General features: G+C 36.3%; 2 protein-coding genes across 3 annotated transcripts; one reads left to right on the top strand and one right to left on the bottom strand.

Moving 5' to 3' along the window:
- The first annotated feature begins 3,285 nt into the window (after positions 1–3,285).
- Positions 3,286–19,424, top strand: TDO2 (tryptophan 2,3-dioxygenase). Its single transcript, XM_033134800.1, has 12 exons — positions 3,286–3,546; positions 3,768–3,873; positions 4,967–5,057; positions 7,031–7,101; positions 8,228–8,355; positions 9,571–9,757; positions 10,988–11,095; positions 13,775–13,886; positions 15,089–15,146; positions 16,401–16,480; positions 17,112–17,202; positions 18,878–19,424. Exons 1-12 carry the CDS (start codon positions 3,455–3,457, stop codon positions 19,029–19,031), a joined length of 1,278 nt encoding a protein of 425 aa, XP_032990691.1. The 5' UTR covers positions 3,286–3,454; the 3' UTR covers positions 19,032–19,424.
- Positions 19,425–22,017: 2,593 nt separating this feature from the next.
- CTSO (cathepsin O) lies at positions 22,018–39,519 on the bottom strand. Of its 2 annotated transcripts, none has more exons than XM_033135505.1 (8): positions 39,357–39,519; positions 36,096–36,204; positions 35,382–35,521; positions 33,160–33,327; positions 31,805–31,926; positions 26,489–26,652; positions 25,803–25,895; positions 22,018–23,891 (listed from the first exon to the last, which is right to left on the bottom strand). In XM_033135505.1, the coding sequence occupies exons 1-8, from the start codon at positions 39,492–39,494 to the stop codon at positions 23,857–23,859; spliced, it is 969 nt and encodes a 322-aa protein (XP_032991396.1). In that variant the 5' UTR covers positions 39,495–39,519; the 3' UTR covers positions 22,018–23,856. The 2 variants fall into 2 exon arrangements, with proteins under 2 accessions (XP_032991396.1, XP_032991395.1); XM_033135504.1 differs by having other exon boundaries at positions 22,021–23,891; positions 36,096–36,160; positions 39,357–39,450.
- Between the last annotated feature and the right edge of the window lie 32,570 nt (positions 39,520–72,089).

Consider the following 72,089-nt stretch of genomic DNA (forward strand, 5'->3'; position numbering starts at 1 on the left):
GCATGCCAGAGAGAAAGTACTATTTGAATTATGTTTGAAAAAATAAGTAAGAAATCAATAGATGGGGTAGGGAGAGAACTCTAAGCATGGAGAATTTTGGGGATTCCAGAACTTAGTCTCTATATTCTGGATTCATTATGAGATGTTTGGGTGGGAAGTGATGGGAAATAAAACCTAAAAATTACACAATCTGCTGTAAGGATGTGAAGTCTTTGGTTCTCTGCTAATAAGTTTAGACATTATGCAGATTTTGTTGAATCTTTCAAGATATACAAAATAAGCATTAGAATTTGCTTTCTTCTTCCTTTATAAAGAACAGACTTGTCTATTTGAGCATTTGGCGAATTTTCCTGACTCGGAAGCCCCTTTAACGGTATTTTTTGTTTTGCATTATTACTTTAATATAATACTAATAAGCTAGACCCTATGAAATAGCTGATAGTCAACCATTCTGACTTATGAAAGCAATAATGTCCTAAGATTCAAACTGTATATTATGACTACAGTTCCTAGATTTTTTCATGATTTTTATTGATTTTAAGGTGGTTGATTATATCTTCTTAGCACTTTTTAAAATTATTTAACACGTGAAGACTATACCATGAAGACTATACCATTTAACACATGAAGTCTAAAGTTTGTTTTGATACAATCATACTATATGGATAATTTTTATCATTTATCATTTACAAATAGTATATTAATCTACATATCTTATTAAATTATATAATGAAAAGCATGATTTTTGACAAATTTTACATGACAATTTATCATGTTTGACCTGGGATAAGAATGAATGTTAAAATGTTGATTGGAAATTTACAACACATTAATTACACCATCAATTGTGGACAGAAGAAGTTTTTATCACCTTGTGTTTGAAATTACTACAACTAACGTTTAAAATATCAATGGGATTATTGTTATAATGTTCATAGTTTTTAATAAATAAGAAAAATAAGGAAATAAAATATGAGTTTATCAGTAAGCATTTCTCTACAAATACCACATTCCATAGCACAGAGTAAAAAAAAAAAAGAAAGAAAGAAAGAAAGAAAGGTTCCCTTGCTCCTATCTCCTTTGTGATACTTTTGCTGTGAGGCAGGAGAGTTTTCTTACCTAGGTACAAAGAGACTTAGAGCAACATTACATAAAAACATCTCCCAAGAACTTTTTTTTTCCCCTTGGAAACTAGTCATCCAAAATCCATCAGAAGAAAAAAAATAGACCCTTAATTGATCCATAATTAGCAACATGAGTACCCCTCCCTTGAAATTGGTGTCCTAACAGTTTCTTTTATGTTTTTTTCTTAGTAATTAAGCAAATATTATTTGTTGATGGATATGAGATCTATCTATGTATTAGACTGGCTTTTTCCAAAGTGAAGCCTGAGACAACGACGTGAGCTGTGAGACATTATTTGGGAGGTGCTCCCAGGAAGCAATGAGGGAGTAGGGAGTGTGAGACAGGAAGCTATCGAGGAAAGGTCACAGTAAAGATTCATTACTGGGGTGAACACTGTGGACAACTGGGGATTCCTCAACAACATTTGGAGAAGAATGCAGAGTACCTTCAGACTTATTTTCTGAAATATATGATGCTGAAGCATTTCTCCACGAGAACCCACCTCTCGGTTTAGCATTTCTGTGCCCGCCACAATCTTTAACTGTTGAGTAACAGAGATGGCAATAATCGGGTTGCAGGGTAGGGATGATTGCAGGAGCGCTAAGCATTGAGGGGTATGGGGAAGAAGAGAATGTAATATTCCACAATAGATTTTACATGGCCTTTTGGTGGAAACTAATACTGTGATGTCTGAAGGAATAAAGTGAATTCCTATTCACTTTCTAAATTCAACTCAACAGCAGTTCCTGCTAATTCTACTCTGTTTTATCTTACAGGCTTCAGCAGAGTAGAATAAATTATTTAGCTATATTCTGTGTAAGCACATACCTAGTTGAAAGACCAAGTGGAGGAGGAGGTCTATTAAACATTCTCTGCTTCCAAAGACCCCGGGCCGTGGCCCTAGGGACAATAATTCCACCTCTCCTCCAGACAAACTCCTATCCAGTGTGTAAGCAATTTTCAGAGTTTTCTGTAAAAAAAGGCAATCTGAAGGGTCTAGGATGTGGTTTGGATGATTTCCCCATTCTCTTATAACGTAGCATTTTCAGATTATTTATCCTTCTGTGAAACTGCATTAAACATTATAGTTCATTATAAAGTCACAATGTCAGGATTGTAGTGTGGATGACAAGCTTCAAAATTATAATCAGTTATAAACATCTTCATTTCTTTTGGTGAGGGAGTTGACATGTATACATGTTACATCGTTTTTTTGCTGTTTGTTTGTTTTTTCATATTACACCATTAGTCAGTGGTAAAGCCAAGACTAGAAATAAACTTTCTGACTTTGAATTACTTTGGTGAATTAGACATAAATGGGCCATTTTCAGGGTAAAATCATGGAAAATGCTGTCTGCAGGTCTAGTTGATAGTGCATCGCAGGGTGGACTAAAGACAGGGTGATGGAGCTTCTGCCCTGCTCGACGGTCTTCAATAGAACTTCGACCTATAAAAAATGTTTGCTAGGAACAATATTTTATCACTGACAATTTTGAAATTGTGGGCACATTATTATTGTTAAGAGACAAAGCACCCCAAGGTGGATGACTCCCAGGGCCCTGTTATTGGTATGCCTCAGGTAAACAGTCAATTATTCATGTCCATTGAAGTTCTAAGACAATACAGCAGCCTACGTGTTGCTAACTATTAGATGAGATTTAGGCCGGAAGAACTGTGGAGATGGGATGCAAATGGGGTTTGAGCGTGGACTCTGTCCCTGTTACATAATGATTTTCTTTCCCTAGAGACATTCAAGTTTACTTTTTTGGCTTAGATGTTCTAAGAACATCAAAATCTGAGACTAAATAAATATTTGTGTTTTTTTATAAGCTTATCAATTTACATATCTTAACACTATGCCAATTGTGCTCTTGGAATAGAACAGGTACCGTGTTTCCCCAAAAATAAGACCTAACCGGAAAATAAGCCCTAGCGTGATTTTTCAGGATGCTCGTAATATAAAATAAGCCCTAATGTGTCTTTTTGGAGCAAAAATTAATATAAGACCCGGTCTTATTTTCGGGGAAATACGGTAACTATCTCCCTTTTTTTTTTTTTTTTAAACCTGGCCTCTATTGATTTATTGAATGTTTGTTACTTTGGATACAAAAGCAGAACTGGTCAAGTCAAATGATTCAGTTTGGCAGAATACTCACTATACTTGCAAATAAACTGTCCCCAACAAACATCCATTCTGAGGTTTACAGAGGTTCAACTTCTGCACCAGTTGAAATACGAGCCTAGCTATCAGTACACACAGAAGCCTGATTGGCAGGTCCGGGGTGAACAGAATAAATAAAAGACAGCAGCAGGACATCAGGGAAGGTCAATGATATCATCTATCCAGAACCAAACTTCAGTGTTTCTCAGACAGTGTGTTTTCACAATGAGTGGCTGCCCATTTTTTGGAAATGACTTTGGGTAAGTATTTACCTTTCTTCTAAGTATGGTTATACTGTTAGAAATGCCAAGTGTGAATAATTTCTGAATTTCAAGAGCATTGAAAACTGTCACCTTAATTCCCTTGTTTAATAATCTATTTTTTTAAAATTAGCAATAAGATAATTTTAATCATTCATATTATTAGTTACTGTACTTTCTCAAGATCTATTGTTTTTTCTCTTCACTTATTTAATTTGCAGACATCCTTTAAGAAAACTATCTTTGGAAGGCAGTGAAGAAGACAAATCACAAACTGGTGTGAATAGAGCCAGGAAAGGAGGACTTATCTATGGGAACTACCTGCATGTAAGTGGCTGAGTATCTTACAGGGTTTAGATTCCATTGTTACAGTACAAGCAGAGAATGCAGAATCTGGGCAGAAGAGTATAAATGATAAGATTATTGTAGATAATTGGCAGGCATTTTACAACGCGTATAAATAAGACACGGTCACTAAATCCCAGCCTAGATAATAACAAATGATTCTTGAAAAATTTCTCTTTTAAATCCCTTATCATAAAGTTGAAGTATTAAAAGCACATGTGTTCTTGAAATCATTAATAAAGACGGATTATACAAATGAGGTACTTGGAGATTATTCTGGGGTAAGTTTCAGGCTGTTGGGCTTCTATGTTTTTAAAAAAGTGAAATGATTAGAGCCCTGGAGGCCTTCACCAATGGGTTTCTCAGGATCAGCTGACAAAGAATGTTATTATAAGAGCTTAGAATAGGCTCTTTAGGGGAAGAGAAGAACAGAAGATAGACAGTCAGCTAAGCGAGTTATCAAGTTTTTACCATATTCATTTCAAGAGATAGAAGAAATATGACTCCTCAATGAGTGTAAGAGCGTTTGTCGTGATAGAATCCTACCAAATGTAAATTTTATTTGGAAAAAATAAAAACCATAAATTCAACTCATCCTGTACAACGAGACTCATTCATTGTTAAATAGGAAATAGAATGGATCCTGAGAACTTGAGAATTAGGACTTTTTTTAGTGTTGTATTCTACTTCTTACTAAAGTTGATAAAAACCAACTTTTGCAATTTCAAAATCAGTTATTTAAAAAAATTAGTTGTATTGAGATATAATTGACATATAACATTTTGCTAGTTTGAAGAGTACAACGTGTTGATTTGATGGACAAATCAATTTATATATATTGCAGTGTGATTACCACCGTAGCCTTAGCTAACATGTCTATCACGTCGTATAATTACCATTTCTTTTGTTGCTGTTGTTGTGAGAACATTTACGATCTACTCTTTTAGCAACTTTCAAGCACTTAATACAATGTTATTAATTGTAATCACTATGCTAGGCATTAGATCTCCATAACTTAATTATTTTATAAGTGGACATTTGTACACAATTAGTTTTCCTATTTTCTTCTTTAAAGTTGGAAAAAATTTTGAACGCACAGGAGCTTCAAAGTGAAATGAAAGGAAAGAAAATCCATGATGAACATCTTTTCATCATAACTCATCAAGGTAAGTTGCACAAAAGGTCAGACAATAGCTATTCCACAGGCATTTCCCATCAATAATGAGGAAACCTACAATTCTTTTAACTGTAGGATGGTGAAAAATCAAGGAATCACCTTTGTTAGAAATGCTCTAGAATATTTTGCTGTCAGGTAAATTCTCATAGGACATTCTTCTAGGATTTTTAAGAGTCTTCATGTTACCACACCACTAATTGGATCAGGTTGAACTTTAGTTTTGTCCTAAATCCAAGGGACATTTTATTTCTTGGAATTCACAAAGAATTTGCAAGCTAAAATGTTACTATTTTTCAATTGAAAGATTGAAAAACGACTTTCAAGAAAGAGGTCACTCAAATTTATTATGACTTTACATAATCCCATATAAATCTGGTACTAAACAGCAACATAAATGTTATCTAAAATGTGTGTTTATCCTCTTCAGACTTAAATCTCTGGGCAGTGGTTTTTAATGTAGGAGTCTATGACTTTGGGAGTTCAGGCATTCCCTGAACTCTTTGAAATTGTCTGCAAAATTTCATGAAAAGGTCTGTGACCCTAAAATATTAAGATTTACTCTAAGATTAGTGGTGTCATAATACTCTGGCTGACCAGGGCCCAATGACCCAATCTAGTCACTGCCCCACTTCTAGACATGTTTCCTTTCCCTACCAATTTTTTGTGTCTTTTCCTCAAATGGTCGTATGCTTCACTATCTGGCTAAAATGATCAATTCCTTTGAGAAAAAAAAAAAAAATTAAAGATGAAAAATAAATGGCTTAATGTGTTACTTGTTCTGTTTTTATGTTTATATTTGTATTGATGGCTTACATCAAGACAAAATCAATAGGGGAGAGAGATCATGGAAGGATAGCACAAATTTGGAATCGGAATATCATTTAGAATCCCAACTCTCCCATTGGAAATTGTGTGATCTTGATCAGCTTTCTTGGCCAGTAATTATCTCTATTTCCTCTTGTGTAAAATGGAGAGAATTATTGTATCTTCTCATTCACAGAGTTCTTAAGAAGATGAAATAATGTGCATTAAGCACTTAGCCCAAGCACATAATAAGCATATGAGTAACAGCAGCTATCATCATTTGATAGGGAAACTTTCCTTCCATCCTTCAGTTACAACATATAACTGAAGTGGGTCATGGGACTAGCCACACCAAGTTAAACCTGAGAAACAGAAACACAAACTGATCAAGAAATGTCTGATTTGCTCTTTATCTAAATGTGAAAACTCAACCTATGCAAATCTCCTTAAATGTAATTTAAAATATAATTTGATCTCCCTACTTAGTCAAAAAACATAACCTTTATCCGTACAATAGCACGAACAAAATGCATTAGACATCTTAAGATTATTGATTTTTCTGTGCTCATCTCATGACTACACTGGGTATTTAATTTGTTTATTCATAAAATAATCACCCAGTGTTTATCTTTTGTCAACACTGTGCTAGGTACTGAGGGAAATAGATGAATATGACAAAGGTTTAGATTTAGGCTATTGATAAGTTTGTCCTTCCCATAATATACTAAGCCCCTAGAAACCAAAACTCTATCAATTGGATTAGGTAAGTAAATATTGATGTTTCAGTTTATAGATGAAGCTGAGTATCATTTCTGCATCTTCACATACCTCCAGTTTCCAATGGAAGTTAGAATTAGATTATGTGCTATATCCTAAAAGACCCAAAATGATATATGTTTTGAGAGCAATCAGTGTAATAATAACAAACATAAAGCATATAGATAATATGCCTGGCATATTAAAACATTCAATGAAAGGAGATGATTATGTCGACCACTAATATTTTGGTTATAGCATAAAAAGTGGGGCTATATTGGTATTTATTGATTGTTAAATTAATTTGTATTTCTTTCAATGTGTTCAACCATATTTTCATACAATTATGGTCAAAGAGGCTCCCCAAAACTTTGCAACTGACAATGGTTTTTCTCACTGCAGCTTATGAACTCTGGTTTAAGCAAATACTCTGGGAATTAGATTCTGTTCGAGAGCTCTTCCAGAATGGCCATGTGAGTTATTATGTCACAATCCTGGTTTCATATTCTTTTTGGTAAATGTAGAAAATAGAATTAATGAGAAACATTTAACACTAAATGGTGGAATTATTACGTAATGAAAAAAAAATTGTTCAGTGGACAAGAGTTTAGTCATAAGAGTTTAGTCATAAGAGTTTAGTCCCAGTGCCATTTGCTTTCCTAGGGCTATACATTGCTTTAAGGTTCCTTCACATTTCAGTTTCAGGCCCCTTGTTTAGAACTCAATGTTTTCTGGCCCTTGAGAAAAGTTGTTTTAGATGATGGCAGAATGCCAGAATAGCTCATCTAGAGACTTTAATTAAGGTATCGGAATTGTATTTCTAATGAGTGTTTGCTGTGGGAAGATAGGAACAATAATGAAGAAAGTGAAGCAGGAGGAGAAGGAAAAGGTAGGAAAAAAGTAGCAGGAGGAAGAAAAAGAGAAAAGAGTCGAGGAGGAGGGAAGGATAAGGAAGAAAAGGACAGGAAGGATCAGAGTAAGAGGAGAACACGGCAGAGCTCCAGGTGATGGTAGAAGTCTGAGCTGTACTTTCTAACTTCCCACCCTGCTTCCTGCTCCCACATGCCTTCCAGACACAGGAGACAACCTTAGGTCTTGTATATCTGAGCCCCTGCTACAGGAGGCGTTCAGAAACAAAGAACATTTATGCACAGACAATATTCTTCTATATATGTGAATACAATTCACTTTTATGCCAATGGCAACTTTGTCCCTTAGTAAAGAGCAGATTTATTCAGGTGTTGCTTAATCCTCACCTGGAAATTTCCATGTTACCTTGACCTTTATTCCTTGAAGCAAATTTAGAGAGAAATTTGCTTTGAAATCAGTGGGTAATGTGTTCCAGAATTTACTTTTAGTTGGCTTCCGTGTAATATTCTATTTTCAAAGGAAGAAAAATAATTCTGATTTTGCATTCATTCCTTGCACACAATTCATAGCTGCCTTTAGTTTCATCTAGATTTATGGCAAGTTTTAGTTCCAATTTTTTTTTTAATAAAGTAGAGATAAAACTAATCGGAATGCATTATTATTTGTAGCCTATTTTGCATCTTTTGGAAATCAGAATTGTTACTCAATGTGTCATTTCTTAACCATCAGGTCAGGGATGAAAGGAATATGCTTAAGGTTGTCGCTCGAATGCAGCGAGTGGTGGTGATCCTTAGACTCCTGATAGAGCAGTTTTCCGTTTTGGAAACGATGACACCCTTGGACTTCAATGACTTCAGGTGTGTACCTGGGGGTTTGTGATAATGCAGTGGGGTTTACCTTCTCACTCTGGTAGGGTAAAAGGAGTACATGTGTGTTGTACGATCTGAGGAGTCTGTCCTACTGACACACTGTCACCATCAGCACTTGGACTCTTAATCACAAAGTATTTGAGAAGTTATTAAAACATTTCATCACTCACTTTTACATACAAACATAATATGATCAGTTGATTTCAATTCATCATTGTGCCCTTTTATCCAAAAAAATTTTATACCACTTATCAAAATGGGTAAAATGACACATATATAACACGTATAACTAAATTTAAAAGAGAATTAAAAGCTGAAAAGAAAAGAAAAACAGGAGTGATACATAAAGAAGTATGTCAGCAAAAGTGTCAGTATAAGTTATGGATTAATTTGTAATTTTAGTTCTACATTTCCAGGCAATCAAAGCCACATATATATCTTTTTTCATATTAAGTTTGAGAATATATTTTCTTAGAACATTAAGTGCATTTAATGATGTAATAGGCCGTCCAACATCTTTCACAACCATAGGAAATGTAGCAGAATTCCTTTGTGGTGGACTTAAAAAATTGAAGTCTTAGTACCAATTATATGAAGGAAGTTTACAAAGATGTAAGATGTAAGAGTTTGGGTGGTGGAGTAATAACATATTTTGATGGTCTATTTTGTCTTAGGCAACATCCCTTTCATTTTTCTTGTTATTGGTGCTCATAATAATACTAGGTGGTGAGATCAAAGACAATATCACAGAATGTAAGTTTTAGGAGGGGTTGAATAGTATTTATAATTTATATAGAACCTTTTTAGCGCTATTGAAAAAAAAATATTGCTTGATCTCCACCTGTCTTTATTTTAGGAAAAAAATTAGTACACACACATACATGTATATGTGTATGCGTGGCCACGCATACACATATACCATTATATAAACTATACAAACATTTCGACTTTAAATTGATGGGCAGATATCAACAATGATGTTTAAGTAACTCATTTTCCTTATTTCAGTAAGGTCCGAACCATAGGTCCAACTCATATTTCAGTTAAGTCTGAACCATAGGTCCAAGCAGTTGTCTTTGTTCTTGATGATACCTGGGAAAGTAAAACTGACAATCTCTCACAATAGAAATCACTGCAGTTATTTACAATGTCAACTCCTCTCTTCCTTTTTCTTTTCTTCCCCTCCTCCATTTATTTTCAAAGAGAGTACTTATCTCCAGCCTCTGGCTTCCAGAGCTTGCAATTTCGACTATTAGAAAACAAGATAGGTGTCCTGCAGAGTTTGAGAGTCCCTTATAACAGGAGACATTATCGCGATAACTTCAAAGGAGAAGATAATGAACTGCTACTTAAGTCTGAGCAAGAAAAAACACTTCTGCAACTAGTGGAGGTACATGCTCAACTACTACTTCTAAAGTCTAACTCAATATAACTTGTTAATTCAGCTTCTGTTAATAAGAATTATGAAACTCATAGCAAAGTTTGGTCACAGTCATTGCAAATAAGAACAGAAAAAAATTATAAAAATACTTAAATTCATAAATTCAACTAATTAAGATATTAAGGACTCTTGAGAATTTCGAAAACATTTATACAAGCAACTAAATGTTAATATTTAATAACCTCCTCAGTTTATTAAAACAATTCTTTTAAACACCCCTACTAAACAACATTTAATTAGCTGATTTTTAAACTGAGTGTGGTTAATTACTCAATGAGCTTTATTTTTTTGAAATATTTCCTATTTGAATAGCTCCACAAGTTGTGTATTTTTCTCAGTTAAACTAAATTACTAGGAGTATATATACTCTTCAGAATTTTTTCCTTCATATCTTAATTCCCCATAGGCCTATAAATAGTCTTGAGGAATTATCAATTTGTTTCTTTATAAGTAAATTTTTGAATAAGTATTACATGGTCCTGATTTCCTTCAGAAGGCTTTTCCTTTGCAAGTTACTTTTCTTTCAGTGAATTATACCCTGTGCACTAAACCCCTGGATTACAATCTATATTGTAACTATGGATTTAGATTAAGATATATTATACTATCTAACAGTTTATAAAGATAGGGAAAGAAAGAATCACAAAGCTAATTTCAAACCAAAAATAGGTTAAATAACCCACGGAGATGTATGAATTAGGTTTTATTTCTAGATTAAAAAGTCTTGTGGAATCTTAAAATAATTGAGTAGTTTATTTCAAAGTTCCTAAAGTATACCATACTCCTGCATTTAAAAGAGATCATATATGTGTCATAATTCCTTCAGATCCTAAGACATAAGTATTTTGAGAATAAACAAAAGACTTCATTAAAATAACATTTAGATATGTTCATAGATTTATGGAACAAAATTGGAATTTCTATGATAAAATATTTCTCAATAAAGAGTAAACATTAGTAATGTGATTGCCTTAAAGATTAAGAGATGACATATAATATATTGCTATTTTTTAAATGAATAAAGAGAAAAAGAACATATTTACACAAAAAACTTATTCTATGTTTTTCAAAACCATGAAGAAAGATTTTTCTGTTTAATTTTCATAAATATTAGTTACATTATATTTTACATATTTAAAAATTTACAATATATTTACTTAAAAATAATATTTACTTAAGGCATGGCTGGAGAGAACACCAGGTTTAGAGCCACATGGATTTAACTTCTGGGAAAAGTTTGAAAAAAATATTGTCAAAGGACTGGAAGAAGAATTCAAAACGATTCAGGTATTTATGATGCCATAAGTAAATATTAGTTTACTACAGAAGAAGCATTGGGAATTTTGTTTTAACAATTCTCCATTTTTCTCTTTAATTTTCATTTTTCTTATGTTCTTTTTCTTTCACAAATGTATCTGCTTGCATATATTATGACTGATTTAATTTTATTTATGTACAATAAAAATTAAATCGAGTTCATTGTAGGCAAGATTTTATCTTTGATGAATAGATGGGATTAATGTACCTTTTACATTTCTGTTGAAAAATTCAGATTGTGACCAATTCTAAACAGATGTAGGCTCACAAGGGACCAACCAAATATATTTAACCATAGAATTTTCTTTTGGCTCTTATATATTTGCTGGGTTCTCCCTGTTGGTTCTCGATGTTTCTCACTTAAAATATATACTGTTGATTCCTCATTGCCTTCAAATTACAGGCCCCTCATCCTCTTTTCATGACTACATTTCTTGATGAGTTCTTTCAATTATATGTCTTGAGAGGCTGTATCAGGTAGTGCTTAAAGCCAGAACTTTGAACTCATAGTGCATGGGTTCAAGTACCACCCCCACTTAAACTTCTTAATTGTGTGACATTGAACTTCGGCTACTTAACCTCCCCTTGCTTCACTGTCACCATGGTAAAATAGAAAATAAGAGTATCCACCTCGGGATTATTATGAGCATTAAATTAAGTTAGTATTTGTGAAGTATTTAGAGGAGTAGTTATAGTATAATTATTTCCCATCTAATCTTCAACTCAATCCAGTCGGGTTTCTTGTCCTATCATTCCCAAATGGCCTTCATTTACATAAATCCAATGACTATTTTTTTGTCTTCACTTTACTTGAGCTAACAGTGGGATTCAATACTACTTACTCTTTCTTGAACATCCCCCTATCCCTTGTATTTGGTACACAACATTCTGTCTTCATCTAATTCTCTGGCCCTTATTTCTCTACCTCATTTACTGGCTCATTTCTATCTCACAGACCAATAACTGATGGGGTTTCCCAATGCACTAGTTTTGTATCCTTCTGCAATACTCTCTCACTAGATGAACTCATTTATATCCACTGCTTCAATATCTATGTTAAACAATAATTCTTAAACATTTACCTCTAGCATAGATATCTCCTTAAATTTTAGATCATATATTTAACACCCTAATTTATATTTCCTTCTGGTCCTCTCAAAAACACACTGATAAAACTAAACTTAAAAAATTTCCCCTTCCATTCATTCTTGTGTCAACTTGGTCTTCTTCAAGTTTTTCTCCCATAACCCGTCTCGTTTGTCAGGTCAGACAGGTACAATTGGTCCTTGGCAATTCCCTCTTACTCAAACAGTTATTCAAGCTATCACCAAATGCTACTAACTTAACCTTCAAAATAACTCTCAAATATTTCTCTTTAATCTACCACCACCAATCAAGAGTAAACTGCCATCATTTTTACCTGGACTAAAGCAATATCCTCCCAACTATTTTACAAGGCTCCTCAATAAGGATCAATTCCAATTTATTCTGCAATTTGATCAATCTTTCTACATGCAAATCTGATAACATTTTGATTTTCCATAAAACTCTTTGATATCTCCCCATTATTTTCAGGATAACAATGAAAATCCTTAACATAATCTTCAAGGCATTTCATGATCTCATGTGGTGGAAACATACTGAATTTCCTTTAAGCTGCATTTAGTTCTTCGAATTTGCAACCACAGAGTCTTTCTATGGGTATTCTCTAGGCTTGGAATGTTCTTCCCTAGAACGAAAAGGAACTCCTTTCATTCTTCAGGTCTTGGCTCAAGGAAAACTTTTTCAGGAAGGTCTTTCTTGACCTCTTTACTATTATAAGTTATCATGGCACTGAACTGTTCCTGTATTTACCATTGTGTGGTATAGAGTGGTTGCAATTGAATGCTCAGGTGATTATTTGTTCAATGTCTTCTTCCCACCAGATAATATACTACATAAGATCAGGGGACTCGATTTTTGCTCACAATTTTATCTCTATCATCTTAGCATGACATTTGCTGAAAAACAATGAATAATTAATTGGCAGTAATGTGCATACAAGTTCTTACCACACAGTGTGGTTCTTCTGAGGAATTGAAGATAATTGGATAAAAGAATTTTTGCTCCAGCTTAATTGAGTTGTAAATAGAACGTGTGTTTTAGGCAGAACAATAAAAATTTCTTTAAATGATTCAATAGATATCAAATGAATAAAAATATAAGGGTGAAATATATATAAAAAATTATATTTACAGAACATAATACTGAGTATAGAATTTCAATAGAATTAATAATTTTCCTGATCAGGAATTCTTAACTTTTCTTAAGTGGAATTACTTTACTTGCTGTGTTATATAGTTTCTGTCAAAAATTAGATCATTATTGATCATTTATATCCAGTTATGTCCACCTGAGTCAATTTCTCATTATATTTATGAAGAGAATATTTTAGATTAACAGATCACTTCAACTGAAATAAAAGGATAGAATGTAAGGAAGATGCCTTCTCGTAAGCGATAATTTCCAAGTTGTAACATTAGATGAAATGGCAAATATTCCAAGTACACCTTTTCTTCACCTTGTAAGTCTACTTCTCAAAAGGAATGTGTTCTAAAATAAGAATCTATTCTCTCTCATGGGAATATTAATGCAGTATTTTCTCCAAAGGCTAAGGAAGAGTCAGAGTACAAAGAGGAACAAATGGTTGAATTTCAGAAACAAAAGGATTTGTTACTCTCTTTATTTGATGAGAAACGTCATGAACACCTCCTTAATAAAGGTAGGTCATTTTCTTCTGAGGATCATTTCCCTGCAGGGTACTACTGTGAGATCACAAGATCAAACCTCACTGGAGGGAAATAAAATGAAAATTGATATTCCACTCATAGAAACAAGAATTGGGTTAATGTTATCGATGATGACCCTACACTCACAGGTTTAAATGCCCAGTTTATCTCCAAGTCATTGCTAGAAACTCTCAGAATATGTAAGACGTGAGGGATACCAAGATACATGGAACGTAGTTTCCCAAATAGTTCACAGAGTAACAGGGACAGAAATGAAGACAATCATGTAATTACAGATGCTACAGTGGCATTAGGAGAGGGAAGGGATAACTGCATTCATTGTAAGGGTGAGGGTGGCTTAGCCAAGGACCTAAGTTTCCCAAGTAGAACAGGAAAGGCACACATTTAGACTTCTGCCATAATTAATATTGAGCTATTATTTTCTGAAATTAATTTAACAGTACAATCAATACCTTTATTATTTAACTCTTTTCTTTTATCTGTTGAAACTCATGTTTTTATTCGGCACGTTTATTATTAAAAGTAGCTATAAGTCTTGTAAATAAACAGAGTAGAAGTAAAAATTAGTTTTTATAATACAAGTATAAGACCTCACAGTATAACAAATTAGTAGGAAGTACTGTAAGCTTAAAGGTTGTTATGCCTAGATTTTTATAAAGCCTCAGTAAAGTATGTCAAAATTTTATTTTCCTGCAGACAGAGCAAAGCCTTTTGTTAGAGCACACATATGAGATTTTATATAATGGATTTGCCCCTTGAAGCCTAGTGATTTTAAATAATTTAAGTAATTTTAAGTGAATTAGCAAAAGTACTTTCAAATGAAACTTGGCATGAGTCTAGTTTAACTTTCAAAAAAGTAAGTCATCATACTATTGTACTTGAAAAATATATTCTGTCATGAAAGGTTTAAGTATTTCCTATATTAGTTTTCCTAGTATGATATTTAAAGGTTTTGAGAATTTAAAATACATATATATTTTAGTTTGCCTTTTAAAATCCAATATTAATGTTTTATATGATAGTTTTCCAATTTCAAGCTAAAAGATAAAAATGTTAAACTAAAACTTGTATTATGTTCTAAAAACATAACACTTAATTGTTTAAGGTGATGGTGCCAAAATAATATGACTACCTAAATGACCTATTGAATTAAAACTTGCTATGTATCTTGCAGGTGAAAGACGACTATCGTACAAAGCACTTCAGGGGGCCTTGATGATATATTTTTACAGGTAAAAACAAATTAGAAGTAGCAGAGTTAAAATTGAGGATTGGATAGATAATATATCAAGTATAAAACTTATAAATTGCAACCATAGTTTTAATAAGCAATTTAGTTGGGGGAAATCTTAGAAAGTCATTAATTGTGAGGTTTCATGAGATTTTCTTTCTTTTAAATAGTAACAGTATAACTTTAACTCTGTAGCTGGTTAAAAAACACCCACACAAATGAATCAAATATCCTTTTCATTAAATTCTGTTATGTGACATTAAGTATCCTAAAGAACCAAAGTTTAATCTGCCTCAGAAATTCAGTAATGAAATGTTTTCTGTCATTAAATAATGTTGCAGTTATTCCTGTTTTATATATGAAAATAGAATGGATAAAGTGAAAATGCCTTATAAACTGTTGCTCTACTTATTCAGTAATTTCAAGTAAAATTGTCTCCACTGTTTAATGCATTGAGGTGTCCCTTAAGTATCCATGTACACCTACTTCTTACATATGGAGGTCTCATTTTTCATGTTTCATGAACTAAATGAATCAGAACAATGGATTAACATACTAGCAAAAATACCAGTTTAAACGATGTCCTAGTTACTTGTAATTAATTTTTAATCTTTTCAAATCTGTTTCTTCAGAATGGCAACATAAACAAAATCTTGTCTGGTCCTAAACTCTTATTAAATGCATGTCACTCAAGCTTATGTATCCTAAGCAGAAAATGTACTGCGAGTTGAAGGATTAGATGAAGAGAGGATACATATAGATGCACACACACACACACACACACACACACACACACACACTATGTATAGATAGATAGATGATAGATAGATAGATAGATAGATAGATAGATAGATAGATAGATAGATAGATAGATAGATAGGAAATAAAAAGCAGCCTTTGAGTTTCTGTTTTAATATCTTTGCTTGGAAGAAGTTTTTGACTAATACTAGCTGGGAACTCTGAGATTTGTGTATGTCTGCCTTTTAATGAGAATCAATGTTAAGTGTGACTCTGGCTGGTTACTTCATGTATATGACATGGAATATTCTAGACTCCTCAAACAAATGTGCACGCCGAGTGGTAGTATCCCCATTTTTGAGATGAAGAAACTAAGACTGAGAGAATAATCCAAAATGTCACAGCTCCTAAGAGGCGAAGTTGACAATTGTTTCCAGGGCAAACAGATGATAAAACTCATGCTCGTCCTAACACTGGGATTACTTGAACAGATTCCTCCTTCTCACTTCTCCTTTAGGGAAGAACCTAGATTCCAGGTTCCTTTTCAGTTGCTGACTTCTCTCATGGACATAGACACACTCATGACCAAATGGAGATGTAAGTCCTCCTCACCCCCACCTCCATAATTCTTTACCCCACATCCTGTTCCTTTACCCCTTTGCTCCTCTGTCTACCCTCATCGCTGCTCTCTCTTGTCTTCCCTGTTTTGTGGGTGAGTGGCTTTTGGAAAAACAAAAATCAGCTTGACAATTACTCTCCCGGGGTCTACTTATTCAGTATATACAACAGGCACGGTGCCAGGAGCCCACAGTCACTTTGGGGCCCATTAAAATGTTTTAGTTGATAATCAGAAGGAAAATGTAAACTTTAGGTCCAAGGAAATATTTTAAGATATAATAGTAATTCATTCATCTTTATGCAATACAATTTTGGAATACAATTTTAATAGTTTTTTTTTTTTGAGTCATAATGTGGCCTGCTCACCCTATGGTATTCGCAGGCTACATGTAAATATGGATGGAGTCAAACTCACGTAGCCTGAAACAAGTGGGATGCCAGGCAACCTGCTGGTTTCATGTGGCTGTCACACGGGAACCTTCCATATGGCTAAGTGATAAGATGTGAGCCTTTTCTCAGCAGCAATAGTCATTACCAACCCCTTGTTTGTAGAACACTGTGAAACTAATGGCAGAAAAATATCCATGGAGTTCTCTGTCTGTTTGCCTAGATAACCACGTGTGCCTGGTGCACAGGATGCTGGGCAGCAAAGCTGGCACCGGAGGGTCCTCAGGCTACCAGTACCTGCGCTCAACAGTGAGGTAAGATGGGGGGAAGTCACCTTTTTATCTTGGTGGAAGTCAGCAAGTTTTTGTTTCTCCATATATATGAGTATGTGCATTAGCTACGGAAAGTCATTTATACTTGCTCCCAAGTGACTGCTGACAACACATTTGTAGTTAGATTAAGGTATTCCTATTAGAATATTTCGAGGTCATTGCAAACAACCTTACTTCTGGAAGTTCATCATTTTGATCCTATGGGGAAAGGGGCATGGTACCAATGGCTGCATGACTTATGAGGACTTGAAGGAGTTAATCTAGGTAGAAAAAAATTCAACTGATTCTGGCTCAAGTTTGGATTAGACCAAAACAGTCATCATTAAGTCCACTAATGTTCTCTCGGTGAGATGAATGACACAGCTGAAAAAAAGGCTTCTCATTTCCTGATATGATTCTATTTTATAAGAACTACTTCCATCTACTCCAGGAGTGCCCTTTTCATATTTTTACAAGAAAAAGGTCATCATTTATTGAGCACTTAAAACATATCTAGGACATCCGTGTTCTTATTTAATATTCACAGCATTGTAGGTAGATGGATATAGAGATACATCTGAAAACTGGGAAACTTACAAGGCCCCTTGAGAAAGGTGAATCAGCTCAAAATATATTAGATATTTACATTTAGTCTTCGAAATTCTTTATAGTACATTTTCATCCCTACTCTTACCATCAGATTAATTTTATTATAAAATGCACAGGTTCAGTTTTTCATTTTTATATTTTCACTTTCCCTGGAAAGAAACCCTAGATTGAATGATTTAGAAAATTCATTGATTTGGATTTTCAGAATCATTAAATATATTCTTTTTCCCTGGAAATAAATTCTGTTAAGCATGAACGAGTAAATGATTGTATAAAATGAGCACACACATCAGTGGGTGGTGAATAATTAACACTAACAGCATTTCTAGTGTGTCATTATCTCCTCGAATTTTCACAAAGGCCTGGACAGAGGAATGGATTGATTGCAGTTTTTACTTTACAGAGTTAGAAACCAAGACACTGAGGTGTAGACGACTAGTCCAAAGTCACATGAGTTGCAAATGACAGAACAGAATTTGAACAGAAATTTGACTTCAAAGGCAAATGCTCTTCTGCTATAAAACTGCAACAGTTAAAATAGCTAATAGTTAACAATAGCTAACACAAAAACAACTTTAAGTGTTAAAACCACTCTTACAGACATTTATTATGAATCTAAGATGGCATCTTGAATTATTCATCCATTCATGTCAGTTACTTGGCAGCTATTTACAGGTGGGAAATATTTTCTAGCGAACTGAAAATTTTGGAGGCTTTAAATTTATTCTGTTACATACTGTCCTTTAAAGTCAAAAATAAAAACACACCCCTCCTTTTCTTTATAAAGGTAGCATAACAATGAGATTCTAGTTTTTAATCTGTACCAGCCTGGACAGAATCAATGAAACACATAATACTGTTATATAGGCATGAACTTTGGGTACAGAATAAAAATGAAGTGATATTAATATTAACACTACTTACTAAAATACATGTAACAATATGCAATGTATAGTGTTAAATACTAATTATTGCAAAATATCATTACCTGAGAAATACACTTTCATAGAAAAATTTTAGATATTTCATGTCAATAAATCTAAAACATCTCTATATGTGTTTTTTCCAGTGACAGGTACAAGGTATTTGTAGATTTATTTAATATTTCAACATATCTGGTTCCCCGACACTGGATACCAAAGATGAACCCAATTATTCATAAATTCCTTTACATGGCTGAATATTGTGACAGCTCTTACTTCAGCAGTGAAGAATCAGATTAAAATCATCTACAAAAATCTATGAAGACCACTGATTTCTCTGTTTTGTTTTCTATGAATTTTCATGACTGCACAAAGAGTCCTAATGTAATATATGTATATACATAGTTAAGTACTGTAGTGCTCTGATTCAATCCCGGAAATAAGTTTACTTCATTTATTGTGATGATATAAGATTAAGCATTTTTGTGATGATATAAGACATTAAAAAATTCATTCAGTTAAATTGTATTATTGTACATAGAGTGTTTTGCTATAAAAAAAATTAATGTCGCCTGATACCTTAATGTAAGCATTTAACATAATCATTATTTCATTGTTTCATACTTTATAAGCTTGTAAACTTCAGCTATTTCAAATACGTTATGCAATAAAATGTGACATTCTGTACAAAGATTTATTTGATCAAAGATTTTTTTAACCAATAAAAATTAGTCTTGCTGTAATATATTGTGTTGGAAACACGGCGTGTATTTGTTAGGACCCTTGATGACTAGTGGCAGAAATCTATGCCTGAAGGAGATTTACTGGACAATTACTCCACTAGCTTGAAGAACTGAGACGAGCCTGGGGAACTCTTAAGGCCACAGGGATGGATCAGTTTCTGGAATATTATGTTCCTGGCCCACTTTGAGGATCCTGTGTGTCTCATCTTTTCTTCTCCTCTGTAGGTGTTGGCTTTATTCTTCCCTGATGGAGACCCACTCCTCCCTTAGGCGAGGTCCCAGCTTTGAGCACCTCCATACTTTCCGAAGGGCAAAGATTCTCCTCCCAGCTCTAATGCTTATGGTCTGGGAGGTAAAGTTAACTCTAATAAATAATAGGATTGAGGGAGAAATGAGTAATAGTTCCAAGTGAAGATTGTTCTTTCCAGAGGAAAGGAGAGGTAAACAGTTTAAACAATGACCCAGTTTATTTCTAATAAAAACTATTAGACTAAGAGTTTAGCCCAGATATGAGTTTTAGTCTTTTTTTTTTTTTTCTCTAGCTTGGCCTGGATATTGCCAGTAGTTAAATTTGTGCTATGAGAGGAGCACAAAACATGATCAAAGGAATCTAAAATACATGAATATGTACATCAACTTTGACCTAGAACAAGCAGCAAGTTCCTGATGGAAATGAACGATTCTTTGGCCTCAATTACAAGTTTTTTTTCTTATAAAGATCATATTGTCTAATTTATCTCTAAATTATATCCAATTGCTTTTGCCTACATGGCTTTTGTGTGTGTGTGTGTGTGTGTGTGTGTGTGTGCGCACATGTACACAGTACCTGGAGCTTGTTAAGCTGGGAGAAGACAGAGACACATAGCATGGCAGCTAAAGGCACTAGCTTTGAAATCAGCACAGTATGGTTCTTCCATTTATCAACTAATTACTTTGGTACAAACACCAGTTTCAGCCCCAGTTTCCTATATATATCATGGGAATAAAATATTTATCTCATAATCTTTGCTTTTCTCATAAAATAATGAAAACATATGTTAATAGATGTTCTGTCACCAAGAAGCTTTGGAATCTTGGAATAAATGCTATTTGTCAAAGTTTATTCCTTTAACAGACTAAACGATTTGATTTCATTCTCTTTAATCTGTAATTCCTGGTGTTACAAAGCTATGTAGTTGTAAGGGTTTTTTTCTCAAAGGATGTATCAGTACCTCTTAAAGTACATGTCAAAACAATTGGTATTGCCAACACCGACCCTTGCCCCCATTCAAACTTACTTCTACTCCTGACGATACACTTTAAATAAAAACTTTTAAATAGGTCACAAAGTCACTATAAGGTTGCCTAATTTAGTATTCACTTTGAGATTTTCGTGAAATCACACCCAGCAACACCTTAATGATTTTCATTATGACTCCTAATTATTATGTGAAGATTTCATTGCATTTGTCTTACCTTCATCATTGGGTGAACTTCAAGTAGTTTGTGATGGCTGGAGCACAGCATATGCTGGGGAACAGCAGAGATTGAGCTGAGAAGGTAGAAAGGGGTTTCTCTGTGAGAGCTCATTTAAAAGGGTTAGCAGGTTATCTTTTAGGCATTGGGGCGTCCCTGAATGTCTTAAAACAGGGGAGTAGTACAAGGATCATAATGACATCCAGCATAATCACCTGGAGGGTTTATTAAAACAAAGTGTTTTACAAATCCTCAGGTTGCTTCTGATCTGAGGCCATACTTTGAGAACCCCTGGATTAAGAAACATGAGGTTTATTGGGCAGACGAAATAGTGGACATAGATACTAAAGAGCATGCATCTGGGAAGGGACTGTAGAAATGGAGAGGAGGCAGGTGATCAGGTAATCGGCTACTAAAACAGAGTTGACCTGATTAAATATCTAAGAGTTCTCTCAATTTTACTGATTGTTTGCTTACATGATGTTGATGCTGTTAACAAATAGACTGTAGAAGATGCAGGGTTTTTTTTTTGGTTTTTTTTTTTTTTTTTGAGGGGAAGGAAAGATGATGCATGGTTTTGGAGACATTGAAGTTAAAGCGTGTGTCATGCAGGGCTTCTCAGGCGGGGTCTCTAGTCCCACTCCCCACATAAGAATGCACGATATGGCTAGGCCAAAAAGGAACACCCACGGAGCCATAGATAGGGGAGTCATACCACTACAGTTTCGCTGGCGGCTGGGCCGGAGACACAGGGAGCAGTAGCCACAGGATCTGCAACCTGCCGACCGCTTCTCTACAATCTGCAACCCGCACTCCGCCTTGCTAACTGCAGTCTGCGCTTGCCAGCCACCATCTTCTTGCTAGCCCCCATTTTCCTTGCTAGCCCCCATTTTGCTGCCAGCGTAGCCACGGCAGTTATATTAGTGGCCATTGGCTCACTGGTTACAGCTGACGGGCAACTAGCCACAGCTGATGGCCATCCAATCACAGTTGATGGCCATTTACTACCCGAGTGAGCACCTTTCCATGTGAGGGCAAGAGCCTGGAAACTGCACTCCTGGCTCTGTCCCCACAGTGTCTATGGAGAAAACCAAAAATTAAATACATGGATTTGGAACGGAGCCATCCCTTGTGTGAATGCAAAGCACAATGACACAGTGTTCACAAAATATAAGCCATACGCTATGGACAGAATCTTCTCTCCACAAAGTCAAATATAGGTTGTTTTATTATAAATGTCATCAAAATCCAGAGCAGCTGAGAGGTATTAATCATGGTGTAATCTTAAAAATTCTTTAACATTTGAAAAAGAGTATCAGAAAAGCATTTACATTATATAGAAATCAGGAAACAGACACAAACATAGGTCCACTTTGGCATACTTAGATAATTAGAATATTAACCAATTAAAATATCAATGTTTGTCTTCCTGGAACATTTGTAAATCTGAGTCAACACACATTCTTCTGAGATTTGTTCTGGTTGGTGTAAGAAAAAAATAGATAATGTTTCATTTTTTAATTTCCCTTTTTCTAATAAAGGGGATGAATAAATGAAGGCCAAAGGGAGTGGAAAAATGGGATGTCTTCATTTTTTTTTAGTGGTTGTTGCTACATTTAAAATATTTTTGTTAAAGTTATTTTACATTTCAAAGCAACCATGAATTTTAGAGAAGAAATTACTTACATATGTAGTCTTTCATGATTTTCTTATAATAACTCATTTAATGTGGTTGTATTTGTCTTCAATCAGAAGATGAGCTCTTATGCTCTGAGTTTCTTACACAGCCACACATGACGACTTAGGCAAGAGAGAACATGGGCATCAAGAACCAGAAACCAGGTGGAAGTCAAATGGATGCACAAGAAAATAGAAGAGGAGAAAACTGGAAAAACAGAGAGGCTGGGAAACTCACATTCTAGCTGATACCTTAGATTAAAGAGATTGGACTTTGAAAGGTGTAGTGCCTACAAACGATGGGTGAAAGTGAAAGATGAAAGCTAGATGTTGATAACTTACGTAGAGCAAAATCAATGGTTATATAATAGAAATGAAAAGTAAGTAATGAGACTTCTTGGCCAAGGAAGTCAAACCACCAGGAAAACTTAAGAGTGTCATAGTAAAGAGTAAGAAAGAGAGTTGGAAGATGTTGGAAAATACATTGTCTCTCAATATACGGAGAACAAAGTAAGAAATAAAGTCTATGGGAATCCTATTGACAATGAAAATTCCCAAACGATAATATGTCTCTCAGGCAACATTATTTGAGTTTTTGTTATCACATAGTTGCCATACTGGTCATTTAATTTCCATCTCTTACGAAAATGGTTTTGTCCTTTTGTTTCTTTACTACATGATCTCGCTACAGTTCACGAGGTAAGCACCATTTGTTGAGGTAAAGCTATTGTTATTTCAAAATCCTTATGAAATTCCACCTCAGAGGGCTGTGAATGTTATAATTGTGAGGGGCTGACATCATTTTAGGTTGGCTATTCTTGTATACTTGGGCAAGTTAAGCGGTGATTATATCCCACAAAGGAAAATAAATTCTTATCACCTCTTTAATTCTATCTGAAGTACGACATTAAAATTAAACAAATAAAAAAACCAAACAAAAACAATAATCAAACAAGCCCAGATAATAGCCTCTTCAAATTGAAGAGACCTAAACTATCTCCTAATCTGATCTTCATCCCAGAGTAGGAAACTATCCCACGGATTTCCTCCCAGGCTATGGTGCTGGTGTTCTTCCAACTGACTATGGTTGTCCAGCTTTCCATACGAAGGGAACATTCTACAACTTAGTTGAAATACTGTTAGGCCCTAGAACCTTTTGTGGCTGAGTGATGCTGAGAACGAAGCATGACCATGCTACAAGTCATTATGAACCTTCAGTTTTGTAGTTGTCTCTTGATCTGATCTATATATCACACAAACACGGCAGAAACAAAATCTGCAATACCTAAGAAAAAAAGAAAATTATTAGTACGAGTCTATTTCCTCTTCATATGCCTTTTAAACAGCAAATTAAAATAATAAATCAGTTGGTTTCAGAAACAGCATCTACTAAAAATAATTTAATGGTGATAGCTGTCAGTATAAACAAGGTGACTCCAAAAGCAGATACTAGAATAGATGACTAATATTTTTGTTTCAAGAAACTACAAGAAACCTCCAATGTGATTTATGAACTTATTAAGTGAATGTATCTGAAATCTTTATTGCACTCATATACATTGCTTAGAGGTGATAAAATAATTTATAGAATTATTTTAAATACAATTTGAGAATTCAAACTCTAAGATTTGAACTTTAATTAGCAAAAATTCAATACATTACAAGTGTGCTATGCTTTCTTAACAAACAAAAACATATTATCTCCATATGATGGGGAAAGCATTAAATAGTCCATTTGAAGACAGGATTTCATTCTAATCAGCTGTATTTTTTGAAATCTCTTGGGGCCATGGAATGCTGTCTGCCTTATACCAGTGCCCAAAAAACTAATGTGATCATCAAGTATGTTACTTTCAGGACAGATTTGGATCCTTGTATAATTACTAACCAGGCAGGCCCTTGGAGAATCAAATTGGGAAACAGAGGAGAAAATATTCCAAATCACCCTCAGTCGCTGGGGGCCGGGGTAAGGTGGGAGGGGCATAACTGAGGCAATTATGAACCAATGTCCAAATTATGTTCTTGCAACTCTCCGCTAGAGCTTTGAAAACAGCCACCCCTCAGCTCAGATCCAGGCATCCCAGTTAGAGACAATTTATGTTTAGTAGCAGAGGTTCAATGAGCAGCAGAAGTAATTTGTCTGCATGTTCTAAGAATGTAAAAGCCCCCAATAATACTAAAATGTATCAGTCTGATTGGGTTGCTAGTGTTCTGGCTTAAAGATTTCTATGATGTTAGCTCTTTCCCATAAATAACTTTCGAAAAATATTTTACTAGGGTGATAGAACAGGCCATCTGTTAATTTTCATGGATTCTACTCTATAGAATGATTAGACAGTACCCACTGACTGAATCAAAACACAAACTCTCAAACTTTTCTGTAACTCATAATGTGGAGGGTTTTACAATTTTTTAAAAAGTTGTATATATATTGGACATGATTGTAATGAGAATTTAAATGATTACTCTCATATGCAATTTGTTTGGCTCTAACTTGATTCACAAAATATGTTGACTTTCCTGATCAAAAATTTTAGAATATAGGTTTGGATATAAGTTTTTAGAATACAGTTTAAAACACTTAACTAGCTATTTTAATTTGGTTTGTGGTTAATTAACAAAAAGTATTATTTTTCTATAAAAGAACATGTTTGTCATTTGCCTCTCAATTCATGAGTGTTATACAAGAATTTTGCAGGTGACAAGGGACATATTAAATCAGAAACAATCCTAATTCCTTTTCATACATGTTTATATATTTTGATCCAAAGAAAAAGTGATTCTTGATAATCCTTGGGCAAGTATTATAATATACAAATTAAGGAAAATTCATACAGTTATAAAAAGTAAATTTAGAACTAGGAGGTGTTTTTGGAGAACTTCGGCCTCCTAAATTTAGTGTTTATCTGGTTTTTGAAGTACTTAACTTTGGTAAATTATTTTATCTTATAATGTTTTACTATTATATTTGCTTTTACTATAGTCTTTCTTACTTTTTAAAGTGTGAATATGTGTAATAGCATCTCTTTTTAAAACACTTTTTATCAATCGGTTGAAGGATAAAAATTATTGCTGTAAAAGTGATTTGAGTACATTGGAAGCATACAATGGTCTGAACAGGTATATATTTTTACTATATATAAAGCATCTTCCTTGACATTTAGCCTGAAGTTTTAAACATAAATTCATGACTCACCGCAAATATTACCTCCCATTTTAACATAGGCATAGCCATCTACTCCCCAAGAACTTCCCCATGAGTTCCGCACAATCCAATATGGAGTACTTCCTATAAAACACAAAATGGCAACAGACCCTGAAAAACTCATCTTTGGTGTGAATGTATGTTTACTTAAAGTTTATTTCTTGATCAGTGTAGTAGCTCTGAGAAAACGATTAAAACTGTGGTGGAACGCAAACTTAAGCTAGCTAAGTAAACTTGAGCCATACTTAGTGAATGGAAAATACGTTTGAATTCATTTCACTTCATACGGGGCCTACATAACATAAAAGTACATATATTCAGAGAATTAGGAATAGGGTTAAAAAAAGAATTGCTAGATATGTATGATAAAATTATGGGCACTTCTATTTTCTTAACAATTATCTTAACGATTTTCTGAACAATTATCTTAAACATTCCAGAGGGAAAATGTACATTATTTACATCAAGAATTGTCATCATTTTAATAAGGTATCCACCAAAATTGATAGGGAAAACATGATGGCTTACTTATATCTGGAAGTCTACTGAAAGGTTGTAAATGTTTGAAGAGGACTCAGACATAGGAAGACCAAATTTCAGCATTTTAAAGGATGGAGATCATTTGTCATTCAGAGTTTAAGTTGGAAAGTAATCAATCAAGTCTTGTCAGCACGTACCTGTTTTATCAAACCCAGTTATGATAACTGCATGATTTGCTTCTCCACTAGAGCAATGATGCTGTATTATGCCTCCCAGATAATCTTGCCAACTCACTGCATCTACTATCCCTACCAAAGGGCCAAAGGTAAAAAGTGCTTTTGCCATTTCGTCTTCTTGGTCACTACCAAAAGAGGAAATATTTCGTTAAGGAGTTTAGTTTTTTAAGGTAAGAATATTTTATAAAAATGACCTCTTTAATCTTTGTATGGTTAGGAGTAGGTTTGGTTGCAATTACAGAAGACCTAAACAATGGAGGCTAAAAGAAATCTGGGAGATTGGCAGTCTAGAACTGCAATAGGCCTCCAGCATATCAGGAACCAAGGCTCGTTTTGTTATGGTTCTGCCATTTGAGGTTTCCATTCCCAAGGTCAATAAATGGTACGAGATGGCTGTTAGAGCTCCAGTCTTTGAACACATTTCAGACAGCAGGAAGTAAAAAGGAGGGATGCCATATTCCTGTTGAAAAGACTTCCCAGAAGTAACACACACATTCTGTATATATCTGCATGGATTTCATTGACTAGAATTCAGTCATATGCCTAAATCTAGATTCAAGGAAGATGGGGAACAGAGTTTTGCAGCTGGCTGGCAAAGTATCCAGTTATAATATAGGGATTCTTTTAATAAGGAAAGTGGCATCTCTAAGACTGGATGCATAGAGATATCACTGCCACACCAGGTGAAAAATCAAGAGACTGATCAACTTAACTTAGTGAATGTCAAATATAGAAATTAAAGGGAAAGGTTACCCAAAAGTGGCAAATATAATTATATGATAGAACATATGTTAAGATGCCAGGAGAAGTGGTACTATATTGTGAAGACTTCAAAAGACAGTTATTGCTTTCACACATGGACATCTATTGAAAAAGTTATATGTTACACAACAATTTGGCTTCATTAATTTTGGAAGTATGTGAGTAAACTATTATTTACATTTTGAAAGGTCAGCTTTGTGGGTGAAGAACACTGAAACCAACTTACTGATATTTTAGACCATGAAGATAGCATTTGGTAGTTTATTGCTGAAGTAAGACATGGGTGGATTAGTGGCTTCAAAGAGTATATAATCCTTCATCAGCTGGAGATCAGTTTTTATCAAGGGGATTTTTCTCCAAGATGAGGAAAAAACTGGGATTAACAGTGGAATTTACTGACATAGAAACTACACATTCATTTTACATATTTATTTATGTTACCTTTTAGCTTGAAGGTTTGCTTTTGGGGGATCTATGAGCAGTCATTTCTAATTTTTGCTACTGTAATAATAATCGGTATTCAGTGAAATTACCCTGAGATAAGTAAATTTATATAATTCTTAAAAGGCATCATGGTAGGGTGTAGGCTTTGAAGTTCTACATACCAAGGTTTAAATTCCAGCCGTATGCTGGAGTCATTCCGCCTACCTTGCTGAATCAATATAAGAATAAAATCTATAGGTATAAATTTTGTAGCACGCCTAACACATAAATTACTCTCTATGGTTATAATAAACATTGTTTCCTTCCCTCATTTCTAAGTTACCTAATAAACTAATTTTGCTCAGTCTAGGTTTTAGTGTATAATATATATTTTATTGTATTCAATTAAAAATATTTTGTAACCCAATGTGACAAATATGATAATCTCTGTATTAATCAGAACACAGTGTCTTCACCTTTTTTAAGATAACAAAGATATACTGTAAATACAAGACTTCAAACATCCAGTCATAGGGACATCATGATGGAAGGAGAAAGATCAAGAAGGAGAAATATTTTTTAGAATGCAAAGGGTAATTAACATTGTAGAATCAAAGAAACAATTTGGAAATAATCCATGCTTTGAGGCAGAGCTAAAGAAAAGATATCAAAGATACTGGAAACTATGAAATAGGAGGACATGCCATAGGCAGGCAAATAGTCCATTTAGCCCCAGACCTAACACCATTGTTTTCACTTGTCTATTAGAAAGGTGTTGGCTTTTAATTAAGTTAAAGTATACTCCAAACAGCATCTTTGTTCCCATTATTATCCCAATATAGAACTACTATGAAAATACACATTGTTGATAATGGATATATTATTAAGCCTTGTTCCATGGTCTTGCTATTCATTTAACAGATCAGTAAGATACAAATCCTATAGTCTTTAAAGAATTTTCCCAAATTTTACTGTCATAAAGATTTGGTGATGAAGGGCAGTCTTATCTATTAAAGACCCTTGAAGAGTATGTAGCTTTCCATCTCATCTTCCCTAAAATTCAGTGTGATATATTGTGTTCTGGTTTTTCGGTCCATTGTTGTATGTAGTAGGTTCTTTCCTTTTTTATTTAAATAATCAAGTTCACATTCTGAGTTGTGAAATGTCTTTCTTGGGATCTGATAAGCAAAATACTACATGAAGAAGCCTGGGTCTGAATGGTCATTTCACTTTGACTAGATGATGTTATAACTCAATGGTTTTTTTAGGTCTTTTGAAGTTATGCACAAGATTTTATGGAATTTTTGGCGGTAAGCTGTGCCCTGGGCTGACATTGTTGGAAAACACTGTAAAACTAAGAGCTCATGGCCTTAAAAATAGAAATAAGGGGAAAAGTATGGGCTTCAAAATTGGACAGGTAGGCATTCTAATCTGGCTTTACTAGCTGTGTGACCTTCTCTGAGTCTCAGGCATTTCAGATGGAAGTGGTGATGTTTAAGTGCCAGGGGCCTGGACCAATGCCTGGTTATGGCAGATGCTGTGGAAGAACTTCCCACATGCTTGGCTCTTATCAGTGGATGCAGCCAGCCAGGCTTCCAACAGGGAGACTTAAGCTCTTTGCTTGAGGTCCTTCTATCTCAAAGAGCCAGGCAATCAAGCCCACTCCCTCCTCTACCCCAGCTGCACCCTGAACTAATAAATCATGGGAGGTGATTAAAATCAACTTGGGTCATTAAGTCTGAAATGCAAATTTTACCTTGGCTCCACGAGTTCTGGCTTACGCTCAGTACTAATTTGCTTAATAAGGAAACCCGTACTTTCCCTGTTTTGTCTCGTTTCCCTGTTCCCTTACGAGTGCTTCCTGGATCACTCCCTACATATCCCAAATGGATTCTTGATATTCCCTCGCTAAATCTGTTCTTTAGACTTTCATGTCTCAATTAATGGTAATTCCATTCTTTTTATCATTTTATTATGATAAAATGTCTAGGACCATTCTTCTAACACTGTTCTAAAGTGATTACCTAATAACTTTTCTTACCTCATCTCTCACTAGTCTACTCCATCTCCTCTCCACTAGAGTCACATTAGCCTCCTCATTGTTCTTTAAATATGCCAAACATGTTTCTGTCTCAGGGCCTTTGCACTTACAGTTCCTTCTGTTTGCAATGGTATTTCCTCAGCCATCTGCATGGCTAAGTTCTCACACTTCTTCAGGTGTTTACTGAAATGTCATCTTCTCAATGAGCCACAACCTAAGACTTTAGACTCCCCTCCCTTTACCCTGATGTTTCCTCTTTCTCCCATGGTTTTATTTTGTCCTCTTTAGAAATTATTATATCTAACATACCATACATATTTTCATTTGTTTTGCTTGTTGCCCATCTCTATCACTAAAATATAGTCTTGAGGAAAGGGCTGTTTTTCCTGTTTTGTTCACTGCTGAATACCCGGAACCTAAAACAGTGTTCAGTAAATATTTGAATGAATGAATGACTAAATCAAAGAAAGGTCTTCTTGCACAGTCTATCACAGTTAGCATAGCACTATATTATCAGAGAGTTTAATGTTCAGTGTAAACGTAGAGATTTTTATAGGGACTGCTTTCTTTTTAATCAAAGGGTTGGATAAATCCTTTCAGGCCCAATGCCAGTGACCCTTGCATTCTGTCTGTCTCTCTCTCTCTCTCCCTCTCACTCTCCAACTTTGCCTATTATTTTGTTTCTTCCTAACTTGTTCAACTTGCTATACATGGCAAGGGATTTGCTGAATCCCTTTTTAGTGGCATTTGAAAATCGAGTTCCTTCTGGTGCACATGCTTCACTTATATTCTCAAGGAACTAAGAGTGTATAGAGGCACACTTTCTCATTTTAGAAAGTGTGTTACCTTTACCCTCAAAGATGTTGACCACTGTACACAGTGTCCTGGCACATTTTACTATAGCTCCTGTCTACTCTTCTGTCTGTGGAATTGAAACTTTCTGGTGTATAGTTCCTAGGGTCACCCCGAGAACCCTTGTTGTGGACAGAAGCTATGTTGACAATCTGTCAATCCTCAGCTACACTTACGCTTATTTAGAGTGGTTCCGTTTTGTTCAAGGGTCCACTTTCACCCTTGATTCCCTTCAGATCCCATAGGTAGACACTATGTGGATGAAGAGATTCTTTTATATTTAGTACCAATAAGTTATAGGGCAGTCTGTCACCTCATCCAAACTTAATTTAATTTCTCTGTGTTCTGTTTCAAAAAACTGCAAAGCTCCCTTTAAGCGTGCGCGCATACACACACACCCACACACACATACATATTTTTTTTTTTTAAATAAAGCCACATTTTGGTTGAGTCTTCCTCTGTCTTTATCAGTCCTGAATACCTATTCTGCACTCTATCAAATGGTCGCAAGGGTTCCCTAGCCGGCTTTGAGATTTTCATGGGATTTGAAAGCATTTTTTAATGATTATTTTCCTCTGAACCTGTCCAAAATCATCTTATCCTTCAAGTTCTAACACAAGTTCTCTTCCTCAGCCTACCTGTATCTGTCCTGGCATTTCCATTGGGCGTAACATAATCTGTCTCCGGTAATACACTCCTCCTTGCTTCTAAAGTGAAAGTTTCAGTTTACGTTTTTCTTATAGTTGATGGCTTGAAAATGCAAGGACCATAGAGGGTGTTCAAAAATGCTTCTTGGTAAGTAGACTACTTAATATTACCTAGAGCGTCTATACAAAGCAATTTTCGATGGATTCAAAAGGAAGATTGAAGATGGAAATATACTAATGGTAATTATAACACCTAAATTTGGCAAGAGGAAGGTGGTAAATATAAATTATAGCTTTAACTGGATTTAAATGTGTTAATTTAATGTTGTTATCGCTAGTATAATGATGCATGAAAAGATAAGTAGAGCATATTTAAGGAACAACATCCATAGCACTCCACGGTGACTGACAATTTGTTTCTCTAGAAAAAAATAGGTTTTAAAACAATTACAAATATGCAGTGATGACTTCAATCAAGTTATTAATTCTGAACAGTCAATAGATCATAAATTAAGAAATAGGGAGAAAAACATAGTACAGTAAGACATTTACCTGAAGTCATGAGCAGAATAACCTTTGATTGAAAATCCAGACTGTGTATCAGAAAAATAATGGCACAGGCCACTCTGTGCTTTAAATGGGTATTCTGAATCTCTCACCAGTTTTACTTGCGTCTAAAAGAAAATAATCACCCAAAGTGTTCTCTGTCACGCAGTTGTTTTTAAAAATCAAATAGAATTTGCTGCAATGTGTCAAAATAAGATTCGGTTTGGTCACACCGTTATCATGTGGCTATTCATTGGGTCACCTTAAGATCTTAAATTCAATCTTCAGGTATTTGTTATGAACATCCTAAGGAGAGTCAGTAGTTTTACTTCTCCTTTACTCTTGTTTTTCCTGTACCTTCCTTCCCTAGAACCCTCGCAATCTAATAATACAGTCTTATCTTTCTCTTGAGAGTACAATAGGGCAGCCCACTTTCCTTCAAGGTGTCTAGTTCTGTATTAGGAAGTCTTTGAGACTCATCCAGCACAGTGGTTTACGCACAGGCAATGGTGAGGTCAACTGTTCTTTCTATCCACTTCTCTCTGTGCTGTTCATCGGGCGTATGTTACGTATTGTATAGCTGTCTGTACAGACTTCTTTTTTGAATGTTGAGTGTGTGGAAGGGAGAGGACACAGAATTCATAACTGCCTATAATACAGAGCAGCTTCTGACATTCAGTGACTCAAATCCAGCAAATTCATAAGGGAAGGATATTTGAGTTAGAGGAACTCTAGCTTGAAAACCTTTTACAAAACGGAATAGAGCCCTCATTGGCTGGTTTCCCACAACTGATGCTGAATCTAGGACAACGTCAAAGAGTATCCTTACAACACTGAGGGCCACTGTGGTGTACTACTGGGTAAGCCCTCCACTGGGAGGCGGAGGACTTGAGGTGCAATTCTGGCTCAGTTCTCGATCTGGCAATACGATCTTACCTGTCAGGTCTCATCTCTTCATCTACAAAAAAGAGCTACTTAATTAGCTGACCTCTAATGTCCCTTTTCACCTTAACATGCAGAAATTCTATGGGAATGGATAATAATATATTCTCATCTTTCTGGGTCACTATGTGACATATATCTGCAAAAATAAAAACATCATTTGCCTATTAAGAAATAAACATAAACCTTTTTCGGAAAACAGATCTCTGGTAAGATGTTTTCACCCTTTGAGCATGTTGACTGACATGCCTAGAAGCAATTCATTTTCAAATCTTCTGATTAATTCAAGCTTTAGTCATATAAATTTCTAAACTGAAAAACATTATTTAGTAAACGAGAGTAAACTGTTAGAATTCTGAACGCACATTAAATGAGCAAAAGAGGACGTAAAGAGTTTAAAAGGCTGAGAAACTAGTCACCTTATTTAGCCAGTTCAAAGCATTGAGGGTAGACCCTCCATTGCAGCCGTAATTATTATATGAACAATCAATGACCTGCTGTACACTCAGATCTTCCAGAGGCTTCCCTTTTATTGCATATGCTGATTCCACCACACCTACCACACTGAAGGCCCAGCATCCTCCACACTGTTGAAAAACAGGAACAAAATAGTATTTACCATCAAATAATGTTCAAATCAAGTTTACCAACATTTTTCAATATCACAAGTTATCAAATCAACTAAGTGAGCCAAATCAGGAGGACCTACAAAATACAAATGCCCATCCTCTCAATCTCCAAATTGAAAAAAGAAAAGAAAACCGCAATTTCCTTTTAAGTGTCAAACTCAAATAATTAAAGGTAAACTGGTACTATCACTATTGTAAATTAGACAATGCAAGATAACAGTGAATTTTAGAGACTGATACAAACCTAGAGTGATGCAGTTTTAAAAGTCTAGTGAGTTCATTGAACAGAAGACTTCAGTTTCTAAGAAGTGTACCAGCTCCCACCCCATTCTCCCATCCCTCTTGTTTCTCCCGACGCTGCTTCTGTGTCATCCACCATCTCTGCCCCAACGATGGAAGCAGTGATGGGGTGAGGTGGGTCATGGATATATGTCATATATTCTGTACTCATTATTTGACGGACACAGGAGCTGAATGAATTACTTTTTAGGCTATCAAGATGCCAGCATGTGCATGTTATGAATGCACGTGAAATCTCCTAATGATAGAAACCCATATTAGTCATTCCTCATTCAAATATTGGCTGGAAATCTTCCTGAGTCTGGATCTATTAACTTACTTTTATTGGACAAACTAGAACAGAAGAATAAAAGAGTTAATCTTGAAAGAAAGGGAGGAGATGGAAAAAATGGAAATCAAGGATAACACACAAGAGAGATGGAAAAGGCAGAGGTGAGGGTAGGATTTGGAACTGGGTGGACCTGACTTAGTCATAGGACCATATACTGCAGAGTTGGCAAAGAAAGGAAGAACAAGTAGCTGTCTTTACGGAGTGAAGTTCTGAGCAACTTTATGGTTTTTTAAGTGGCCTCATTTATATCTAGATCTGCAGTGCCCATACTATAGTAAAATATTCACTAAGGGACTCTACTGCAGAATCTCCACCCCTTGATAAATGTGAATACAGGTTGCTGACACCATACTTATAGCTAGCTTTAGTTAGCTTTTAGTTAGACTATACGCATGTGGTTAGGGGATTGGCTTTCCTTCATCAGCTGACATTCCCTATGCTAATTATGGGAATGCAGAGAGCCAGGGAATGTCAGCAAAGCAGATACGCACCCCCCTCAAACGTCTACCAGCTACATTGGTCCACTGTGTGAACCTATGAGAACACCCATCTACGTCTGATTTCAGAGAACCTTCTGTCCATCACAATAACACACAAGCTGCAGCCCTGTCAAATTCCACTCCTATAGGCACACTTCAGGTCTTTTTCAGGTAAACTGCTGCACTTATTGCAGTACTTATATATCTCTTAGTCATTTAACACTTGGAAAACTATGCTGCTACTTTTATTACTTTCTATCTTTTTTAAAATGTGTCACTAAGTTTTTAAATGCTGTGCCATAACCTCATTCTCCCATAATCTCTTTGTTTTCACCTCATGGTTTTGCACAGGTGGTCATATTTAGGAACACTTATGTCTCATTATAGCAGAACTGATTGAATTTCTAAGGGTCATAGATAAAGTGTATGATCCTGTAGGGATTAAGGTTTACTGTGAAGCTAAAGGGATGAGGCCTGAGAACCAGGAAACACTGTCAATAAATGTGTCTGGAATTCAAGTTATTTTTTCAGTTTCCCTTTTAAACTACTTAAGCATTTAGTAGTCACGTTTACCTTCTCCAGCCTTCCATCTGCTGTTCTACAGAAGCTTTGGTAACTGTGACACAGCTACTGGGAAACACCCCTGAGCCAGTGTGCTGGTGGCGATGGTAATTAGAGACAGAACACACCAAGGAAGGTTTATCTCAGAATATAAGACGGACTTAGACACCTGCCTCTCATTCCACCAGAGATTCTCCTCTTATTGCCATTTTTTGAATGATTGGGATGTGATTTTACCTAGAGAACATTATGGGTTCCATTACAAGTTTGATTGCACTTGACCTCAAAGGTGATTTCCCATGCTAAGGCGATTACAAAAGAAAAAAAATCCTAAAACTTACTGTCTGCTGGTTTCTCACTTGCGTTACAACTTGCTTGTCTCTCCAGTCAAATCTTAAAGGCAAAGACACGTTGGAGATGGACATTTGCACTGCCGCTGAGTATTTGGGAAATCTGGAAGTTTTGCTTCTTAAATAAGTAGCTGAGTAGAAACATTAAATGAAAAGACAATATTATATGATAGGGAAGGTCCCTTGGGGTTCTTTTTGGAGGAACTTTTCAAACAGAAACAGTAGCTTTCTAGCAAAGCCTGCCATCTGTGGTTTTTATATGTGCTTTTCCATACATGAAATGCAGTCCACTGAAAGCTGGAAAAGATAACAATTCATACAATAGCGCTGGAGCCGCCACATAAGATGACTTGTTTGACAGAACCAGGTCGATAATAAAGATGAGTACAATGGTTTATGGTAACCCATGGAACCACGGTGACTTGAATAGAAACAGCACTGGAAAACTGGAATGAGGCAGTGTCCCTTACAGACACATGGAAATGCTTATATGTATAATATTTAATTCTCAAGGGATAATTACAAGAGTGGCCATGAATTAATTTTCCTGCCAGTACCTGGTACATGCTTGATACTTAGTTAAGTATTTAATAAATGCTAACTATTACTCAATTTTCTAGATTCACAGTTAAACAATTCCTCAAAAATTAAGGAGACAAGTTGAAATGAGGAAACCAATTAACTAATAGCACCATTATACCTTACCTTTAAACTCTGCAGGAAATAAATATGAAAACTGATTTATTCCATAGATGGCAGTGGAATTTTCACTAGGAAAAAAAGAATTCAAGTATCGATGTCTATTAAGACTTTCCTAAAAGAAAATAAAAGAAAAAAGCTAATTTATATCACCTATGTTAACTTTCCAATGCAATTTGTGTATAGTTAACTTGGAGATATTCTTCAGATGTAAAAGTCAAAGCTTGATTTATTTCCGGCAGATCACAATGAAAGGTTCTATAAGATAATGAGATCAGATTTATAAGTGTTTTGTATTAGAACTACTATCTGATTCCAGGTATATTTTAGAGGCTGGGAAAGGTATGTTTTATCCATTTATAATTCTTCTTCACTAAGCATGCTGAGAGCACTAAATATATGTTTGTTTAACACAGTAGCAAAAATAAAATAAATTGCAAATAAGCACTAGAGACTAGTGGAAATTGTCACCAACAGGCACTCATGCAATTAAACAATTGTGACTTTTGAAAGTGTGTCTTTTTTATCTTTGTATTTCCCAGCACTAAGTAATGAAGTATGAAAAGGAAATGAGTAAATAATGAATAAATAAATCTGATTTTATTTGAGCTTTATAGAATCTCTATCTCATTTAAGTTACAAGGCTTTGTGAAAGAGATAGAACCCTGGAAGTGGTCCAGGAAGACTGGTTGGTTAGTCTATCTGGAGGGAAAATATGATCATTATTTACAGATTCCTCAGCTTTTGTGATAATTTATCTCAGGTCTGTCTTTTATGTGAACATGCCTCAATTTCCTAATACTACCCAATTGTGTGGGATAAATAAAACTTCAGGAGGCCACGATTTGGTACGTTTCCAATTCTAGTTCTTCTATATTTATTTATGCATTTATCTGTTTATTGTGTGTCTGCCTCTTAAACCTATGAGCAAAATGAAGGCAAGGCCTGCCTGTCATTCATTACTGTGTTCCCCACACCGAGCACATACCTGGCATACAAAAGATGCTTAATTAATAGCTGTTGCTAAATAGATACATCCATGACATTTTACATACCTTATGTCATAAATAGCTTTAAGCTGTTTATTTTTAAGCAAGTTTTCACTGGGACTTATCATAATCTTATTTTTTTCCTTATCTTGATGAATCAGAGCTTTGAATATAATTTGGAGTGGAGAAGTATAAATACAGAGAATAGAACTGAAATGCAAAGCAGGTAACAGAGAAGTCCGAGACAGCTACCACCAAGTAATTCAGAGGATTCAGTTATTCTGTAAGTCTTGATTGGCCATCTTTGTGAGCTGAAGTAACCAGGGAAGGCATTGAGAATGTAGGACACTGAGCACGCACAGTGTGTGGCAACCATGAGAACCGGCCTCACAGACCTCCATTTACAGGGAGTCCAACTTCTGTATGCTGAATTACCAGGATTAGACCAAAGGAGGCCACAGTTCCCACAGGCTGCACCTAGCCAATGACTGAGCAGTAAGACTGGCCTATTTTGGGGAAATATGGCACTTCCCTGAAAGCTGGTTTTTTGATTAATGAGTCCCTAATGGCCTCTCCCACCCTTCCTCGGACTGCACAGCAGTCTAGCACCCTTCCCCCCACCTTCCTTTCCTCTTTTCTTCACTCAGGGTCAGGCTGCATTGCAGTCAGATGGCTCTCCCTGACCCTCCACCCATTTGTTCTCAGTCACTGATCCTGTGATAAGGAAAAGAGAGAGAGAGAGAGAGGAGAGAGAGAGGAGAGAGAGAGAGAGAGAGAGAGAGAGAGAGAGAGAGAGACCACAGATTGTTTTCATAATAAAAAAATAGTATCAGTATATCCAAGAATATTTACTTCCTCTTTGCTATAATAGCAGAACACACATCAAGTCCACCCAATAGTGGTTTCAAATCATTTAAATTTTAAAAAGCATTGCATTTCCTTTCTGGAATGAACTATTCTTTCAAGTGATTTTCCTGCTCTACCTCGATTCTTGCTGTTAGAGCCGATTTCATAGAAGCATCACAGCCGGTGGGACTGTAGTGAGCTCCAACTCCCCATCACATTAACAACCCGTGATAGAACTGACATAGGTAAAGGCTCAGGTAGCATACGTTTTTAACATAAAGTAATGGAGGATGTAATAGTGGTCAACTGTATAGTAAATGTCCCTAAAGTCATATAAAATATTAAAATGAACCTTACCCTCATCAATGAAAGAAAAGATGTCAAGTTTTGAGGAATACACAAAAAACATACTAGCAGTTTTGAAAGGAGCAGGAGTTTGAAAAACAGATGCATCACATACGAGAAAAATGGGAGCTGATAAATCAAAACAGCCTTTAAACAGATCTGGTGAAAAACAATTATCTTTACATATTTTTTTGTTTTCTTTTGTTTTAACTGAATGTGCTTATTGAATGAGTTATATACACTAAGACATATCAGATTCCTGTTTGGATGGAGAAACAGGCCCAAAAACCTTGAGTATATTATTTTATGATTATAAAATTAGGAAAAACATGTCTTTTTGACATTAAGTATTTTGTCTTAAAGCTCACAATCAACCTTATTGACACTCATCTAATTGGTCTATTCCAGAGTTTTAATGCTGGGGTAAAATCGAAACATTATTATGAAGCCTTTTCAGAATAATATGGAAAATAAATGAAATGCTTCCCCTTTCTCTCAATCAGTCTCCACGACGTGAACTCGTAAGGTGGCATGAGTCTAAGGAGCCACAGTTCAGGAAAATTCATAATTCGACAGGAGGATTCTCTGAGCTTGCTCAGTGCAGGCTCTGCTTTATTTATAAAATTCTGATTATAGAAAGTGGTTATCAGCGCCTCCCTCCGGAAGAAAAACGACAGGTTTTTTCCGCTCATTTTTGGTTCCTGTCACTGTGAAATGGGACAGCTTTGGAAGCAGTGAGAACTGCCAAGCGGTTCTGCTAAAAGGGGGTGCTTCTTCCAATCAAGAACACTTCGGACAGATCCATTAATTAGTTTGGGCGCATCATAGAAATCCACAGTGATAAATCTTTACTGCAAAACCAAATCTTTTGCTTAGCAAAGGCATGGGAGGGAGCCAGACCCAGGCACGTGGGAAAGGGAGGGAAAAGTTCCCTGGGATAAACCCAGTTCAGAAACCCCCGACGCGTCAGAACTGCGGGCAAGGGGACCACCAGGAGAGGAAGCAATCGGCGCCCCCTCGGCCCCAGCCCAGACTCGGGACAGGAAAAGGCGAGAAGGAAACAAACAGGGAGACTCGAGCTCGGTACCCGGAAGGCGGCTGCCTGTTGCTCGCGGCTCCGCGGTCCAGTCGGGGTAAAGGTGTCAGCGGGATCGGCTCCGCGGCCACCGCCGCAGCAACACCAGCAGTAAAGCAGCCAGAGCCTGCACAGCGGCCGCAGCTCCATGGCAGCGCCGAGGCCCGCGGCCGTTTCCCTTTCGGTTCGTCGGCTCCTCCCCCTCCCGCGGGTGCGGGGCGGGAGCAGCCGAGGGGGTGTGCGGTCCTGGAGACTGACGATCCGTTAGTCCCCATTGCTCTGGACCTGGGAGTCTCTTAACTGAAAAGTGTTGAGATTCGCGTTTTGCGGGGCTGGGGTAGGGGAAGCATCAGGCATTTGACCACATGCTTTCTGGTTTCATCTCCCATCTATTAGAGAAAAGCCTGAGTCTTTCTTTATACAGTAACATGCAGATACGAGCTATTGGGTGCCTTGCACTTCCAGTCCTTTATTTTTCTCCCTTTTATCTCAAAATGAAAGCTTTAGGCATTAGTTGAATTTAACTTAGCGTTATTCCTGTTGTTTCTTCTGCGCTGATTCCTCACATTCGGAAACTAATTCTGAAATAATATTTGCGAATTTGCACACACGTACATTCAGTAGACGTTTATCAATACGTAACAAAAATGTACAGTTGTGGAACGAATGCACAATTTCGTGATTGATTATATTATGACCATTTCAAAACTTTTCTCCACTTGCACAGGAAGATAGGGATAGCACCTACTTCTTAAGTTTATGGTGAAATTTAAATAAATTAATCCACGTAAAACACTTCGTAAAATGCCTGGCACATTTTAAGTGCTCAGTGTTACCCTGTTTCCCTGAAAATAAGACCGAGCCAGACAATCAGCTCTAATGCATCATTTGGAGGAAAAATTAATATAAGACCCAGTATTATACTTACTATATTATATTATGTTATGTTATATTATATTAGAGAACAGGTCTAATATTATAGTAAAATAAGACTGGATCTTATATTAATTTTTGCTCCAAAAGACACATTAGAGCTGATTGTCCGGCTAGGTCTTATTTTCGGGGAAACACGATAGCTCTTGATTTTTAGGGTAGCTTTCCCCGCTCATTGTTACAATGCATTCCACCTGCTCAGCTTAATTCATAGTAACACATTCTTCATGCTTTCTTTTCCTTGTGTTTATTTTTTTGGAACCATATTACTTTGTATTAATCCAATGCGATGGACCATAGAAGGAACAAAAGAAATACTCAAATCAGTGAACATCTCAATCTGGCAGCATCTCAGATTAAGGATGTACTTGTTAGTCGAAGGGGGGATTCCCCTTTGAAGGGCCTGGGTGACTTCAGCTGTCCATTATCACACGTTTTGGATGACTCTTGGAACAGCTCATCTCTATTTCTCCAATTTAAAGTGCACAGAAAATGCAAATTCTAATTCAGCAGTTCTGGAGTGAATCCTGATTCTGCTTTTTTTGGAAAGTTCCCAGGCGCTACTGCTGCTGGGAGCACAGGCCACACTTTGCGTGGCAAGCAGTAGACTACATACCACTGCTACTGTTTCTCCAGTTCTCCTCACACGACAGGGAAAGTGGGAAGAGGGCTGGGGTATCTACCTCAGAGAAAATCCTATATTCCTTTTTGGTTATTCCATCTCTGTTTATTTTCTTGGAAAGTGAGTAGACAGTACTCAATATTACTGAGTAATATTATCTTTTCTGGGCCTCAGGACCAGCTATGTAGTTAGCATGCCCAGTGTAAAATGAAAATGGAGGCTCCTTATTCATGTATTACCATGTTTCACTGAAAATAAGACGGGATCTTATATTAATCTTTACTCCCAAAGACGCATTAGGGCTTATGTTCAGGGGATGTTATCCTGAAAAATCATGCTAGGGCTTCTTTTCCGGTTAGGTCTTATTTTTGGGGAAACACGGTATTAAGAATTTCAAAACAGGAACAGTTGGACATTAAACCAAGCGACGGGTCTTTCTAAACACAGGGTCCTGTGTGACTGCAGAGGCCATGCATCCTCAGAGGCAACTCTACTGGGACTTTCTGTTATAACCTTTTTAAAACAAGTCTTCTAGAAGTCTTCAAACTTGATGTCATGACCCTCTTAAACTTTTTAGAACCACCGTCTGATTTATGTCTTCAGTTTTTACTTAGGTACAATGAGTCATGCTATTCTCTGATGCAAAATTGGTAATCAAAATAAAGTACATCTGTTCTGGGTATCAAGAGCAAAGATGTGGAACTTTTCCACATGCATGTATGATGAGATATATTGCTCTTGGAATGTATGGTGATAAAGATTTCATTTAGATAGTAAGTTTACAAATCAATGTCCATATCAACCTCAGTAGTTCTTCTGCAACTAGCCCTTTCTTGTAAGTCATGAAAGCTAGCACTTAAAAAAAACAACAACAAAAAACAGAGGTTTGTATTCAGATCACAACTACAGTTTACTGACAACTTACTGAGCCAAAAAAGTTTAAACATAGGCAGTCATCCTTACCGCAGCATAAGTGGTATTGTAGAAAAGCCATTTGAATTAAATTTGCTTCCTACGCTTACATCAATGTCTATTTATTAAGCATCTATTAAGTGCCAGGTGTCGTTCTATGTAATGAGGATTCATCAGTGCCTAAGTGACTAAAGAGACAAAATTCCTATCCTCATGAAACTGGCATCCAGTGGGGAGAGGTGCTCAAAAATGTTAGTAAAAGTGTCACAGGGCAATAATAAGGAGAGTCAGAAGTAAGAAGGGCTCGGGTTGAAAGGTGTTTGGGATAGACCTCCCTGAGGAAGAGACATTTGAGCAGAGACTTGAAGGAGGTGAGAGTCAGATATTTGGGGAAGAGAAACTAAGATAGCAGGAATAGTCAGTGCAATGGACTTGAGGTGAAAGTACACTTGGCATGTTCCAGAAACATCAAAGAAGTCAACCTGGATGAAGTGGAGAGATAGAGACAGAAACTAGAAGGTGAGGTAAGTAAGAAGCACACAGTTCGCATAGGTCTTTGTGTGTTAAAGGGAAATCAAACTTATTTATTAAAAAGTTTTTTGAAGTTTGGAAAGGCTTTTACCTTGAAAAGTGAAGGTTACTGTTTATTCTAAAATTTATCAAATAAATTTATTCTAAATTTATTTGATAAATTTTAGAATAAACACTGTAAATCACATCTATATAGGAGCTGCAACTTTTTCATTAAATTGGCAAAATACCACATGGCACTTCCTTCACTCCTGTATGAATGATCTATTACGGCATAACAAATAATTCCCTGACTTAGTAGCTTCAAAATACTAACATTTATCATCTCACACAGTTTCTGTGGGGCAGGTATCTGGGAACAACCTGGTGGGCTGGTTCTGGCCCAGGCTCTCCCATGAGGTTGCAGACAAACTGTCAAAAGTGCTGCAGTCACCTGAAGGTTTCTCATCTGAAGGTTTTAGGGGGTTGGAGGGTTCAACGTAAAGCTCACATCGCTGTTGGCAGGAGTCCTTGTTTCTTCTCAGACTTTTGGACAGAAGCCTCAAATCCCTACCACCTGGCCTGTCCAGATGGCTGTTTGTGGCATGACAACTGTCTTGCCTCAGAGTGAGTGATTAGAGAGACTGACAGAATGGGCAAGAGGATGACTAAGATGGAAGCAGCAGTGTCTTCTGTAACTTCATCTTAAAGTGACATACTATCCCTTCTGCTCTTTGTTGCACAGACCCAGGTGCAATGTGGGGGATGGGGATTACACGAGGATGTGAATACCAGGGGGTGGGGCTCCTTGGGTGCCATCTGGAAAGACAGCTACCTACCAAAGACTCATCCTTGACTTTAGCTGCCCAGTAACAAACATGGTCATTTTTTGTGTGTGTATGAAAATAATCAGGGACTTCATCCATTTTCGCAAATGCTTCTCAACCTCTGGTATTCAAATTATTATTTGTTGTTATTTCTATTCTGTCATGAGTCTTCTGGGTTTACTTCAGTTTTGAATCATTCTACTTCATTTTAAATGGCTTTGCTATGGAGATATTCTGTTGTCATTTGAAATTTTTACTTAATAAACACTCGTGTTTTTTATTATGATTTATCAAGCATTGTACTAAGCACTTTATAAATATTACCTTTTTTGAATTCTCATAGAAAATCCTTGCAGTAAATAGTATTATCATTTCCATTGTATGGATGGGGAAACTGAGACACAGAAAAGTTAAGGTACTTGTGCAAGGTTATGCATCTAGTAATTGGTAGATCTAGTATTTGAATAGGTGGAATGTGGCTCTTGTCTATGCCATCTCTCTCCCTAGTTCTTCATCATCATTTTTATGTGTTTCATGAAATTCTGTACCTTCTCAAGATATGCATTAATGCATTATCAATGAGCACTATAATTGCATGAGATTATAAACTTCAAATAATCAGCTGAAGATTGTCAAACAATTTAAAACAAACTGAGAAAGATGCGGATGTTAAGCTGCAGAAAATATTTAAATGGGTATTAATTTTATGAGATGAGTTATTTTGTGATTGTTTTTATGATACGAGGAATTGTGCATTCCTGCACCAGCTCCTGACTGCAGGGTTTCAGGCCATGCATACACTGATACGAAGGAAACTTGTGCATTAACTCTAATCCTTACGGCAACCTTGCAAGATAAGAATTATTATCCTCACTTTCCAAATGTGAAAACTGAATGGCAATTAGGAATTTATTCAAGATCCTAAGCACTAAGTAAGTGGTCATGGTGAGATTAAATTGAGCTGCCAGACTTCAGAGCCTATGTATGCTCTTTCAGCTATGCCAGGCTGCCCTCAATTACTCCAAGGCATATATTGTGGGGGGTTTTCATTTATTTTTTTATTTTGTGTTGGCTTTTCTTTATTAATCATATCTTTTGTAGTCCACTATGAGCTTTCCATGTTCTAATATAATTTACAGGAAAGCATGATACTCGGTAATACACTTGAGTCGTTGTACTACCTGAATTGAAGAGGTGATTTTTTTTTTCCTCCCGATGTTACGGGAAGAGATCTTATACTTCCAAGCAATTAATTAGTTACTGTCTGGATTGAAAGATTTAATTACCTTTGGTCTTGGACTTTACACTGAAAATTTTACTGATACCATGCAATCCCTCCACTCTATTGTTACTGGTGTTGACTGGGTTCATAGAATCATTGCAGTTGCCCTTAACCTTGTGTTGCCAGCATTTCATCAGGACTACATAAATCCTGAATATAAATATGTGTTACATAAATTTCTAGGCCTGAGACTTTCAAGTTTCCTTTCTGGCCGAAGAGAAAAAAATGCTATCTGAACAGCCACCACTAATGGGCAGGATTTGCTAGGCTTTAGAAACGGCTCATTCCAGCTTCTTAGCTGGCAGGGGAAAGGATGCAACAGGAGCTGCCAATAATGCAGAAAAAAATAGGGAATGTGGTAACTCCACTGACCAGCTTCTGAGGAGGAGGGAAAACCCCATTACGCTTGAAACCTATATAATCTTATTAATCAATATCACACCAATAAATTTAATAATAATAATAATAAAAAACTACCAGAAAAGCCATAATGTATACCGTCATCCTTCAAACAGTTAATGGAACAAAATGCTCTGAGAGACACCTGAAACCATGACTGGTTTCTATGGAAACCTCAATCCATTTCTATTCTGACATTTGAATAAATGTGAACAGAGGAACGCTTTAGCTTTGCTGCATTATATAGACTGTGGAGACAGAGCTAATGGGTTTATTTTAGGACCATTAGTAACTACTTGTAGCAAAATAGTGTCAGTTATCTCCTCATAGACACAGACTCTTCCGTAATCCTAAGTATTTCAGAAAATCTGGGATTTGTAGGTAAAAACTACATGTTTTACGTGACAATAATATTTTGCAGAAGCCTAAAACATCCTTTCTCCCTCATGTAATAATTTCATGTGGCAGAAATTTTTGTGATCTAAGAAATTTATCCTGGTACCCTTTATTCTGAGTATGTCATTAATACAAATGTACGTTCGGTTTTGAATAGCTCTCCATTCCCCTTTGGTTAAATGAAGCCTGTAAGAATTATATAGCTCTTGACTTCTGTTGCCTATGCAAAAATCACATTATCCCAAAGATCAGATGTAAGAGAAAAGGAAGATTTGTAGGACGAGGACAAGCATATAAGAAAGAGTCTTTAGGTGGAATTTGTATAGATGAGGGGGACTCATCCTGACTGTAAATCTAGTGTTACACTTCACAGTTCTAGAAAACGTGCTCAGGCAGCGTAAAAAAAGGGAGCCACTTGCTGCCAAACTACACAGTTCTTTGTATATTTTAAATAACAGTCCTTTATCAGATGTGTCTTTTGCAAACATTTTCTCCCAATCTGTGTCTTGTCTCCTCATTCTCTTGACATTATATTTTACAATGCAGAACTTTTTAATTTTAATGAAGTCCAGCTTATGATTTATTTCTTTCATGGATTATGCCTTTGATGTTGAATCCAAAAACTCATTACCATTCCCAGTGACATTTAGGTTTTCCCCTATGTTATCTCCTAGGATTTTTGTAGTTTAGCTTTTTACATTTAGGTCTGTGATCTATTTTGACCTAATTTTTTTTTTTGCATATGGGTGTCCAGTTGCAGCACCATTTGTTGAAAAGACTTTCTTTGCTTCATTGTATTGCCTTTGCTCCTTTGTCAAAAAGATCAATTGATTGTATTTTTATGGGTTTTTTCCTGGGGTTTCTATTCTATCCCATTGATCTATTTGCCTGTACTTTCACCTATACCACACTGCGTTGATTACGTTAGCTTTATACTGTCTTGAAGTCAGGTAGTGAGCCTTCTGACTTTTTTCTTTTCCTTCAATATTGAGATGAGACTTCTGAGACTTTTGCGTCTATCTATAAGCTTTATGATCAGCTTGTTGATATTCACAGAAACACTTGCTAGGATTTTGATTGGTATTGCGTTGAATTCACAGATAAAATTGGGAAGAACTGACACCTGACAATATTGAATCTTTCTATACATGAACATGGAGTACTTTCCATTTATTTAGTTCTTTGATATCTTTCATCAGAGTTTTATAGTTTTCTTCATATAGATCTTGTACATATTTTGTTAGATTTATTCCCATTTAATTTTGGGGTGGTCGTCATGTAAATGGTATTGTGTTTTTAATTTCAAATTCCACTGTTTAATGCTAATACATAGGAAAGAGATTGACTTTTGTATATTAACCTTATATTCTGCAGCCTTGCTATGATCACTTATTAGTTCCAGGAGTTTTTGAGTGATTCTTTCAGATTTCCTACACAAATGCATTTGTCATCTTTGAACAAAGGCAGCTTATTTCTTCCCTCCAAATCTGTATAGCTTTTATTTATTCTTGCCTTATTGCATTAGCTAGGATTTTCAGTATAATTTTGAAAAGGAGGTGAGAAGGAACAACCTTGCCTTTTCCCTAATGGTCACCATTTGCAATACCACATTTGTGCACCACAACGTCTTTAAGGATATCCTTGGGCTAAGACCCTACATAATGCCAGAGTGTGACACAATATAGTGGATAAAACACAGCCTTGGACTTGGGTAAACATGAGTTCTTATATTTGTTTGCTTATTGTGTATGTGACTTTAACAAATTATTTATCCTTCTTGAGCCTCAATTTCATTATATAGAAATTGGAAATATTTCTACTTCTAGTGTTGTTATGAAGATTAGAGATAATGTATAAACAGTGTTTGAGTCATAGAAGTTGATTCATAATAGCAGCTATAGTTGCTCTACTATAAAGTTTCCCTTTGGGAAAAGATTCACAACCAAAATTTGTAGACTTTGCTCTCTTCATTGTTAAGTCCTTAGACAAAAGTAATTTCTTATGTGAAGATTGTAGTCTTACCCTGTTTCTTTTGCATCTTGATGATCTTCTTTACTGACGTCAACACTTTATTGAATGTCATATAGTAGAAGAGCTGGCTATCATTATGATCAGGGAAATAGGGTAATTTCCTAATGACTCTGTTTAGGTTTTATAAAATACAGCCATAATTTCCTCTTAGATATTCTCACTGACCCAGAAAACTCAGAGAATTTTTGTTTAAGTTTATATTTCTATAGTTGGAGATATTAAAGGAAATTGAGTTCTTGGAATTTATAATAGAAAGTAGAGGTAGAGCCGGAAGCATGACTTCTGTATAGCTTTTGGGGAGAAAGGATATTATGTGAAATTGAATCACTCACTGTCTGTGTCTGTGATGGCAAGTGCTCTGTCATTAAGGCACTATGGGCAGATATAAGACCATTAACCTCAAGTCTTAGGGAGGTGGTTGAGAAATAGCTAAGTAAGTTATATAAAGCCTAACCAAACACAGATTCTCCTATCATAGAGGCTTTCTGAAACTTAACCCATATAGTCAAAGAGTAACTGTGGCATGATTAAACAAAGTGTGCCAAAGATGAAGATGAATCTGACCCCAGGCTTTTTAAAATCACTAGGATAATGGAATATAGAAAATAGAAGAGCACATATAAATCCTAGAGCCTAGTCTCTTTGATTTACATATGAGAAATTTCCTGAGATGAAGAGCCTCTAAATAATGTCACATAGCACTTGGAGAGCCAGAGGTTAACAGGGTATCCTAACTCCTACTTCATACTTCTAATATCTTACACTGTCTCTGTGAGTAATATGCCCTCTCACTTTAAAAACTAAAAATAACTCATATTTTCTTTTTTGTAGCTTGAAACACAGCCACTGCTGACCTGCTTGATGAAGTCATCCAATACAGCTGTAAACCTGAAAAAAAAAAATCCCCCTTTGCTACAAAATTTCTAACAGATCTTTTCGCACTCACTAGTAATAATAATGTTTGAATTGTTGAGAAAATGGTTACTCGTTGGTATAAAACATTTAACCTCTTTATTGATTCGTGTCACAATTGATTGATAGGGAATATTGATTATGAGACAAAGTGGTATTGTACTATGAGCAATAGGATACATAATTCAAAAATAAGCTCACGTTCTTTGAACTCTATTTGCATATTAGGCATTGCATTTGTGTAATTTTCATATATATTTTCTCATCACCTTTTCTGAACAGAAAAATTCTCTGTTCATTTCCTTACGAATGTTTCCTGAAATATAGACGTGCTAGAACATGAGCTCTCATAAATATAAAATGGGCGAGAACATCTTGGTGCAGGAATTTGGGTTATGGAGTCAGACAACTTGGACTAAGACTGGTCTTCCCATGTATATATTTATTGTGACATGCCGCATCTGAGGAATAACATATTTTAAAAAAAAGCAACTATCTTTGAACAAGAAAATGAGAGAGGATATGTAAAATATTTATAGTGCCTCGTCCTTAATGCTCATTAACTAATGTTAGTATTTACATTATTATTCCTACATGAAAATTTTGCATCACTATGAATGGGTAAAACCTCGACAGTTTCAGTGGACAGGTGATTAAAATTGAGTTTTTCACTGACCATTTATCAATTTTAACTTAAAGCATAGGCTCTCACTTGCCATTAATTAAAACAAAGCAAAATGTATTTGCTGATTTCAGTAATTGTGTATTATTTCAAGGTTGAACACAAGAGGGCAGCATGGTACCTTTTAAGAGAGGGAGGTAGATTGGACGGAGGAAAAAGAGTCTGGTAATAAAGCTATAGAAATCATAGATACATAAAACTAGAAGACTCCATAATTATTCTCTAATCCAAACTTCCATCTTACAACCGAAGGAACTGAGGTCCAAAGAGGCTAATCAGCAAGTCCCGTCACGCAAACGATGTCTGTTGACAGTACAGCAAAGAACCTGTCACAGCATTAATAGTAACAATAATTGCATTATCAGAGCACCTAGGTACTCTAAGAAACTTTTTATTATGCACTAATGTTTTGTGTGACAGTAGTTTAGAGGAAATAGAATATTTCAGATAATGAATTAGCCACAGGAATGTTCCTTTGTGGAGCAATTGAAAACTGAAAAGATAGAATCTCATTTCTGGAAGGCTGAAGAGAGTACTTGAAAGCAAAAGATTGAACTGTATGACTTCTCAAGGTCATCATTAATATTTTGCTCACAACCATGTGTTTGTCAGTTGCCTCAAAACTGCAGCATTGTCTCCAAGAAGCAGGAGCTAGCACAAGAAGAGTGAACAACCGTTTTGCCTAGGAAAGTTCTCTCTGCGTGTTTCTTTTCTTAACTTACTTTTTCTCAGCATCCCCTTCCCCAGTCACATAGTCACACAAACACATACACACACCGTCTAGAAACATGCAAAAAACATACTCAGCGGTGACAGTCCCATAGTGTGAGTACATGGGTGGGGAGAGATGCTTTAACTTTGCACCGCTAGTGTTCATCGTGCGTACCCCTTTCCTAAACTTGTCGAATAAGCGTCGGATAACCTGGGTAAATAGATATGCTTGCTGGACAACCCCACTCCCTCCATTTTCCTGTACCTCCCTAATATCGTTTACATCCTTGCCGTTTTTTTCTTCTCTACTGCCATCATTATCGCTCATCTGCATTACTCTATCAGCCTCAAAAATTAAACACTGTGCTGTCTGAGACCCCCATGGCCCTTAGCTATTTGGTCCGACGTTATTTTTGGTGTTTCTCTGAGGATACTTTTGGATGAGCTTGACATTGAAATCAGTAGACTGGATGGAGCAGGTTGTCATCAATGTGAGTGAGCCCCATCCAATCAGTTAAAGGCTGGACAAAAGGACTAGAACAAAATGGCTAACCCTCCCAAATAAGGGAGAATTCTTCTGGTCTGACTGCTTCAAACTGGAATATTGGGTTTTTCTAGTCTTCAGCTTTGAAATGAGAGATGATGGACTCTTCCTGGGTCCAAAGCCTGTGGGCCTTCAGTACTGGAATTACATCATCAGCTTCCCTGGTTCTCAGGCCTGCAAACTTCCTTCCATCTGTGGACTATTCTTGGTCTCCACCTTGCTGACTCACCGTGCAGATCTTGGGACTGGTCAGCCTCCATCACCCCATGAGTCAATTCCTTATAATAAATATCTTTCTCTATCCATATCTGTACACACACACACACACACACACACACACACACACACACACATCCTATTACATCCCATTCTGTTTCTTCTGGAGAACCCTGACTAATACAGGCACTTTAGCTCTTTTCAATATATTTTCAAATGGAACTAGAGTGTCATTTGTATAGTAATTTACTAATTAGGATCATTGATCAATTCAATAAAGAATGGATTAAATATGAAACTCCTAAACCCGTGCCTGACGCTGAGCACTGGCCTCAAGCCCTCAGAGATCATCATGGCATTTGGCATTTAGTGGGCATTTAACAAAAAAACTACTGAATGAATGAATTTCTGAATTCTATTCTATTTGTTAGCTTACGAAAGAATTTTTGTTTGTACTGGAGCTCGAGCATTTTTCCTTCTGTCTCTGTGTGCGCCTATTAAGGTTATTAGCTTAGTAAAAAGAAAATGACTATTTTTTGTTGTGAAGATACCACTCTGTCCAGTCATAAGCCACGCATACTATAGTTTAGGCTGAAGGATGTAACAGATTCCTTCTATGATTAACATACAATACAGAGGCTTAATGTAACAATTTAGTTGTCAATTTTTGTTCAAATTCATTTATTAAGGTCGCTAATGACACCTTGACAGTTTAGACTCCTACATTTCACAGGTAAGAATGAGATCCGTAAGCGTGGTTAATTTAGCCAAGTTTGTATGGCTAGTGAATGAGAGAGAGAGTGATTACCAGAAATCAGGTTCCCCAATACCTATTTCTTGCTGTTTCCTTATAAGTAAACTGCTTCTCTTTGTTGGCCTGCATATGCCACCTCCTGGAAACCACCATCATCTATGTCAAAACTCCCTCAGTGACGTGGCCCCTGCCTGCCACACTGAGCCCACTGGATACACATCTTTCCCCCTTGCTCACTGGGCATCGGCGTCCTGCCTTTTCTTTCCCCTGTCTCTTGGACGCCACAGATTCTTTCATACATGATGACCTTTCCTTTATTTTCCTCTAAACGTGTAGATCTTTCCCTCAGATCACCACATGGCTAGAAAGCCATTCTTTCTTCCTTTAGATTTCAGCTCAAATATCTTCCCTGATCTCTATAACTCAAGCAGCACCCACACTGGGAGGCATTTTCCTATCCTATTTCTCTGTTTATTTTTTTCATAAAACATTAAACTGTGTAAAGATATATTTTTTAAATTTGTTTTGCTCTTTCTTGTCTGTATTCCTGGCAGATATCTGTAAACTATAATCTCCATGATGACAGAAGCCTGTCTACACTGTTGACTCATACTTTGTAGAGTTCACAAAGCCCAGTGCATGTTAGATGATCACTGAATGTTCTCTGAACTGAATAACTCTGATTCAATGAAAAAAAAAAATAATAGTAATAAGACGCAGTTCCTGAGAATGAGCCTTCCATATCAGATGCTCATCTGAAATTATGGTTGAAAACTAAATGACAAAGTAAAACTTCCAGTGTTTAAGTGTCATCTAAATTAGAAATTGCATTTAAATTTATTTGTTAAATTGGTATGGGGTTTCTAAACTTTCAATTGGAGGAATTATATGTGAGTGATTGGGATTAATTTTGAATAAAAGATGTATATCTTTAATTAATAAAGATAATTTTATGAACTTGTCTCCAATATTTAGTATCAGTTGAGTAGGATTATTTGAAAGCTCATATCATCATTTGAATGAGCTTCAAGAGCTCAGATACAGGGATATATACCACGTTGAAAAGTAAGTCTTAATGACAGAGGCAAGAACAAAAGCATAAACTATTTTATTCTACCATATTTCATGACTTCTCTGAAGAGTAAATATAAGCTATTGGGCTTCCGTTTAGGAAGCCCAATAGCTTATATTTACTCTTTTGTTTTAAATAAAAATAAAATATATAAAAACTAATCACACTCTTTCTTTGTTATTAAGTACTAAATTCATGATATATTTTCATTGATTTATAACTTTCATATTTTGAGAATAAGCATTCTCAATAAGAAGTTGGATAATTAATTTAAAGGTAAAACATACGGTCAGGAGTCAGGTTGTCAGATTCTAAGTGCCAAATGCTTATGGTTAGAACTTGAGCGTTGCTAATGCTTGGCCCAGGTTGAATGAGTAAACCTGGAGGATTTGGTAAGAGGGAATATCTGCGGCAGCGGCCAGCACTAAACCCAGAAGAAAAGCTGTTGTTTGAGAATTCACTGCCGAAAAACTAAACCGAACGAAGGTGGAGCAGGAGTGCTATGTACCTGAGTCAGGAAAATATCCACCAGTGCCTAGAAGAGATGAGAAGAGACCAGATACGGAGGTGCTTTGAGTTTGGGTAGGAGTTTGAGTCATTCTTATGAAGCAGTTTAAATTCTACATCTTGATTTCTTTTGCGATTGGGATTTCCTTAGAGTTATACTTACCAGACATCGGTTTTATTATCTATCCCTTTACTTACATGTGTGGGGCAGATTGTATTACGGGTCCCTAATTCTTCCCCACCCCCTGGCTGCGCTGTTGCTTCCCTGTGGGAGAAGCATGTTTCCTTACCCCATTGACTTTGGGCGTGGCCAAGGGACACCTGCGTTGGCTAATGAAATCCTGGGTAGAAATGAGTATGTGCCAATTCCAAACTGATGCTTTAGGGGCAAGTTTCAGCCAATACTCTTGGAACGTTTGCCGTGTGAGGAGTGTATTTCAAGAAGCCGTTTCTTCTTTAATTTGGATCCTGAAATGAAGACCCAAACCAGCCGAAGCCTGTGACCCAGCCTGGCTCAGGAAAGACAAATGAAGCCTCGCTGAGATCAGCCAAATGGCAGACAGTTTACCAACCTATCAGTGAGGAAAACATGATCATTTTTGTAAGCCAGGGAAATTTTGTGGATGTGTGTTATACAGCATGCTTACAGAAGAAACCCAACTAAAGTATAGTTAACAAAAGAGCAAATTTACAGAAGGACCAGCAGTCAGCTTGCACGGGGTCACTGGGACCTGTGCACTGCGCACTTTCTGAATGGAGTTTTCCCAATGAGTTCTTTAGGGGAACACAGTGTTACCAGTTTGACTAAACCATGCATCCCACGTGCGAAGTAATGTATGGAACTGCTGATTCCTCTGGTGTGGGAAGTCTATTTTTATTCCTTTGTATTATAATAGAATGCACCTACATTATTTTGTACCTACTCTTCTTTCTTAAACAACCAAGTAAAGAATTGTAGCAATATTCTCATCTCTAAAAGTATGTGTGCTACAAATAAAAGCTATGCCTGCTGCATTTGTTTACGTTTTAAATCACTTGCATATTTATTCATGTGTACAGACACTCTTTAAAAAGATTTTCCTATTTAATTGTAAACACTGTGAAGGTAGAGACTGTTGCTTTCTTTAAAGTTATTCACAGTGCATACTCCAAAAGTTTGTGAAAAGTGAGTATGCAGTAATTGTTGCTAATTGCCTCTGTTCTCCACTTCGCTTTGCTACTACAGACCTGGCCAAAGACTGAATGAATCCCACCTTTGTTCCAGCTAATAATCATCCCTTTGGAAGAAATGAACATTGCTATTTAAAACAAGTAGTAAATATCATCATGCATTGAGGGAAAGCTCCAGTTAGTACATGAATACAAAAATACAATCCAACTTAAAAGCCAAATTATTCTGTTGTTCTGAAAATTCAGAAAATCCAGAGTTGCTGAGAAAGCTTTATGTGACTGGTTTAACATATATCATCATCTCACACACCCGTAACTGATGGTTTCATTTTTTTTTTTTAAAGTAGCAAAACTTACTCAAACCTGAAGAACTTTTAATAACATAAAAAAAAACAAAACAGTTAAATCAACCTAAGCATATTTTTGAAGATAGTTTGGGGCATAAATACTTTTAAATCCACTCCAGCTGCAACTCTGAAATATTGGTTTAAGGCTTTTTGAAAATCATAAACGATAGGATTTACATGGCAATATCAATTAAAGAGGCAGAGAAGATAATGGAACTAGTTATTTTAAAAATAATTTTTATGACATATAATGGAAGTTTTTGGGAAAAGACAAATTTCAGCTCAAATGTGTAATTTCCTAATTGTTATGTATAATTATATTTTTTTCAACTATCGAATTATAGATTGTGCATTTGAAAAATCTAAATAATGTTAATGTATCTTCTCCAAAAAGGAGCAAACGTCTCTAAATTATGAAGTGTTTATTTTCTTCAGTAATTATGAGTACTTTTATTTATTTTTTTTTATTTTTTATTTTTTTTTATTTTTTAATTTATTGGGGTGACAATTGTTAGTAGAATTACATAGATTTCAGTTGTGCAATTCTGAATCACGTCATCCATAAATCACACTGTGTGTTCACCACCCAGAGTCAGCTCCCCTTCCATCACCGTACATTTGATCCCCCTCACCCTCATCCCCCACCCCCCAACCCCCTTACGCTCTGGTAACCACCAAATTACGTTCCCCAGATTAATTTTCAAACCCCGTGGCCATCCTGTGGTCACCGACTGCCCTCCAATCCCCTCACCCTCCCCCCCACCCCCCACTCCCCCCGCCCATCTAGCAACCCTCAGTTTTTCCTCATTGTCTCCCAAACAGTTTCTGATTAGTTCATTCACTTATTCTTTTCTTTAGAATCCGCAAATAAGTGAGATCATATGGTACTTATCTTTCTCTGTCTGACTTATTTCACTTAACATAATGTTCTCTAGATCCATCCATGTTGTTGCAAATGGTAAGATTTCTTTCTTCCTTATGGCTGCATAATACTCCATTGTATAAATGTACCACAGTTTCTTAATCCAGTCATCTACCGATGGGCATTTTGGTTGTTTCCATGTCTTAGCTATTGTGTATAGTGCTGCAATAAACATAGGAGTGCATAGAGATTTTTGAATTGAAGTTCTGGATTTCTCCGGATAGATACCTAGGAGTGGAATTACTGGATCATAAGGTAGTTCCATTTTCAGAATTTTGAGATACCTCCATACTGTTTTCCATAGCGGCTGCACCAGTCTGCAATCCCACCAACAGTGCACAAGCGTTCCCTTTTCTCCACATCCGCGCCAGCACTTGTTGTTTGTTGATTTATTGATGATAGCCATTCTGACTGGGGTGAGGTGGTATCTCATTGTGGTTTTTATTTGCATTTCTCTGATGGTTAGTGAGGTTGAGCATTTCTTCATATGTCTGTTTGCCATCTGTATGTCCTTTTCAGAAAAATGTCTCTTCAAGTCCTCTGCCCATTTTTTAATTGGATCGTTTGTTTTTTTGGAGTTGGGTTGAGTAAGTTTTATGAGTACTTTTAAATGCCACTTTTATTCTTTGTATCACAGAATTCTACAATATGTACTCATGAAAAGGTCTCCCTCACAAGGCAATGACAACGTAATTGCCAGCTTTACAGTTATTGAAAGCTCTTTTTCCAATATTTCTCTATCTTTCATGAGGGCAATAAAATCATATTACAATATTGTCGTAAGATTTTTCTGTTTCTATTAAATTGAAGCAACACAAAATGTTACAAAATTCCTATTAGACATTATAAAGTAAATAATGATGGCTTCTTTCTTCTGTAAATGACATTGGAGGCAATGATCATTTTGAACAATGTCAGTGAACTAAATATCTGGTAGTTTTTAGTCTCTCAGCCCAGTAATTATTGGAAATTTCCAAAGAAAACTCAGAGCTAGAAAGAATTGATTAAAAAAGCACATGATAGGTTTAAAACCATTCCACGGGGAGCCCATATCCTCCTTAAGAGGATAGAATGGAATGGTCAGATATAAAGATTCTCCTTGGCACGTCTAATCCTTCTTGGTTCTCATCTGGGATAGAGGCTGGGCCTGCTATGACACCCACCGAGGTAGCGGTGAGACGAACTTGCCTCAAAGGCTGTAGGGTCAGGGAACCTGGTAGAGAACGCAGCGCATCTAACTCTGAACAGCAAAGTAAAGGCTGAGCCTGCAGGCAGAGGTAGCTGGCCGCAACTGAGCTAAGCACTAATAGACCTCCATTAGTCAGCTGCTGATTCAGCCACAGATGCTAATCATGACCCCCAGAGATGTGTCCCAAGAAATATCAGACTGGCTGCTGTATAGCCAAGACTGGCAAGGACCTCAGAGCCACTCTACAGACCTGAGAATCCATTCCCATGTTCCCTGAAGGTCCCATAAGAGTCCTTGCATTCTCACATCAAACACTGCCTTAGGAGGAACACGAAGGAGAGCTGGACATCCCAACTAATAGGCCGAATGCTTCCTACCATCTTGCTTGGAAGCTTGTGAAGAAGACTGAATCAGTTATAAAGCTGTAGCTGGAGTGAGTCGGTGGCCACAGCACAGAGGGAAAAGCAAACTTTTGTATACTGAATATTTGTGTTTCCTGCCATTTATTCAATTTCATTGTTTCTCAGACTTTTCCTTGCCATTATTTATATTTGTGATGATATTGCAATCCAACATTGATTAACACTTTTCCCTTTACCCTAAAATTGGCGGCTTGTATCCACAGCTGAAGCCTAACAGCACATTCCCTACATTTTAAAGAGAACTGCCAACAATCACAGCCAGACACCTGCAGAATGAGCCCCATGAAAATGAGAACCCTGGCTACTCTGAGACCGTGTGAGGGAGAGGACTGAGGAGGCGAAGCAAAAGTCATCAGCCTGTGGGAAGTACAGCGTTAGTGGTGAGAGCCGAGTCCCTCTATTCCCATCGAAGTAAGAGGCACACCAGCTCCAATCTCCATGCTTGTTGACAAGAGCGAAGGTTAATGGGGATGACGGGGGTGGAGGTTGTGTAAAAGACTGAGGGCTACTCCTCGAGACTGGAAAAGAGGGGAAACACGGCGTTGTCATCTGCAGTTGGATGCCTGCTTAGGCCATACTCCTGCTTCTCTGTCTAATGTCCACCTGAGCTGGGGGGAAAGGTCATCTGAGAAAGAAAAGGCAGGCCGGAGAGACAGAGGAGAAATGGAGTGGACTGTGCCCCCAATTTTGGCATGGCAAGAATGTGTGTTTCTCACGGGTCCAATGGAAACCTGCAGAGGGGGTTGAGGTGAGCTGTCTTTGTAGCATGCACACTGCGTAAGGGGGCCGGCCTTAAGAGCAATGGGCTTAGGGTGGACCATCGCGCTGCAGTTGGAGACAACTGGAGATGGGGGACTGAACCAGGCTGAAGTTTTCTTGTTTCAGGAACTGCACTGCCCTTGTTTCCCCGAAAATAGGACCGGGTCTTATATTAATTTTTGCTCCAAAAGACGCATTAGGGCTCATGCTAGGGCTTATTTTCCAGTTAGGTCTTATTTTGGGGGAAACATGGTAGAAGTCCCTGGAGGACCTTCCACAGACCTCCTACCTGTGATCAAGGAGCGGGGCAGCACTGGGATGGCTGCCTCACCACAGGCACTGACAGCCAGTCAGCAGAACTGGAGGGGCAACAACAACCCACGCTGGGAGGACTGCAACTGATTCCTGTTAAAGTGACACACCTGCCTATCCCCCTGCAATGCCACCTCCTGATCGCGGAGATCCAGGCCTTAAGGTTTATAAGGGCGTGGGGCAAGCAGTGAAAGAAGGGACCATTTCTCTTTCCTTAGGCCATTTCACAAGCATAGCCAGAGAGGAAAAGCATTGAATTAGATAAGAAACTGGAATTTCAACTTGGACTGGACCAAATTCCAGTAAGGAAAAATATTGAGAAAGTTACAAACTCTGCCTGAAAGGAGAAAAAAAATAAAAAAGGATTAAAAAAAAAATTAAAAAGGATAAAAAAAATAAATAAATAAAGTCATTTTATATTTATAGCCTCAATAAACTGCTTTTACAATGAATGACCAATTATGACTTTAGATCAAAGTAACAGAGACTATTTTATAAGGAAAACAGAAAGAAAACTAACATTCGCTGAGCGCACATTAGCATGTAGGTAGTTTGCTAAGAGTCAATATCCATTATCTTGTTTATACTTACAATGAGTTGCCTATAATTCCCCCCATTTAAACAATGAAAGACAAGCTGAGAGAAGTTAAATAACGTACCTAGACACACAGCTAATGAATGATGGATCTGGGATTAAATTTAGGTAAATATGATGTCAAAACCAGTACTTATTCTATTGCTCTCCACTACCACCAACTGAGGTGTACGGTTAGACAAACTCCATATTAAAACTTCCTTGGTGTCTGCTTTCTTTTTCATGTCTGATCTAGTATGAAAATCATTCTTTGAGGTAAGGTTTACTTTAATCGGATTTGTCAAATGTATATGATGATTCTTTGTCAGTTCAAATATTAATTCCCTTTAAAAAAAAGTGTAAGAGTCTTGCCTTTATGGTAAATTTCCATTGCTTGGGTGGTGTACTTTGGTGCCATGGAGATGATATTCACAGACAGATGTTAACACGTCATTATAATCTCTGCCTGCTCTTGCTCTCTACTGAAAATGAGTAGTTCTGTTCGCATTTCATGGCACATTGCCATCTGGATTTGACTCAAACCTTCTCTCTTGACACATTTTCACTTTGAATGACTAGTTTCTTTTTTGTTTGCTTCTGGTTCAGATTTCGGAGGTTTCAATTTCTATATTCAAGACTGAATAGTGAGGAAGGAAGAAGTGAGATGAAGGGTTGGGCAGAGAAGATGGCCCTTTAAAATTTTTTTGATGCTGGCGATTTTAGGAGAACAACTCTAAAAGGCAAGCATTGACTGATTTACTCAGATTTTCCCAGTTTAAGAATTCTAAGGACCTAAAATCACAGATTAATTTTTTCTGATATTCATCTGTTCCCTTAGCTTTGCTGAATTAGAAAATCTCCCACATTTGAGGATTGATTCCTATTTGACTCTGTGCGCACTGTTTGATGAAATCTTACTAGTTTGGCCTAAGTCTACTTAAAGTTATACAGCTTTATCATTGGATCTAGGACTGAATTACATCAAATCCCTCTTCATCCTCTATTTTAATATCATTCTCTATTTTAATATCTACCCATTTAGAACCATTTCTTCTTACACTGCAAATATTCAGTAGTTTCATACCATAAGACTTCATGTGCTTTTAGCCTTAACATTTATACCCACTTGGAGCTTATTTTTCCAACTGCATATCTGTAGCAATTTAAATTACCTGGGATTCATTACAACCAGTAAATAGCTGGTCTCATAGCAGTAGGCAAAGCATTCGTCTCTCATCAACACACAGAAAGGTATCTCTGACTTGAAGAGGGAAAAATAATTAATGAAAACAAAGACCTATACGGACTATATTTAATATTATATCATAAATTGAGAGGTTTAATTAACTCAACTCTCTAGGCAATAAAAAGAAACAATGTAAATAAAGCCTCTCATTATACCTGGAAGTTTTAAGATACAACTTTTGAAGATGTATTTCCAAGATTGCATATACGTCTTACATTTTGATCTCTACTTTCATAATTGTACGTGTGGTTGGCTAACTTAAGGCCAGATGACGGGCTTATTGGGGGAGATGGACAGTTTAATCTTATCCATCCTTGTGAAGTTTCTGAGACCATACTTCTAGGAAGTATCAACATATAATTTTGTTTTTCACTCTTGTTATAAAGCATAACAGCTGATGCTTTGTAATGGTGAATACATAAGAAAAACATTCAAATAATAGCCCAAACCCTGCTTTACTGACAAAGGTGGTAGTGTTCTGAAGTCCAGTTCTTGGTCAGAGGACTATGCAAAATGAGATAGCTCAAAATAGTTCACTGCCAGATCCTGTATACATGTCTGACTTTGGCAAATGAAGGGTGGTAAGGTTACCACCGAACGATATATACAAGTAGAGTTTACAGAGACGTTGAACTTAAGAAAATGCGAGTCTAAGTTTTATGGTTGCATTTCACCACAGTAAGTCTAGGTTCTGCGGTATGTCCAGAGGGGGACGTTACAAGACTCCCCCTAGATTATCTTGAATGCCCCTGCTATCAACAACTTTAAGGGCCACTTGTCATACTATTCCTGACCTACTGTCTGTAGAAGGTGAAGTTCAGAAGGTCAGAGGCCATGACTGACACTGGCTAATATATATTAAGAAGAAATGAAAACATCAGTTGGTTGATGCAGAGAGTTAGTTAGCTGCTGAAGTGCGTCTACTCTAACACTTCACCAGGTAAGTGATCACAGGAGTCAGCTGATTAGATTATCTTCAGCACCATTTTACTCTTTGGAAATAAAAAGACAGAAGCAATTGCCAGGATTCACTTTAAAAAATGATGACAAGTATCAAGTTCTCTTGAGTATTCTTATGAGCCCTCTTTTTCAAGCAGTATGTCCATCCTACTGAGTGGTTGTTTGAAAAGCTCTGTGGCTCAGAGCTCTTTGAGCTGTTTTTTTCTTTATAGCTGAATGAGAACATCTGAAAGTCCATCTTCAGTTTTCTTTCACTGACACTAACTCAGTTTGACAGTCTGCACCCAAGAGAACTATATATCAGAAACGTGAACGAGAGTGGGCCAGACATTTAAATGTTCTTCCAGCCCTGAACTTACAAGGCCATTTTTAACTTTTATTTTGTTTGTAGACTGCTGTTCAAGGTAAGCTCCCATGTGAAGTGACTGCCTTTGTTCCACCTGGAGTTCACATCCACTTGTGAGACAGACAACCTAATTTTTTCTTTTAATACATTGCAAAAATACTTCAGATGCCCCACAAAGTAATTTTGCTTTTTTTCCCTTTCAATATTTGTCCATCTGTGAACTTATGACAAATAACTGTGCATCATAGCCATGACAATTAGATAATACTTGATAAATAAATAGAAATTGTGCGCAAAAAAACTAGGTGCAATTTTATCTACAAAGTAGAATGCACACTTAAGCCTTCAAACAATTCTTTTTTTTTTGAGCTCTTTGAGGCTTATTTTAATCTTAATTAAATTATATGAAGAAATAGTGATAAAACTAATCCTTATAAAAATGCTATAGCCCAGTTCATTTATATAAAAATTCAGTGACATGCTATTTTAAAATCTTATGCATTAAAGGAATTGAAATGGACCATTGTATTATTACTTCACATTTTGAAAATACATATCGTTTACAAAATTATTTTCAAGTAATTATGTCAAACTAGGGAAAAAGTTATGAAAAGCCTTCTAACAATTCTATCTTAAATAAGACTAAATTGAGGGATCCCATTTTTCCATGATTTTTCCTGATACTTTTGAAATTGCTCCCAAATTGAATCCATTGCCCTTGGGTACCATGATGACATGAAACCTAGAACTTTGATTATGTATATGTTACTTCACTTGACTTGCTAGAGGAAATCATGCTTAGAACATGTAGCTTGCATTCTTATTTTGTATTTCTATCCCTCATTGCATCATGATATTCTATGAATTCCCAATTTCAACAAACATCTGTAACCTGACGAAACCATCTTTGGTCTTAATATCTTTAGTGCTTAACATATGGATGTTTGCTGAGTGGACTGATTTGCTAAAGCAATAAGGGCTTTGGTATAACATCAGCTTTTAGTCTAAGCAATTGTTTCTAAGCAAAGTCCTTACATTCATTCTTTAAAAATACCTCTTTGTATCTTAATGTACAAGATGCCATTTGAGGATACACGGTTCCTGCTGTTGAAGAAATTACCTTCCAGTGAGGAATGAACGGCATGAATGTGCACAACACAGCACGATCTATGAAGTTCTGTATCATCAGGAGGTAAAGAAACAGAATTGGAAGGCCTGGAGGAAAGGGAAACTGTCATAGGAGTTTTCTCATCTAAGAGAATGTGACTTCCTTGAAAAATAGTTAAGAATTTGATATGCAGAAAAGACATTGAAGGCGGAAGTGAGCAGGACACCACAAACATTCCAATGGCTTGGCTTTTCTCCTAGAATAAATTTCAAGCTCATTTCTTCAGCATGCAAAGCCCACATCAGTGATTTTCCTCGTTGGCTGAACTTCAGAAACTGATGCCTGACCTTCTTCCTCAGAGATTCTGATTTAATCCATCCAAAGGTAATCTTAATGTAGAACCAGAGTTGGGACTGACCGATGGGAGTGAGTTGGTCCCTGCCTCCCTTTTCAGGTCCCATTCCCTTCTGTGCTCTTGCTTGTTCACGTAGCTCTCACTCCCCACCACCCCCACCTTGCCTTTTGTTCCCCATCATTCCTTCCCAGGGCACCCTATGTTACCTGTACCTGACTACTATTTGAGACAATAACAATAGCTAACATTAACAGAGCGCTCACAACGTGTACCACAATGTGTACCACACACATTGGGAAATGTATTAACTCATTTAATGCCCCCAACAAATGTAGGAGGTGTCCCAATTTTACAGCTGAACAACCTGAGAAACAAAGCTGTGATGTAGGTGCGCGTGCTTGGCAGTACTGGGATGTGAACTGGTGTCATCATACCTCAGAGCCCTGATGCTGAACACTCAAGCCACCTCTTCTTTCTCTTCATGTTGTTTAAACCTTTATCCAAATGTCACCTTCTCTGAGAAGTTTTGCATGACCATCCTATCTAAAATATCTCCTACCTTACTCTTATTTTTCTCAAGTGCCTTTCCTTGCAATTATAATGTATATTACTTATATATGTTAGGTCTTTCCTCTACTACCATGTAAACTCCACACACCTGATTATATCTCTTTGTTCACCACTGTATTTCTGGCATCAGAAAAATGGCACATAGAAGGTTTTCAGCAAACATTTGTCGGAGGAAAGAATGAATTTCTGGGGTAAGAGGTACTCAAAGGGGAAATAAATTGCTCCAGGCACTTTTCTGGTGTATGTCTGGCATAAGGACTTCATAATTTGAAATTCCAAAGGGAGGACTAAGGCTAAGGACTAATGCTTTCATATATTCAGACCAGATTTCAACATTCCCAGAACTTGCCGTGCTTCTTTGAAAATAAGACCTAGCTATATAATCAGCTCTAGTGCGTCTTTTGGAGCAAAAATTAATATAAGACTCGGTATTATGTTGTATTGCATTGTATTGTATTATATTATATCGACCTGGTCTTATATTATAGTAAAATAAGACCGGGTCTTATATTAATTTTTGCCCCCAAAGATGCATTAGAGCTGATTGTCTGGCTAGGTCTTAGTTTTGGGGAAACACAGTAACTTTTATGGTGGATACCTAGAGCAGACATCATTGGTTGTTGAGGCCACATTCATCATCCCGTGTCCTTGCTGGCAGGGCACCTGTGTTATCCCGGTTTTCCTATTCCAGGAGACTTCAGGAGAACCTGGCTGCATCCCAGCCCCATGGGGCCAATTGTGAGAACATGAGCCCCACACGGTAGTCCTGCTGCACTTGCTATGATGGGTCCAGTCAGGCAAGTCTGATAATTCTGGCAAGAGAGACCTGAGTAAAAGTCTGCAGGGGGCCTCTGGCAAAGAGGCAGGGTTCTTAGGGAAAAAAACAACAAAAAAACAGGGGAAAGAGCTCCTTCTCTGCCCTTCGATATGATCATGAATGAAGGGAATTCCTGCAGCTGTTATTCCATCTCGTGACAATGAGATGGTCCATCTCGTAACCTTTAGACAGACTAAAGGTTAACTCTGAAGCCCGAATGCTGGCTTCGATGCCCAACTCTGCACTTGCTAACCATGTAGTCTTATGCTTATTGGTTAATGGCTGTGTGCCTCATTTCCCTTCTCTGTAAAAGGGGTAATAATAATGCCAATTTCATAAACTATTTTGAGGATAAATGAGTTCATATATATCTAAAGTTCTCTCATTTGTAAAATTAAGAACAAGAGGTTCAACTCATTGGTCTGTTGTGAGGATTACATGAGTCAAAACATATCTAAGGCACTTAAACCGAGGCTGACACACAGATAGATAGTGTCATTAAGTGTTGGCCAGACACAAACAAAATAGCAGGAAGGCAGAGAAAAGGCAGTCTCGTAGAAGCAGAACTCAAGCCCCGATTGTATTCAACTTAGAGCACCTTAAGTTTGAAATTCTTTTATATCAGAATTTCTATAGTTTTCATGGATAATAATATCTGAACCATTAGAATCAGGGTTTTCCGTATCTTCCATTGACAATGATCTTAACTGACATACTCCCCATAAGGACAGCCTAGTGGAATGATGTCCATCGCCCCTGAGATCACGGAGCCAGGATTTTCCTGCCCCTCTATACTTTAGTTTGGACTCATACCGCAAACTGCTTTCACAAGAGTGAATATTAGTATTTTAATTCAATCTCAATATAGAACTGCTTTCTATTTCAGATAAGCAATACAGCTGACAACTGTCGGACACTGTTCTGCGTGCAGACACTATTAAATGTCCTAGAATCATGCAGGGTTTTAAAAATCTTCATCTTAGGCTAAAGCAATAGGGGAAACTTTAAATTTTTGTCTTCTTCTGAATCTAGCTCCCATGGCTAAAATCCTAAAGTTCAGAATATGCACTGTTTAACTATCTAGCAATTACTGAATCTCATGTGAGCAAAAACAATTTGATCGATGGGTCCAGCTGTGACCATTGTGTGGCATACATTTTCTGATCGCTTAAAAATGTTGGCTATGCAGCTGTCATCTGGAACTTTAGAATGCACTAGCATTAAAATGCCAAAGCTATTTTACAGGACTGTCTGTATCAATGAGACAGATGACATTCTTCAGCGGAACTTCCATATACAATGTGTTACATACTCTAGAGATGCTGTAATAAGAATTGATGTTTTGTTTCTCTTAAATTCCTGTATTAGTGTAGTTGGGTTTCAAATGGGGTTATCCCAGGATAGTTTTTGCCCAGTGAAAGGGTAGTTCCCGAAGTTTTATTTTTCTTCTGCTTACTCAATGCTGCATATGATGGCTAAGTCTGTGGAATGGGATTTCTGGTTCTTCCATTCCCACAATTGGTACAATTCATTAGGGAGACTATAGTAGGAAGAGTCAGTCCACCATCTTTCTCACCAAGGCTATCACAGTGAGCAGGAGAGACAAAGGAAGGCCCAGATACAGGAAAACCTGCTTCTCTTTGAGTCAGAGAGTTGGGGAGATGATGAAGTCACAGGCTCCAGCCTGGTTTTTGAGTCAACTCTGGTTGTGCTGAGGGCACATTAATTGAGGTTATTCTTATCTTCCCTCAAAACCAGCTGCCAGGTCCCTCACAGATGTATAGGGGTAAAATAGAGATGTCGTTTCTATAGCAACTCTAGTGAGAAGGACCTGGAGTTTTCAAATGGCCAAGTAATGAATGACAATTTCTTTTATCTAATATCATTTTAGATGATGCTTATATAGTTTAGTATAGAAATTAAAAGTTCTAAGGTCTTTGAGCCTTAAAATATATAAAAATATATAAAATGCAAACTTGGAAGAGATACAAGAGAAATTGACAAATCTACAGTCAGTGGGTTTTCATTATTATATATGCTAGCTTGCCACTCCACAACCAACATATTTGCTGAAATGAGATTATAAAGCAAGTCTTGGAAAGTTAAAAAGCAAGAGAGGCTTTTTTTTCAGTTCCATGGTAAAAGGCTTCTCAACACAGGGACAAAAATTGGCCTAACATCTAGATGGAAAACTCTCTGTTAAATGCACATATATGTATGAAATCATAGCAAATTGGACTGTGCAAATTCATGTGTTCTTGTTATTTCTGAGTCAAACTCTGGCTACTATGTGGATTGATGACATGACTGCATCTAAAATTGATTGTTTTTTTGTATTCATTGTTAACATGCCGACCTAAGATAAAGTATTTTAACTCACTTTCTATTAGGTGACACCATTAATGCAACATTTATTATTTAAAATCACTGGGAACATAATTAGATATACTAATTACACACAAAACAAATGGAAATTTAAAAATATACTCATTCCATTCATTCACTATATATCACTCTATACTTTCGCCAAAGGTGAGCAAGAGTCAGATAGAGTTAAAGATTAAACATAACTGTGATATAGAGTTTCTAATATTAATATAAAAGTCTGTGCAGAAATGATAGAGAACAAATTAAAATTATAAAGAGAATATTAAACATGTTCTTTTGACAGGACCTAAATTGGTTTCACAGAGTATTTTAGTATAAAGGTTAATGAGAATTTGTTGGATTAGTTTCATTTGTGAAATTAATAGCCCTCATATATTTCTTTTACTCATCATTTATTTTCCTATAGCACAGGTATTGCACATTTGATAAGTTGAAACATTAGATATGTAACTATTTTGTCAGACATGCAGTCTAAGTGTACTTTGTGATCAACAGTAGCTGGACATACCCCTCATTATGTTTTAGTGCGATATAAGAAAACAAACAAATAAAAAATATTTTTCCTCCATAAGTTGAAAAAATTAAAGTGCAAAAAAATTTTATTTGGTCTATATTTGACCCGACCCTAACAATCACTTTCTGAAATATTACCCCATGTTTTACTACATTTTATTTTGGATGGTGGTCTGTCCATAACAGACTCACTGGGCATCATGGATTGCTATTTCATATTTTACTTTCACATCTAATTTGTCTTTGGGAAAAATAGCTAGAGCTGAATTTTGCCAACTCTTCAGAGTGACTCCTAGATTGCTTCTACAGTTCCATTTGCAAATACATGTACTAGCAACACTTTATTCTGATAATTGAACTGTGAAAGCTCTTATATGGAGTTGTCAAAGGAATAAATGATTTAGGACTGTCAGGGAAAGAAAACAGAATGATAATGATTAAAAAAACACAAAAAAACAAACAAACAAACAAACCAAACCAAACACGACACATGACATTTTCAAGAGTTTTCCATGAGCTATGCAAGTTCTTAAATAACCACTCTGGTTGCCACACTAGTAAGGATGCAAGTAAAGAATGGTAACTAAGATACCAGTGCTAAAGCTATTATTAGGGTCCAGGTGAGAGGTGATGGCAGCTTTGAAAATGTGGTCAGAGGAAACCTCTCTTAATGGTCAACATTTGAGATGAAACCGGAAGTATGAGAACAGACATGAAGATCCAGGAAAAGAGCCTTCCAGACAGATACAGATACAGGTGGGTGGTGGTGAGCTGGAGTGTAAACTGTCTCTATATAGTACATACCAGTATGTTTTATTTTGAGAATTAATTGTATAAACAGCATAGGGAAAATTGGTTAAGTTTTCAAAGAAGCAGATGTATCACTTTGCTTTTAGGGCCCTATTACATAGTGGGAAGCATGACTAATTGGTGATGCTAACCACATTCTATTGGTAGTATAAAAATAATTATTCTATAAAATAGTATCTGCAACAAATATCCGCTAAATGCTTTACATGCACCATCTCGTGCTGCAGTATAACCCTTTGAAGTAGGTAATATTGTTATCTCCAATTTACAGACAAATCAACTGAGGCTCAGTGAAGCTCAAGCCACATTCAAAGACATTCATCTGTGAAATTGCAAAGCTGGAGTCATACAAACTTTGGCTGTTAGGGGCCACATCTTTGGTTATTATATTTTACTGAAAAAAAATCACTGTTTTACTGTTTTTGAATTCTCTGTACTGTCAGTATTTTCAACCAGATATTCAAGACCTATTTGACCTCTTTTCCTGGTATAAATTTTATTTTCTGGACATTTCAAACAGGCTAAAATTTTCCCTAAATAAAATAGATAGATAGATAGATAGATAGATAGATAGATAGATAGATAGATAGGTAGATAGATAGATATAGATAGATAGATAAAAAAATAAATAAAACATATTAACACAATAAGAATTGTGTTATCAAGGGCTAAGTTAATCTTTTTGTAAGTGCTTTTCATTTTAGTACAGATTATTCTGTTATGAAAATAAGATTCAGCTCTGTTGTGTGGTTGTTTAAAAGCTAGTTGCATGCTATTTTAACACAGGCCTTTGTATAATGTTGTTTGTTTCATTACTTTCAGATTAGTTGATCAACAACCTGCAACACAACATTCAATTTTGTCCCCTGTGAAATGTTCAGGCTAATAGGTTTCATACATTGTTGTTCAATTTATCTGCCTATTAGAAGAAGTCATTAAGTAGAAAAAACAGCTTTTAGAAATAATGAGTTTTTCATTTACTGGTACAGGCATTTTCTTTAAAAAGGCATCATTAATCACGTAGTTAAACCACTAATTAAAAATGTTTTACTGTGATTTGCTTTATTTTCCTGAACTACAATAAATGCCAGTCTGTCATGTGGATGGCATGGAAAGATCAAAGACCTCAGTGCTCCCATTTGTCATTAAAAAATTAATAATGGCTCTGCTTTGCACTTCTTTTGTTACATGGGCTTGTGTGTATGTGTGCCTGTGTGTGTGTGTGTGTGTGTGAGAGAGAGAGAGAGAGAGAGAGAAAGAGAGAGAGAGAGAGAGAGAGAGAGAGAGAGAGAGAGAGAGAGAGAGAGATTCCACTCAAGCACACATGTGAGATATTTTCCACTATCAGAGAAGCAACTTTCAAACTATATAAGATAGGTCAACTGTAGAAGCGAACTATCTAAATATATAATATGTATCAAATGCAAATATTTACCTTACAGTTGCTGTAATTTTATGTTTATTTCTCTTGGTGTCTTTTTGTTGGTTGAAATGAAAAAAAGTTTATTTCTAAACATTCCATTAGACACAGGTTGTACTTTGAGGTAAACTAATATGCTCTACTTCCTCTTTTTCTAGTAAATTTTTAAACATCTCTAGAAGATAAGAAGCAGGGTGTTTCAGTGGAAAAAGCAATAGAATGGAAGGTAAGAGACTCCTGTTTTGTTTTCAATTTACTATAACTTGTTATGCAATACACATCACTGAAACTCTTTGGGCCCTTACTTTCCACAATTGAAAAATGACAAAGTTAAAAGCTAATAATTTTGTATTTTCTTCTAGATCTAATGCACTATGATGTTAAACTATCATTCTGTTTTTAGATGAAGAAACAAAACTTCCAAGAATATAGACGAACCAAACGTTTCTTCTCACATGATTATTTATAATGTTTTGTATTATTTTATTTGAAGATTCTGAATCACTGCATTCAAGGCCCATATTGAACAAAGAAAATAATTTTAAAAAGTGTAAATGACTTGGTATCACCTTTTTTTTCTTTTAAAAAGATAAAAAGTATGGTACTGTATCAAAAGTTTTGCATAAGCTAAAGGTAAAGACAAAGAGGTCACTATTTATTCAGTATTGCGCTCTACGCTAGGATTAACAAAACTTTTAACATTTATTAGCATGGCATATGCAATTCGAAGTAGAATCTTGTTCTTATTCCCTTTTTTGCATGTTAAAATTGACAACAGTAAAAAAAAAATATGGCTGAAGGTATAAACAGATTACCTACCTAGCTCTAATTTATTTGAAAATGTTACCTAGTTTTAGTTTAGTATTTAGGTTGATAATAAACTGCCATTGGTGGATGCATTAACAAAAGATACCATGGCAACAAATGACACACGAAAGTAGAAAGGGACATTGTACACAATAAGCTACCACAATTATTTATCTACTTTTTTTTTTTTTTTTCCTTTTTCTCTTTCTGAAAATTTCAAATGTAGTGTAACAGCATGGGCTTTGGAGTCAGGGCTGGTTCTAGTCTGCATCCTATGCTCCAGATGTCTACCCACAAGTAACATTTGGAATGTGTAATTTGATTTCTCACTTGGTACCTTGTAAACATTAGAAAGGACTTGTTAAGCTCCGAAACATTTAATGTTAGAAATAAGACATATTCTATTCAATTAATGTAAAATTGTATGATTAATGTATGCATATTTATACAACCACAAGTACAATACATGGAAATTCTGACTTATGCTTTCCACTTCTCTTCATTAAGGATCTGATGAAAAATTGTGAGCCAGGTTGTTGGAAGATAAGTTTTGCTGGATTGCTCTTTGCCTATGTGATCAAGTTTTCCCTGTGCTTCTGTGTGTGTGCTAGGAGATCACTTTCTTAGATCAAGTTTCTAAAAGTTCAGTCTCTGCTTGTGCATCTGCTCCAGTGACCTGGCTCAGAGGTTGCTTCCTCTGATCAGTCTTATATTGTGTAACTGTCACCTCAGAACTCTTTTTTCCCCCCATTTGTAAGGTCCTGAACCTTGTAGTGGGTCTTTGGGGATTAAGGACTTCAAAATTTGGTCTTCACTTTGCTCTATTTCATTCCTAGTTGTCAACCCACATGGTGCCTTATTGGTGTTCTCTACTTTACAGTAGGACAAAGAGGAATTTTTTTTTTTTTAACTTTTTGTTGGTAAAGTGATTTCCCAATTGAGTCTCAAGCTTGTGATGTCACCAGAGTTACTGAAAGAGTGGCACATCCAATGGCACAGCATTAAACACGTCTTTCAGTGGCAACAATTGTAGGAAAGTTTCTACTGGAGCACTAAAGAGACATTTAGAAAATTACCAGTTGGTCTGAATTTGCTTATATTGTAAGAATATTTATTAAAACTTTGTAATTACAGCAATTCTCTCTTTTGTTCTGGCTGAAGAAAAATGGATCAGAAGGTCAACCAGGATTAACACTCATTAGGTAGTCTAATAATTCTATGCTCTTTTTCATCTGAAAGTTAAATGGATATGATTTAATAATGATACTCTCCATCCTCTTAATTTAAAATTATATATGACATATATCTAATTACTTGGGAATTCATTTAGGATAGTATTTCCTCTGTGTTTAATTTTTATGTTTTTATCAATACTTTCTAAAATTAACTTTTATATTTTGAGATAATTGCAGATTCACATGTGACTGTTAAGAAATAATACGGAGAGATCCCATGCATCATTTCGCCAGTTTCTCCTGATGGTAGCATTTGTAAAATGACAGTACATGATCACAACCAGGAAATTGCAATTGATACAGTCAAGATACAGAACATTTCCATCCCCACAAGGATTCCTTCAGTTGTCCTACTCACACACACTTCCCTTCTGCTCACCTCACCCTCTTCTGTAACCCCGGGAAATTACCGATCTGTTCATTTTTATAACTTTTTCATTTCAAGCACATTATATAAAGGTAATCATATAATATTGAACCTTTTCGGATTGATTTTGTTCACTCAGCATCTTTTTATGAAGATTCATAGTGATTGATGTGCATATCAATAGTTGTTTTGTTTTTTTCTTATTGCTAAGTAGTATTCTATGGTACGGATGTACCACAGTTTTTTTAACGATGCTTCCACTGAAGGACATTTGGGTTGTTTCCAGTTTTCTGATATTATGCATAAAGCTGCTGTGGACATTTGTGTATAGGCTTTTGTTTTTGTGTAACATGCCTTTGTTCCTCTGGGATAAATATCCAAGAGTGCATTTATTTACTGCATGGTGGTTGCCTGAAATAGTTATTTCCATTTTACAGACACAATCAGAAATTAACAACTCAATATGGAAATTACACAGGAAAAGACTTTGTAAGTTGAATTTTCATAATTAAATCATATATATTTTTTAAATACAGGAGCCTATCTCTATTTTGAAAACTCAAGAATCTATCTGTATTAGTAATACTTATTCCTTATTATTAGTTTTATCCCATGACTCCCCAAGTGCTAATTTCATTATGCATATTGGCTTTTTAATCAACAGTTTCAAATCCATCTCTACAGCAAGTGCTCATTTCACAAGAGTGGTAGTTGCAGTTCATTATGTGTCACTTTCTTGACCATTCTGAAAATCAGTTGCTATCATGCCCTCTGGTGTCATATTCCCATTATCCAGTA

Source organism: Rhinolophus ferrumequinum, chromosome 18 (genome assembly GCF_004115265.2).
Source record: "Rhinolophus ferrumequinum isolate MPI-CBG mRhiFer1 chromosome 18, mRhiFer1_v1.p, whole genome shotgun sequence".
Classification (NCBI taxonomy): Eukaryota; Metazoa; Chordata; class Mammalia; order Chiroptera; family Rhinolophidae; genus Rhinolophus; species Rhinolophus ferrumequinum.

Excerpts from the sequence above, each read along its gene's own strand:
- TDO2 (XM_033134800.1), top strand. The coding sequence starts at position 3,455 with ATGATATCATCTATCCAGAACCAAACTTCAGTGTTTCTCAGACAGTGT. Across the intron at positions 5,058-7,030 it reads TTTCATCATAACTCATCAAG|CTTATGAACTCTGGTTTAAG; the intron begins GTAAGTTGCACA and ends TTCTCACTGCAG. Across the intron at positions 7,102-8,227 it reads AGCTCTTCCAGAATGGCCAT|GTCAGGGATGAAAGGAATAT; the intron begins GTGAGTTATTAT and ends CTTAACCATCAG.
- CTSO (XM_033135505.1), bottom strand. The coding sequence starts at position 39,494 with ATGGAGCTGCGGCCGCTGTGCAGGCTCTGGCTGCTTTACTGCTGGTGT. Across the intron at positions 36,205-39,356 it reads AACAGGCAGCCGCCTTCCGG|GAAAGTCTTAATAGACATCG; the intron begins GTACCGAGCTCG and ends ATTTTCTTTTAG. Across the intron at positions 23,892-25,802 it reads AATGGGAGGTAATATTTGCG|GTATTGCAGATTTTGTTTCT; the intron begins GTGAGTCATGAA and ends TTTTTTTCTTAG.